The sequence below is a fragment of the Anthonomus grandis genome, chromosome 4 (assembly GCF_022605725.1).
Source record: "Anthonomus grandis grandis chromosome 4, icAntGran1.3, whole genome shotgun sequence".
Classification (NCBI taxonomy): Eukaryota; Metazoa; Arthropoda; class Insecta; order Coleoptera; family Curculionidae; genus Anthonomus; species Anthonomus grandis.
Window position 1 is genome coordinate 41,620,894 of NC_065549.1, and position 60,948 is coordinate 41,681,841.

Sequence of the window (60,948 nt, forward strand, 5' to 3'; positions counted from 1 at the left end):
AGGTGCAATACAGTAGCTTTGGCGAAGTTCTTTGGACACCTTTATCCCCTTTGTCCACTAGATGGTCAATCTCAGTGTACTGTGCTCATAATGACTCTTTGTCATGGGAAAGAGATTGATTTCCAGCTAGAAATAATCAACCAACCAGTCTTTTAATAAAAAATTCCACATGTGTCTTGGACTTAAGGTAGCGCTTGACAAAGACTTAGCTTATTCAGATTAAACTAAAAGAATTGATGGAATATCATCTCACTAGGAAGGCGAGGCCAAAATTAAGGTGTGAATTAAAAACGCGATTGTACAAAAATAGCTAACTAATTTATTTCTACACAGTCCTAAACACAATCGCTTACGACTACTAGAACTATTTATTTTTACTGTATTTATTTACTACTACTATTTATGTCCGATTTAAATATAGCGCCGATATACCGAACTGCATTGTACTGAACTGTCAACTGACTCCCAGCGGCGACGCATCTCCTTATATACTCGGCTGACCATAATTTCGGAAGATTCGCTGACCTTTCGAGACGTCGTGCGGGGTGCCACTTGTGTCATTCCGGAATGACGGTGAATCAGCTGGTTTTTCGGTGTTTCCAATATTGTTACATTATGTTGAAACTGTAGTGACATGGTGGCTGCAAGGCCTATCATTAAAATGTTTTTGTAAAAGTACATTAATAATTTAAAAGGATATAGATGTTAGCTTAAAATAAGCGGTTTTCTCTCTAGAGAAGACAATATTAATAAGTTTCGTTAAATCGCAGTAAATTTATTATTAGTGGTGCAAAGCAAACAGTTTATCTTACGGATTTAATTTTAAATAAGATTTCCTATATATATACACAGCACTCCCCCGAAAACAAAAACGTTTACTTATCCCCCTTTGCATGTAATTGGTTTCATTTTGGCAAATCATTCGTGTTTATTTTACCCGTAGCAATTTGGCGCGCGCAAAGTCTCGCGCCCTCTACGAAATTTCCCTCTCGATCTAGCTCCTTGCCGAAATATATGTTTTTCTTTTGTTAAAGTTATTAAGGAAAATAAAACGGGGGAAAAACGAGAATATAACAACGGTGAGGCAAATCCAGTTGAATACAATTGAAACGGGAAGAATGGAAAATATTATTAGAATTTTCCGGATAAAATCCGGACGTATTGGTATAAAAGGAAAACCAAGTTTAATATGATTGGGCAGATATTTACATATTTTCAATATTGGATAATATGTTTTGTCGTATGTCATCAAATAATCAAGTTACATAGTTTGAGGGACAAAGTGAAGATTACCTAAGAGAATGTGTATTTGCTCAGCGAAGATAAAAGCTATACAAAAAAGCCTCAATAAAATTTAACAAAAAAACATGAGATATTCACTTTTAATGTCAGACTTTCACACACAAAAAGTAAGAAGAAATAACTGCAGTATTGATTTGATGTGCCAATATAGACAGATGGATGGAAATAGATGAGGAAAATTTGGATCTTCGTGAATTCTTTCCAAGATTCAATAATTGAATGTAAAAAAAAGTGATTCAATCGGTTTTAGAATACAGCTACTCGGTATTTCAACAATGTTATAAACCCTTTTAAGAATACTTGGCTTAGATATATCAGACACTATGCAAGGAGAGAGATTTGATCAGAATGAGAACTAGACATATGTCCACATTCCTTCCATCTCATCTGTTTGGCTGAGCATTTCTGATAGCTACTATTGTTCGTGTGGTGAGAGAACTAAACTCAACCTAACCCTATTTTAGTAGAATATTAACGAGACATGTTCATAAACTAAGGGTCGTTTGGCTACAGGAAAATATATACTCATATGAAAAATATTTTATTGGCACTTTTAGTTAGCTACAAACCTACTTTACCTCTCTACATAACCACCGTTCACTTCTAAGGATTTTTTTCCTACCGCTCCACCAGCTTCTTTAACCCATCGGCATAAAAGCTTGAGAGTTGAACCAGTTGACTAAGTGCAAGAAGAGGAAGTAGTCACTGGGTTCGTAGTCAGGACTGTACAGAGAGCGGTCAAGGAGTTTCCAACGAAAATCTTGAATTTTTTATTTGTATTTGGCAGCATGTACATGTGTTATCGTGGAGAAGGATGACGCCAGATGTCAGTTTCTAAATAAGTTTTTTTAAGATCGCACGTCTTAGTTTATTGAGCTCTTCGCATTTACACACTCGCTGTAATTGTTATTTTACGTTCCATAAAATCCACTGAAAAAACACCCTTTATGTTCCCAACGATCCTTGCTCTGTATGGTGGTCGGTGAGCATTTTCGATAACCACCTGCACACGATTTGTAGTATTCAGGTTTTTTGTGATAATATTGTAGGTCGTAGTGCGTCTAACTTCAGAAAATTGTTCAGCCAGGTCATTAATTGTTAATTGACAATCACATGTCAGTTTATGCTCCACTTGCCGATCGATTTCATTGGTCAGATATGACCACACATTTCAATACAACCGTCAGTGATAAAAAATCATAAGCGACTTAAGGACTTCTATTATATATCAACCCTGTGTTAACAACACAGGCAAGTTGAACTCGATCCAGGTGTCTCATAATTTTATTTGTCAGTATGCATGACTACCAAACGATGGCTCCAATATCTTACAATTGTGTCGTAATTTCAGCTAAAGACTCTTAAAAGCCCCTTTGCATGCTTAGGATATATAGATAGATAGCCTCCATTTGAATCAACCAAAGGTTTTACTTCCTAGTAAAAACGACAAGTTCTAATTTTTTAAAGATTTTCAGTCTAACCTTGTAGTGTGATAGTCAAAAACTTTGAACAAGATCTTAGCCTATTAACAAGTTTATAAAAATGTTTACATCTGTTACTGTATGGCATTGTTTCAAGCAATAAGACATTTGAGTAGGAGGGGTCTAAAAGCGGGTACACACTTGAGAGTACATGGTTTGGGTACACACGCATATGCAAATGTAGACGGTCCTTGAATCCTTGAATTTGTCGTTTCTCACGGCGCGGCATGCGGCTTGACTCGCGCGCGAACTCGAGCGCACATGGGTTGAGCCAAGTCCTGTCAGTTTTTGGTCCCTGCTTAAAGAAAACATTCCGCGTATACGTGCTCAGTGTAGACGTCCTTCGTGCAGTCGTCTGTCTCGCGTACTTTCATTTAGAGTATTTCTCTTATTGACTTTAGTTCTTTAGTTTTCTTCTATTTCCCGATCAAGGCAACATGAAAATGGAATATAGTAACGAAATGGGTTTGAAGTTAATTGACATGTACGAGCAGTTCTCAGTGCTATGAGATTCTAGTAGTCCTTTTTATCACTCCAAAAATAAAAAGAATGACGCTTGGCAAGAAATTGCAGGAAAACTAAACAAAGATATTAAAGTTGTGAAGCAAAAGATAAGTAGCCTACTGGGTTCATTTCGAAGTCAGAAAAGCAAAGGAAAAAAGGCGATTGGTACTGGAATAGGTAAGTACAATTAGTAATACAGAGTGGGCCATCGAAAACGTACCGCAAGGCATAACTGCTAATAAATTATGTTTTTGAAAAAACCCAAAAACACGTAAATTTTGTTTGTAAATGGGACAGCTTTTGCTCCAAAAATTATTACAAAATCTTCAACCCCCTAAGCTGGATTGTCATCCCCTAATTTTTTTCAAATGAGAATGAAGGTTAAATGATACCCCATTAAAAAGTGTTATTATATCCCTATACATTGCTGCTTATTTTTTTAAAATCTTATCACAACTTATTATTAAAACTTCATCCTTACTTAACGACATTTTAACTACTACTGTAAACATATCGCGAATTAAGAACACACGCGCGCATGCGGCCGAAAATTAATTACCCACACATGACTTGAGCATACACGTATATGTGTTTGTGCTCAAGTCATGTGCGCTTAAGTGTGTACCCACCTTAAGGATGATGCCTGAATAATTTACAATCTTTATAATTTATTCCTACAAAGTTAAAAAATTACATACAAGTTTATTTATAGTCAGTTAACACATTGTCATCATTATCAATAACCCTTGTTAAAGAGTAAGTGTATATCTACAGTTATCTAGTTTTTTTATTTGATTATACGTTATTAGATCAGTACAAGGTTAAACTCACAGAAGCTTAGAAAGAGCACATTCACGGCAGGTAATGGTATTGAACGTTAGGGAACCATTGGGATCCTAAAAGAAACACGTGGAACCTAAGTATAGTTATTTTAGTATAGAACGAAAAGGCCTTACCTCAATATCTTAGGAGGGTCTAAGCATTAGTTATTATACACATAGTATACACGATATCTTAAAAAACGGTAAAAGGAAACTACGTGTTATCTCAAAATATGACTGATTTTCAGCTTTTTAGGAAGTTATCTCACTCATCATCATCAAAGTCCTTCAGAAAAAGATTTAAGATGGTCGACAATTGAACCTGCTAAGTTACTTTTTAGGAAATAATCGCCACTCATTATTGACAACGATGCCAAACATAACCAAAATAACACACTACCAAAGGATTTTATTCCCAAGGAGAAGGAAAACATTGGAAAAAACAACGGCAACAAAGCTGGGTCACTATAAATTGAGAAAAAATATACATTAAGCCACGAAATGCAAAAAAAGAAGATAGCATGATCGTTCACTCTCTGGGATTGTGACTTAGTGTCAACGGTCAACTGGATCTAGAGCCATCTCGTAACAAGAGTGGTAAACTATTTCCAAAACCGATAAATCACAGAAGAACACCGCTTTAGCTTTGTTAGGCTGTACGCTGACAATCAGTAATACAGATTTGTAGATTAATGTTATTAGTCTATAATTTCTTTTGTTAATTATTTGATACTGAAGCAACTCACAAAAGGAAAAAATGCTACAACATAATGCAAATGAGCTAGCAAACTGCCTAAAAGCTATAGGTAAAGTACACCAAGCCAACTCTCTTTACCTTTCTCTCTTTTAATTCGTACTTTACGGCACTTTTAAATCGGCATCCATGTGTCTTTCTGTTCCAGTAAGAAAAAATATAATTTTCCCGAGTAGAATACCGCACACACCTTAGTCGAAATACACACATTTTAAAAATATGCGTAAAAGTAAATGTAATTAACCCCAATACTAAGGGCAATAACCCTAATAAAGTAAAATAATGGTTATTTACCGAAATCCCAACCGCAATTTCAAAAAGGTCCTCAAAAACTAATTAAATGTAAATTCGCGAAATCGAAACTAGGGATCCGGGCGCAATAAACATTAAGGGCACAGATGGCTCTGTCGTTAACATCCCACTGCAGCAGAGTAAGGTGGGATGGGGGAGCGTCGCCATCAATCTTAGCAGCGAAAAGGTTATGCCCTCTTTCGGCATCATTAAGAACCCCTGTTAATGTATTTTTGGGACGTGCAGTGGTCTTTTGGCGGTCGAACACTTGACTTTTGAAGTGTTTTGGCGATATTTCATGGGATGTCTGTGGTCGAAGGTATAACGGCAACTCGAACGGCAATTAGCCAATAAGTATTCCGATTTTTTTTTCTTTTGGCTTTAGGGTGAAAATCGGGTTTTTTTCGGCGAAACATTGAGGGTAAAAATACAAGGATGTTTCTTAAACACAAAGGTCTACTACCTATACTATTTAATCAATTACTAAGTTTACACCTGACTTTAATGCGAATTAGAGCAAAAACGCTTTAGCATGTGTTTACGCAATGGTTTTGAGAAGAGGTTTTAACGTTGACGTTAACCAGCTGTTTTTTATTGCCAACCTAAATAATTTATTGATAAATTACTTATGTTGACGAGATTGAGTAAAAATATATCTACTAAAAGAATATAATTTTTCAAATTTGGCGAAAACACAATAAGGCATATCACAACAAAGTCAAAGTGTACATTTTTTCTCCCTGTCGCCATTTTCAAATTTTTGTTAGTTGGCAGCACTGAAATTTAATGTGAATTCGGATCTTCTCCCGTATACACAGAACCTTACATGCGCATTAAGCGATATCATCCACATATTTGAAACGTTTTAAAATAATGCGAATTAGGAACGTTAAAACGGTTTACGTGGTTCCGTATTTCGTTAATGCGCATTAACGGTTGTGTGTAAACATGATATGACGTATCTTAATTTGAAATAATCCAATCAGATATATTCAGAGCAAAATGTTTATTACCTTAGCCTAGCGCTTTCTGCGTATGAGGTATCGTCACTGCTAACTCAAAAGTGAGTTGTATGTGTTTTTGTTTTTTATAGGTAAAAAGATTTTAAAATTAAAGATAAAGTGATAAAATGTACTCACTTGTCAGTTATACATAGGAGTTCCACATATTGGGAAAAACATTTTCACAAATTAAAACAATCGTAGTACACGCTGTACACGCAAGACGCGTTTTCGTACGAAGTTTGCTCGTGCAAATACGTACATACGTCTAGTTACGATATCCGAAAGAGAATCCAGACTTTTCGTGCGTTTATAAAATTAATTAAATAAAATATCTTGATATCGATGTAGAAAAACTAATTAACTTAGTTTACAATCGCAAATATTTATGAGATCAGAATGATTCAAGTTGTCACTTACGAGACATTCAGCGCAAAACATAGCTAGAATATCCACAGAAATGGAAATATCTGGTAATAATAATATTGATAACAATAATAATAAATGTGCTATTGTTTTCAATGTAAAAAAATCTACATCTACTAAATCTCTGTGAGATTACACAATATATTGCTAGAGCTCTTGACAGGAGGTGCTAAGTTATAGCATATAAAGATTTTGCTAAGACTTTCGACAAAGTTTTACCCAGCATACTTCTTCAAAAATTGTAAAATCAATATGATTTACACGAAAATGTAACCAAATTCTTTGCATCATACTTGGAGATGAGGGCATACCGGGTTATAATAAGGGGCCATGAGTCAATTTATTATTTTGCAACATCGAGTATGCCGCAGGTATCAAATCTTGGATCTTCAATCTCTAATCATCTACGGATGATCTCAAACTTTATTCTGTAACCAATAGTACAGCAAAAAAAAAAACCCTGCACATAATGATAAGTTGCGAGAGGCAGTATTGGCAAGGGTTGATGTAATGCGTGATCTTGGTGTAACCTTTGATTCACAGCTATCTTTTAGGGCACATATTTTAGCGCATAACTAATAAAGCATCTTGAACTTGTGGCTTTATTATTCGTATTTGTAAGGGAGGGCGCCGACCAAAGATGTGCGCTTGAAGAGAAAAGGAATGATGTGCACATGAGGTGTGCATTAAGTGTAGTGTTCCTTGATTTTACATGGAACGACGCTCACCGAAGCTGCGCGACAGCTGCTGGAAAGAATTTAAAGCATCTCGATGCAGTGTCTCACTGCATGCGTGCTGAAATGTAGGACACGTTCTATTTTCGACTGATGCGTACCGAGGTGCTAATATTATGTTTAGTTATGTATAAAATTGAGTTTGAATACTTTTATTTATACATTTATTAAAAATATGTTTGATATACGATCCAGTATAGGTACAATAGAACGTGAAGACAGAACTGAAGATACGAGTATGGTGAGCCTAGATGAATCAAAAATCCTGTGTAGCATCAGGTTGCCAATCAACCCGAAAATGACCTAGAAGAAGATTTTCAATTGCAGCAGCAAGATTTAACTAATATTGCTTCAAATGTTTACACTGACCGAATTTAAAGACAAAGCCAAAAAAGTTCGTCAACGCATTTATATCAGGTACAGCAGGAACCAATTCAATATCAGCAAAAAAAGCGTAAACTAGAATGGAAGTAGTAAGAATTTTTCATTGAAAAGATGCAAAACAAGCACTACTCTCGAAGATGTCAATCGTTCGGCTCTTAATTATTTTGAATCAAGACGTGTAACGCAAGATCCTGAAGTTTCATTTTTATTAAGTATGGTTCCGGAAATGCAAGCAATGAATCCAGAACAAAAGAGAAGATTCAAGATTGGTATAACCTCATTAGCTTCGGATATTTTAGAAGGGAAAAGTGTGATTGAAGTACCTTCTCCCTCGCCCTCAACCCAGTGCACAGAACAATCTCAAAATAGTAGTGTTGTTCAGTTTACAGTACTTCAACCAGCATCCCAACAAGACACTACACTACTACTTTATATTTAATAATTTATACTGACCTCAAAGTAATGAGCAGACGTTCTTCTGTAAACACACTGTGCCTGTAGTTCGTATCCTTTTTTTGAATAAAAGGACGTACTTTCTCAATTCTTCAAATCTTACACCACCACCACTTTGGTATGCGATCACAAGACGCACACATATTGTACACTTGACTTGCGTTTCAGGTACGCTTCACCAACAAGTGAACGTTCACTTCACTTCAAGCATATCGCTGCTTTGGTGGGCACTCTCCCTAAGGCATTGAATGTAACTTGTGCTAGGACGTAAAAATCGAGTGATAGTGACATGTGACAATCCAAACCGCATTCGTTCAAAGAGTACATAAAGGCGAACCCACACCTGCACAACGCAACGCACAGATGTGATCGGCGAATCAATAAAACATGTTTGATATTATTTTTGATGTATTCCCTATGTTAGTTTGGTCAATATATTGGAATACAAGTTTATTTTAGAGTTGTTAATATAAAAGATTTATTTATATTGATTAGTGAATAGTTTCATTGACTTAACCAAACTTCCAATAAATTACTCAAAATGATAAGAATTAAAAAATTAAATTGTGGAGGTTTTGTTGTGTGAAAAAAAAACCGTAACACTTCGTTATCAATTATAATGTTATGCAGTAAACATATATATTTTATTATGACATCATCACGATCGGGATTTACTTCAATTGCTTTTAATAATAATCTCCATTTGCTGCTCATAAGATACAGTCAACAACGTGCTTTGCATTTGTTAAATATTTCTTCTTTCGATACCGCATTTATTTGAGGATAGGGAGGCATGAGATATGTCGTTAACTGGTAAGCTTCACCACCAACTAAGAAGTGAGGCAAAGCTATGTCAGTGCCTGGTAATACTTAAAGTCGAGTTAAATGGTAAACTCGGATCTTTACTAGCTTCTCAAATTAGTTTTGAGAGGATTGAAAGCAAAGAAATGGGTCTAAAATTTGATGGATCCAGGCTTCCAGCCTTAGGAATAAGGACTTACCTTTCCGGGTTTCAGACTTGTCGTAAAAGTTCCTATTGTGCAAAAAGTTTGAATTGCTTCAGCTAGTCCTTTCAGCACAGTGTCTGGAAAACCCAAGAAAATCCCACCTTTAGCAATCCTTAGGAATATTTGTTTTTAGAAGTGGGTAATGTTGAATCTTTATTGGTAAGAAAAAAAAGTGAGTTTTCAACTGAGGCGCCAGAAGGAGAAGACTTATTAGATCAATTACTGATTGTGGGAGAGCTTAAGAGATGCTAAAGATTCTTGGCTATTACCTCGATAATCTAAAAGATCCAGGATCACAAGCACTATTGATGTAGCGCTGAAATATCTATGTATGTATCTTTGTATGTAGGAACTCAAACCAATGTTAGATGCTTTTAATTATTATTCCAAATTCTATTAGGAATGAGTCAATGGCTTCTAATTTTGTCACTTCCTAAGAAGATCTACCTAAGATCTCCTAAGAATCTAAGAAGGACTGACTATGGACTGGTTACTACTGGACTATGTTAATGTTTTAAGGCCATTTTTTTTAACTCTTAAGTTGAGATATCAACTAAGAAAAACATATTCAATACCCTCTATTTCACCAAAAAGAACAAAGGAGATGTCCAAAATGTTCATTCTAAATAGGTGGGAGGGAAATCAATTGTGATACTTCTCATTCCAATTAAATCCCTCTCTAGAGTTTTCTTACTTTTTCAACGAATTTGTAGATTTATTACTGACCGAATGAGTCTATGGTCAGCACTGGTCAAAGTTTTGGTTATTTTAACCTTCGATGAGCTTTTACGATTTAGTAGTAAGGTGCCAGTGCTTGGCTCTTGGATATTGCTAGGATATTTTACATATTTCTTTTGATGAAATAAGTTTAGCCGACCATTACGTAAGAGTCAGAGAAAGTGTTTTGTAGAAAAAATAATGTATTGACTAGATGAGGGTAACTCGGATAATTCAAAACTGAGAGGGAAAGAGAGAGAGGGAGCAGCTTACCACACACAAACCTCTCATTTTCTCCATTGGACAATTTTAATGATTATCCTCACAACAATAATTTCATATAATCGAATTTAAAGACCAGTTTAGTAAATTTTATTTAAAAAAAAAAAGGATTTTTAAGATAAATCCTGAAAATCGTCGTAATAAGAACAACGGTCGGTCGTTTTACAGTAGAGCTCCCCAGTCTATCATTTCTTTAACGAGACTTTTGCGTGAGCCCTTTAAATAAACGAGGGGCGCTGATGTTTGGAAAAATCACCGAAAAAAAGTATGTAAAAACGGGAAAAACTCAACTCCAAACGTGTTGGAGTTTATTCTTATTCGACACGATGATGCCTCGGAATAGAAAACTTGATGATGTCTGAGATCTCCACCTTAAGTGGATTATTACGTGAGCCGCCTTCATTTTTTTGGTTCTTATAAAAAGGATATTAAAGAAACGTAGGAATGGGGATTTTAGTTTTGTTATTGAAAGGATTTGTGTTGATTTGTTATTAAGTCTGACAATTTTTTTAGTTATACTAGGCATTCAGCAATTGTGATCAAAGAAATTCATATTCAGTAAATGGAAATATTGCAGAGGCACATCGAATGTTTATGAACTGTTATGAAACTGCATCTAAAGATCAGGAAAATTAATAGAAATAATAGGATCACAGTGTAATTATCAGAATCTTAAGGTTTTGCATGTTTTCCTACATGACTAGGATTTGTTTAGTAGATTCAAAAAAAAAAACTGGAAATAATTCCAGCTTAACGTCTGAGGTATTTTGTGCAGACCACGTTGCTTTTTCACGATATCATCACAAACTTTGATGTGATGAAATATTCATTTATCAGAATTATTTAAGTTAATTGTTAGTAAATGCCAAGGCTTTCTTCCTTCTCGGTTCCATTTCCTGTTCTCCTATAAGAAAACTACGAAACCTTAAAGAAATCTTTCCTAGTAGCGCAAAATGTATGAGACATTCAAGATTCATCCAATCATGTTAACTTTACTGCCTATAAGTATTTTAATTACGTTTGCTTGACATTAAACAAGATTTCAATTTTACGACCATGGCCACTCACATACATGGAACTCTTGAATGGTCTGTCTTATTTCTTTGGCGGAGATCTCGAATTGCTAGTTTATGTAACACTATCTCTATATCTGTAGAGCCTTAGTAAGCCCTTGCTATATCTCCGTTGAAAGAGGAGGGAAGACATTTAACAGCTCATTATTCAGGCCAACAAATCAACGAGGACGATAACGTTACCGAGGAGATTTCCTGATCTCTCCAAGGGATGAATAGGATACACCGAGAACTGCAATGTACGTCATAGTTCTAATTTGTCTCAGTTTGGAAAACATCTGAAGTAGTCCCTGCCGTTCGATTGGTACAGTGTTGGGTTTTTCGATTACAAAGATTGACCAAGCAGAGTTTACTGTAGTTTCCAGTAGAGGAGGCGAGTGTACTGATTTCTGACACCCCAGATTTGTTTAACATTTTCTCTGACAACATCTTTCAGGAAGCTCTCAAAGAACAAAAATTAGACATCAAAGTATACGCTCTGCAAATAACAGTTTTTATAGCAGATAATATGAATGGCCTCCAAAGGCTATTGGCCATAGTTGCACAATCGGGAATTATTTATATTGTAACGATTTTGTAAACACCGAGAAACCAGCTGATTCTCCGTTATTCGCATCAAACATCGCACGACGTCTAAAAGGTCAGCGAATCTTCCGGAATGGTCAGCCGAGTATATAAGGAGCCGCGTCGCCGCTGGGAGTCAGTTGTCATTTCAGTGCAGTAATATAGCGCGAGATTTAAATCAGACATAAACAGTGGTAAATAAATACGGTGAAAATAAATATTTCGAATAGTAGTAAGTGATCGTGTTTCGTAATGTGAGTGTTTAAATAAATTAGTTGTCAATTTTCTTGGTTGTTTTAGTTCACACTTAAAGAAGGAGTAAAAACACTACAATATTAACATAAAAAAGACAATATTTCTATAATCACCCGAAAATTGGATAAATTCCAGAATGCGATACTATCGTACGATAGTGAAGACATAAAACGAGTAAAATAAAGTAAGCAGCTCTCTCACGAATTGCAAAAACGTCTTTATGAACTCTGACTTTAACCCTAATTTCAGAATAAGATTCACAAGATGTTACGTATGATCCGTACTGTTGAATAGTGAAGGCTGGACATTGAAAGTTAGTGAGCACATTGAAGCTGAAGGATGCAAACCATTGAAATGTAGGTCTACGAAGAATCTTGGAAATCCCATGGATAGTAAGAAAAACCAACGAGGAAATTTTGAGCACGATAGGAAGAAAAGGAGAATTACTGAGCACGATAAAACGCATAAACAAACTTATAATAATTCCAATAAAGCAGAAGCGAGTCATTGTGGAGACAGGGGAGTCAGACACACCTACAAAGCTTTAGTTGCTGTGGTCATGGCTCCCATTATTATTGAATAATGTTAAATATTTCAGAAATTATATCATGAGCTAGTAAGGCTTACTCATTTCTATCTTACATCCAGTAAATATCTTAATTATCATTGTTCAGCAGCATAAAAATCTTCAGATATCCCCTAAATTATTCCCTTTGCAGATATCTCAAACTGATTTAAATACTAAAATCGCAAAGAACTGTAATGTCACATCTAACAATACAAGAATTTTAACACTCATGCGGTAGTAGATATTGCTACTGTCATAAGTAGCGATAATCATTTAACTATTGAAGTTTTTAATTCACTATAATGTCTTCAATCTGAATTAATACCCTTAAATGGTTTTACTGTACTAACAATCTCCTCTCTTATTTTTCAGACTGCCTTCATCTACAACTTTACCGTGATTCCAAAGATCGTTACAAGCAAGGCCAAACGAAAGCTTCACTGTCCCTGGAACACTTCCTGGGTCTTGAAAGTGGATTCACTTTGGACAAGGAGTCCCATACTGTAGCCATAGTGTGCCAAGATGTAGTGGTGGTTTTGGCATTCGACAATCGGGAGCGGCTTATGCAGTGGCAAATCAAACTGAGCTCACATTTAAATGACGGACCGCATTTCTTGGTTCTAGTCTCCAGTTCGCCGTTGAAAACTAAGTAAGTATTGTTAGAAGCACTAAGGTAATGGTTGAATCGTCACTACTTAAATAGTATTTAAGCGAAAAGACTCATCAAATAGCTAGCACGACTCCGTTGGTTTTCGAAAACAAACGATAGTATCTGTCTCAGAATAGTTTAATCTAAAGAGGTTAAGTCACAGCTTTTATACAAGAGATAACATGACCTAGAAGCTTATTATAAGAGAATGACAATCTCTCGTGTGGGGTAAGACGTAGTTTTATGGCACTTCACAACTTCTCTTTTGCAGTATGCATTGGAATTTGCAGTCAAATGCTTTTGCAGTCATCATTGTCGTTTGTTTTATATTTGAATTATGTTAGTATTGAAGACAAAGGATTAGGACGATTAGGTTAAAGCACTTGTTCAATGTTTCACAGCGTATTACAGAACCAACAAGAATTAACATGAACACTGGTGATGGTACCCTTATTGATTATATAATTTGCAGTAATGATTTGGTGTCATTAAACTCAGAGTCGCTTGCCATAGCAGAAACAATCACGGATCATAATCTGATTTATTCAATATTTCAATATGATAACATAAAGGTTAAAAAAAAATCCATGACTTTCAGAGTTTATAACAACATAAATATGGAAAATTTTATAAACGATGGTTTGCTTATAAATTGGGATCAGATGTACCGCCTTATAGATATTAATGACAAAGTGCAGTTTTTTAATGAACATATTTTACAGCTTTTAAATACACATGCTCCGACTAAAAATAAAATTATTAAAGAGAAAATATACTGTCCATGGATAACCGAAAATATAAAAACTCTTATCAAATTACGTGATCGTGCTCATAAAAAATATCTGAAAAGTAAATCTCAGCCTCATTTTGAATATTATAAACAGCTAAGAAACTACACAAAACATGCTATAATACGAGAAAAAATAACATTTTTTAATCAATTATCAAACAAAAAAGGACAAGAATTTTGGAGAATAGCAGATAAACTATTCTTAACTAAAGGAAAAAGATATCAAAATGAGCTACCTACTAACATATCAAATCCAACAGATATTGGCAATTTTTTTAATACTGTTTCCACCCTACCTGATACTACAAGTAAAGAATGTATTGAATTTTATCAAAATAATACCATAAATAATGTAGAACTTAATTTCCAGCTTTTGGACCAAGACAATATGATTAAAATAATCTCGACTATTAAATCAAATGCAACGGGAATCGATGGTATTTCTATAAAAGATATAAAATTGTGTTTGCCTTTTTGCTTAAGTCCTTTATTGCATATTATTAACGAATGTATTCTTCAACAAAAGTCTCCAAATGTGTGGAAAAGGGCAATTATTAAACCCATTCCAAAAAATTCAAATCCAAAAGAGCATAAAGATCTCAGACCAATTAGTATTCTACCAGCATCATCTAAAATTCTGGAAAAACATATTTTTAATCAAATTTCAAATTTTGTTGATAAACATAAAATTATCCCCGATTGTCAATCCGGTTTCAGAAAAAACTTTAGCACGTCTACAAGTTTGGTGGGTATTTTAAATGATATTAGGGTAAATGAGGAGAATGGTCAGCCAACAAGTATGGCCTTATTGGACTTTAGTAGGGCTTTTGACACGATTAACCATGAAATGTTATTGGCAAAATTAAAATATATTGGTATTTCAGAGAGCGGTGTAAATTTTTTCAAGGATTATTTGCGTAATAGAGACAGTTGTGTTATGGTGGTTCGGCAGTCTGAAAAGCATTACTCAGAATTTACACCTTTTAACCAGGGAGTACCTCAAGGCTCTATAGTATCGCCGTTACTTTTCTCTATTTACGTGGCTGATATGTACAAAGTAATAAAACACGCCACTTTGCAACAATATGCCGATGATTCCCAAGTTTATATTCCAATTCACCTTAATAATATAAATCTATTCTATCAAAATTTTAATAGTGATTTAATTAGTCTACATAAATACGCAGAAAATCATAATCTTAAGCTTAATGCCACAAAATCTAAAATTCTTATTATGTGCTCCAACTTTAATATAAGGCAAAGGCTCGAACACAACTTATCCTTAAATCCTATATCTATTGATAATACTTCAATTCCTGTTGTTTCCGAGGCAAAAAATTTAGGCGTTATATTTGACAGCTCTCTCTCTTTTGAATTACACATAAAAAATAAAACGAAAACTGCTTATTTACGTTTAAAAAAACTTTTTAAGTTTAAGCGAAATTTATCGGCAAAACAAAAGTACTTATTGTGCGATAGTCTTATTTTGTCATTGTTTGATTATGGTGACGTAGTCTATGGAAATTCTTTATCTTCACAAAATAAAAAAATTATACAAAAAGTCCAAAATTCCTGTATGAGATTCTCTTATAGTATCCCCTACAGAAACCATATATCGCCTTATCTCAATAATAATAAAATATTAAATATGAACAATAGAAGAAAGCTACATATGTATAATTTTGTATATCGCATAGTAAATAATAATCAACCATTTAATTTAAGAAGTCAGTTTCAAGAATTCGAACATGCGCATGCCACACGAAATAACGTTTTTATCGTACCATTGCATAGAAGCGCAGCATTTCAACGTTCTTTTAAGTATGTAGCTGTTCAAATGTGGAATGGCTTAAACAATGACATAAAGCAAATGCCCCTGGGAGCTTTCTCTGGTCAAATAAAATCTAAACTACTTATGGAACAAATAATTGGCAATTAATTCAAGTAGGGTGATATATAAAATGTGATAATGCGTATAATAACATAATACAAGAAATAGTAACATGTAACAGAAGATATACATGTGTATATAATATGCTAATTTTCAGTGGAATGTTGGGAGATTATATTTTAAAATCCCGTTTTTAGTTTTATTCTTTCTTTTTCCGTAACATACATACGTATATTTTTTAATAGCCTAGGCCGATGCACGCATCTTGCGGTTATTTTTTTGGGGTCTTTTTTCGCCTCGTCTGTCCTCTCTCCTTGCGCTCGTCCGTTGTCACACTGCCGCTGCCTGTCTTAAAATCTTAGGTTAATTAATTCTATATCTTACTTTGCATTCCTATATAAAAACGTTATTTTTATTTTTGTAAAATTGTTTCTGTAAATTGTAAAGGGCTTTTTCATCCCTTCTTTGCTTGTGCTAACTAGGGAAAACGGTTTTATAATCGAGAGAATAGTCCTATTTGTCAATGTAATTTTTTTTTCTTTGTAATTTTTATTGACCTATAAAACTGTACATTTTGACAAATAAACCGTTTTTGATTTGATTTGATTTGACTTGTCAATCAATTTAGATCTACACTATCATTCATAGACGTAAGCTCTCCATATATTGACGTGGATGTCGTGGAAATAGTTTTCCAGGTGTGTTTCGGGCCTAGGAAGAGATACCTAGGTTTTAGCTCAGTAGCTTAAGTAGCAGTTAAGGTTAATCATAAACTGTTGAGAGGAAATATTCCGCAAATAAGAAAAGTAGAAAATAGTAAGGATGTTAATTGTCAAGATGTATTTCTGTTGTCAACTAATTTGTGCAAGGTAAGGGTCACGAACAGTAGCAATTAACCAATTCACCTCAATCATAGATCACCCTTCGTCTTACAAGGTTTCATGCTGACACATATTCTCAGTTAGCACCTTCACCTTATACAGGATTCTTCTCATGTAGTAGCTGTGTACTCAATAATTTGTTATAAAATCAATCGATATGCATAACGTTGCATCAACTCTCCTTCTCTAGACTTCTTCCAACAACATTTTATATGAGAATATGTGGATTTATCTCAGCAAATACCTTGCAGTTCTAATAATTCGTTTATTCTAATTTGTGGAAATCGAGAAGAAAAGCCTCTATATAGATGTAAAAGACGCTTTTCAAATTAATTGAATATACTCAAAGCATCACTTTCTATCTTTTGTTATTTTCCCAAATGCTTGAATCCAAGAGAGGAGATCAATGTGTTACTGTGAGTTTTTCTTAATTATAGGGTAGATGTGAGGTTCATTTAGGAAAGAGTGTAGTACCTTAGGGTCACGGTACCCAAGAACTAATTAAAGTGACCTCAATTTAACCATTTATTTAAATCTCGTATATTTAAACTCTGACTTCGATACTAAATGAGCTAGATAATATGCCGAATGCTGACCAAGTTTCGATGTCTACACACAAATCCATCAACAAAAAGACTCTCGTAAAAAAGGTGGTCGAAGTAAACATCTTCAAGTTATGCAGAATCCAAGAGCATTGGAATCCAACGATACATTAATGAGATTGGCTGCCCAGGAAGACCGAGAATATACTACACCTCTAAATCTGCAACACAGAGATCTCGAATTCAACATAAAGTCAGCCCAATAAGAACGAGTAGCATAGATGGGGCAAGCTCTACATGGCAAGTTCCCAAAATGTCTACGGCCGGGTAATGTTGACAAAACGTCTTCATTAGCGAGTCTTACGATTGGTTACTCTACGCAAAGACCAAGAGATTCTTTATGGCCATCCAAAAGAGAGTAATAAAAAAACGAAATTATGAGAAACACTGCCCCCAATTTAAAGTTGAAAATAGATGTAGAAAATGTAATACAGTGGGTGAATCGATAGAACACATCGTTGCAGGTTGCCGATGTTTATCTAGGTCCACAATCAAGTTGCTAAAATGATTTACCAATAACTGATTCTAAAAAATGATATTTGTTTAAAAGGTGTCAAAGTACATTTAAGAATTACATTTTGTGAAAGTTATCGATTCGAGGCACAGGATACATTCTCGACGATTTTCCCGAATCTCCAAATCGTTTTGGCACATTGCTATTTGGAACAAAAGCCATAACTGGAGCAAACAAGTAAGCAAAGTTAAACTCTTCACACATAAAAAATTGTATCGTTTTTAATTTCATGCTTAAGACAAGAATTAAGGTATCTGGCGACAAAAAAATTAACTATTCAAATAACCTTAACCAACTTCATTAATGAACTCAATCTCTGTTGGTGCTCAATTAATCTTCTGATATTTGGAAGATAGTAATCATTAATCAGGTACTGAAGTACATCTAGTGATGCAAAGGGGGAAATATTCTCGAACGATCTACACTATACCAAAACATTTGCGCAAGTCCTATTTATGGAGTATTGTTAGCAAAATATATTCTATAACGTGGTGGCAGATATATTGCTGTAGAACAGTTATTCAGGATTTAACAGTTTGTATTTTGACGAATCCACCTTGGTTAGCAGCCACTGAGCGAAAATTTAGTAGGTATGTGTTACTTCATTCTACACGTTGAAATCGTTTGACAGTGAATAGAGCTGGAATGCTAACGTTGTTTCCTGCAACCATGATCTTATATCCAAAGAATCCCAAAAAAAAGGCGAATCGACGTCAATAGAAGTAAACTAACTTCAATGTTTGGACTCTTCTACCTCTACACAGTCCTGCTCTATCCATGATCTATTATTAGCATTAGAATTTGAGAATTTAGATACTGATGAGTCTGATAATGAAGAGAACAGGTCCAAAATAAAGGGTAAAATACAGCTTATTTAGTAGCCATTCAAGCAACTATTGGTAAGTACAGGTCAGTCCAGTGCAGAAGGTGGTCGGCATTGGCACATCACATGAGGTATATTTGATCAAATTGCATGGTAATGGAGAAAATAGAAAGTACATTAGAGACGAAGAAGGGAAGCTACGGGAAATAATTTTTGGGTTAGAGATTTTAACGTTGACGTTAACCAGCTGTGTTTTGTTGTCAACCTAAATAATTTATTGATAAATTACTTGGGTTGAAAAGATATCTAATAAAAGAGTATAATTCGGCACTGAAAATTAATGCGAATTGGCATCTTCTCCTGTATACAAGGAACCTTGATGTGCATTATAGCGATATCATCCACATATTTAAAACGTTTTAAAATAATAAGAATTAGGAACGCTAAAACGGTTTACGTGTGTTTACACAGGTGTTTTATCTTAATTCGCTAATGCATTAACGCTTGGGCTTAAATATGGTAAACAAGACGTAAAGCTCCAGTGACAGTGAGAAGCGACAGTCATTTCGAATTGACAGCTGACAACAGCGTCATGCTTCGCCTAATTCAGACGTGATTATTCTTTGTCCTTTTCTATCGTTCGGATCCCTTTTCAACCCTTTTCCGGTGGTAGCTAAACCGGCTCATTCTGGGATATTCCCGAATATCCAAATCGTCCTAGCAAATTTCTCATTAAATCAGAAGTCACAACTAGAGCAGGCAAGCCAAAAAAAGTGTGTCGTTTTCTTTTTAATACCGAGGCGTCATCTAACGGCATGCTTTAAAACAGGAATTAAGGTATCTGGCACTAAAAGGGTAAACACAAAAGATCTAAAACAACTTATCAGATCTGGGCAAAAAAGTTAGCGCACTGTCAGTTTAAGAAAGACAAGGCTTATGAATCATATCGACGCTCGCAAATAAGAACATCGTAACTCGATTCTTGACGAAATTGAGTTAAGGCTACTTTCTAGTATGAAATATTACTCTCTTTCGTGTAAAAAAATTAAAAATAAAAATATTTTTTTCTTAGAAAAGGTGCCTAAATAATATATTTACATTGTTGTAAAATTTTAATGGCTAATCCGTAGTGGTTGCTTTACAAATTATAAACAAAATCTAAAACTTTAAACCCATTTTTCTCAAAATGGGCTTTTTCGAGATACGATCTTCTTATTTGCGAGCGTCGATATTTGCTATTTTGTAATTTTCGTTCATGTGAAGAGCTTGCCAGTGAGTGTCGTCGAAACTATATTGTCGATCTGGAGAATCGGTTAAGTTTTGATCCTGCTCAGTTTTGAAAATTTATTGATTCATCAAGATCCAATAACAACTTATCAATTACCATACAACTGATCACCTTTACTGCCTCAGAGGGTAATGGTGTTTCAAGCCTCTTTGCTAAACACTTTTCTACCTTGTCCTGTTTTTCGATATGTTCAAGCTTCTGTATTTGCGGACTTGGTAAGCTAGACTGGCAGATTTAATAATTAAATAGAAGTCCATATTTTGTAGGAGAATGCGTATATAAAGATTACAAATAGGGGAAGTCTTTATCTCCAAGAAAATTGCATGTGGGACACTTAGGTAAATGTATTATGCATTTCGGCTGTGTAAACAGCCATCATCAGATACAGAACATTACAAAAAACATATACGTTCACCAAATAAACCAAAAAATTACCCATTATCGGGAAAAAACAACAATCTTATATCAACAATCTTATAATCAAATATGGACTTCTGTTCAACTTTTCTACCTGCTATAGTGGCAGACCCCTGAATACCAACAACTTACCCTTTTTGAAGTGTTTGAGGCATCTTGTCTCTTCCAAATAAAGTTAGCTCTACTTACTATGTAAGCCTCTTCACATACTGTTTCACAAGTCCAAGCTAACAAACAATTTCCCCGAAATGAGGCTTTCCAGGTACACAGTCCTTATATATAAGAATGGGAATGTGTTAACATAAAAAAAATACTTTAGAAGAGATTTCAGTTCTGTTCGGAGTTCCTCAGGGCTCCCATATTGGACAATACTTATTTTATATCTATTAGACCTTAGTTAGTGCTTTAAACACTGTAAAGGACTATTTTTTGCTGATGATTTGAACATTTATTTGAAAATTGACAGTATCGAAGACTGTAATAAACTTTACGCTGACATCAATACTTTGGTTGCATGATCTGTTCAAAATGGAATATTTTTGGATTCTGGAAAATGCAATTGCATAATTCGTTAGCAGTTCCAATAATTCTTTATATTTCCTTCAAAAAGTCATTCCTCAATTATGATCTCATATGTGGTCTCCGTTTTGCTAGGTGCATATTGACAGGCTTTACAGAATAATTGCGCGTTTAGGTTTCATGTTTCTAAAGAACAGTGGACATATCGGGATATGAGGGCAATGTGCAACATCAGGAATTTGGAAGGTGATCGAAAGTTTTCTGATTTGTGAACATTATTTAAACTGATTTCAGGTGACTTATACTGTCCTGATCTTTTGAGCAGCATTAATTTCCGAATTCCAAGCCGAAACACTAGAAATAATGCTCTTTTCCATATCCTTTACCATCAAACAAACTATATGTATAATAGTCCTTTAAGCCATTTTTTTAATCCAAGTCTCAGTGTCATAGATTAATTTTGGTTCAAGTTCAAGTCTCATGATTTTTGTAATTCTTTTTAATATCATTTAAAATTAATGATCATGATTTCATAGAATGTTATTTTTGAAATATGATATAATTGCATATTATCTGCTTTTTTATATATTTTGTTAATAACTTTAGTAAGAAAACGAGTCATCCCTTTAAATAAATAAATTTGAAAATGAAACTTTTTTTACAGTTTTTATACTATTTAACTTTAATCAAAAAGCTGCTTCATGATGCTAACTCAATCTCTGTTAATGCTCAATTATTAATCTTCTGGTATTTGAGAGATAAGAATCATTAATCAGATAATAAAGTATTTAAGTTTACTATGAATCATTTTGTTACAAAACTTACAATACACTTCTTATTTACTCACTTTCTTTATCTCAATTTTTAGACTTCCACCAGGCCCAGCTAGACTGCACGTTCAAGAACGGAGTTTTTGTCTTACAACGGGGGTACCACCGCGAGTCGCCGGCCAATGGCAAATCGCCGACCTCAGGAGGTACGGCGTGGTCGACGGCAGGTTCTGCTTCGAAGGTGGTTCCCGGTGCCTCAAAGGGGAAGGATTGTATATACTTATAGCCGATCAAGGAGATGAAATTATGGCCGCCTTGCAGGCCGCTTCTACCGGAAATTTACATAACAGCAGGAAAAGACCGGTATCGCGAAATATGTCCGGTAAGTATTCTTGCTAATTATTCTCAGTTATGTCAGGTGTTATTATTTACTGTTTTTCTTGATTCAGTAATGGACAGTCCAGCGCGCAGGTCGCAATTAAGAGCTGGAGGTGGGATAGCGCAAGAGCTTAGGGAGAGTGAAACTTCCCTGACATCCAGAGCGGACTCCCCGTATACGGACTTAGAAAGCAATTATGGCTGTGGTGATAGTATCAATAGTATGTCAAATGATGGTTGGAATCAGCCCTCAATCGAGCGTTGTATGAGTTGTATTAGTAAACTAGGTTAGTATTATAATAATCAATAGCATTAGATGTTTTTTTACCCAATAATCATTTTCAGGAGCAATGTCTAGATCATCAACAGCAACGGTCACAGTAGGACCCTCAATGGGAACACAGCCATGCTGGGAGCATACTTGCGACAGGCATTCAATAAGTAGCTCTAGCGATAGCTCCGGTTGGAGCCAGGCCGTCACCAGACCGCCCCAAAGACCTCCCAAACCTGGATCGAGCTCTCCGTCACCTAAAAAGCCCGCGATGCCTCCACCCTCCTATAACAACTATGATGTTCCTAAGCTTCCTTATCCAGTGGTAAGTTAAAAAAAAAAACAAGATATAGTAATTTGGAATTTAAACTTTCTTTTGCATAGGAACCAAATCATAATGATCACTACGATACACCACGTAAACTAAAGGAGTGCATTGGCTTTGAGACGGTTCAGAAACCATGCGGATGTATTTTGAGAATAAGGCAGCCCGAACCAGAAAGACCATGCGTGTGTCAAAGACTTATGAGCTGTTGGAGTGCTCCCGAAGATTCCGTGCATGCTGTATACGCCACTGTAGATTATAGTAAAAAGACTTATAGGTAAGCACACTTTGTTAAAACTTTGTGATTCTACTACCATTAGGCGAGTATTATTGAGCCATATTATTTCGTAAATGACTGAGTAGGGGGTTCTAAGACTTTTTAAGATCGTTATCCTGCTTAAATACCCAAGCCACAGTCAAATTTTCACTAGCAAATGGTTCTATATGTTTATTTTTTTAATAATTAAAAGTAAAATCAATTCTTACTATAAAACCAACTCAACGACAAAAACCATTCTCTTAGCTTTATCTGTTGCCCACCACATTTTAAAGTATTCGTTCTATTTACTTATTACATATGGGATAACCCCATTAACAACATAAAATCATAATATTAAATAAGTTAAGCTACAATATTGGTCTCAAATTAAATGAAAAAAAAAAGGTTAATAATACAACGTAAGTATACACATAATACAACCCAAATACTACAAAAGAAAAACAACTGATCACTCATACTTATCAACATTTAAAATTGCTCATAATTAGGAGTCCCATATCCCATCTATGAATGCCATCCTATCCAGTGGGTTATATATACCATGGCTTGTTCTATGAAAAGGGATGTTAAAAGTGTAATAAAAACGTAAGGCCTGAAAAGGAACATTGAAGTGAATCTGACTTAGCAAATTTGAACAATCAACAAATTACCATCCATAAATTACTCTTTGTACAAATACAGCTCCCAACATATCACGGCGAATCCTAAATGAAGGTAAAAACAAAGACTGTTCGAGGACTGAATAATCATGATTGTTGATAATGGTGTGAGTATGGTAGACACAATACGGCCTGACTAGGCCACAATAAAAACCCTTCTAGAATCAATAGAAAAATATTTGCAATTTCTACTAATGATAAAGAAGTTTAAATGACTTTACAGAAACAGTGTTAATGTGCTCAAGAAGCTCTGATCCAAAATAACCCCCCAGTCACTAATGAAAGTGACGTACTCTACAGGTTAATCGTTTAATGTGTAGCTTATCTCAATACAAACTTTACGAAAGAAACTTATCTAAAAACACTTTTTCTCATTTAATTGGAGTTTATTTTTATTAAACCAAATATGTAGATGATCCAAGTCAGCCTGCAACAAATCTTAGTCCTTTAAGTTGTCAACAATTCTCCAAAATTTCAAGTCATTAGCTAAAATTAAGCATTTGCTATTTCTAAAACAGGCAGCTGTATCATTAACAAAGTTCTTCATCCATAGTTCATAGTTCGTCATCCATTCAGCAAACTTAGCATGAAAACCCCTCATTATCAGTTCCTCCAGAAGAATTTCATGATCGAATGCCTTGGAGAAATCTATATATATAAAAGAGTTTATCTTGAATGACTGACTCATCATCGCAGAGCCCAAACTACAATAGCTAGAAACGTGAAATTTTGCCAACGGGTTCCTTTTATAATGTAGGCACCGGATAAGAACGGATTTTTCGAAATTCCACCGATAAGGGGTAAAAAATAGGAAAATTGTTATCCGTGACCTCGAGAACTAAGGGGGCGTGGCTTCGGAGTTTGAACGGAGACTGCCCGCACCAACGAGTCGCAGGCATCAACTTAAGAAAAAAAAATTAACTGCAACAATGTTTTTTTTATAATGTAGTCCCCGGATACGAACGAACTTTTTGAAATTCCACCGATAAGGAGTGTTAGCGATATGATAAATATCGCATAGCGGCATCAAACTGATTAATAAATACAATTGAAAAAGTGCCTCTGTATTTTTTATATTTTGGTAGACATAACAACAAGGCGGGTCCATGCGAGACTGATACCCGAGAGCTGACTCGACTCAGTGTTAACGCTCGCTCTGCATCTAACGAATCATTTTTAAGATTATTTGTGTCTTGGTTTTATAATAATTATATTATATTAATCGGGCCCTTTGACCTCAAGAAAAATGGCGTGGCAATTGTGGGTTGCATGTACTATCAATGAGCCGTGGCTTCGGATTTTATTTTTGTGTATTGTGGGTTGCATTTACTATTATTGGAGGCCTTCTTCGACTTTTCTTTTATTTTCACGCGAGCAACGCCGCGGGCATTCAGCTAGTCTGAATATAAGTCATCCATCCATTTACGATTATCCAATTGACTAATTATATCAGACTAATAGTAAACTAAGTTTGTTGTTGTCGATCTTTTACTCCAAAGACCATGTTGTGATTCGGATAATAAGCCCTGGTATAACCAAAAGAGACCACAAGACAATCAAAAAGTTTGGAAATTGCAGATAGTTTTCTATATTTTCTCTTTGGCGATTTTTGAATACAGCAACAATGCAGCTGGGAACTTCAAAGCTTTTAAGGAGTCTCTAAACAAAATATACAAAGGTATAGCAATAGTACAGAGACACATTTTTATTTGAGATTTAATTATACCCTCAAAAACATAAGTAATAGAGATTACAGGTGGATTAATACTAACACTCATGTTGGAATCACCTACACTATCTGCTACAGGAAACAGAATTACTTGAATAATCTGTTTGATATGTCATAAATAAAATAGCCTTATCTTGACCATTTGAAACTGCCTGGTCCTGATAAAAGAATGAGCTGAGTACACCATGACTTGAGCGCTTGTCGTCAATATATTTCCAAAATCATTTTGAATTAGATAGTTGTTAAAATCAATATCAGACAGCCGTTTACACTCAGCTCTAAGTGGGCAAAACCTGATATAAGCAGCATCTAAATTATTTTTAATATAAAAGGAACGAACACGTCTTCTCTCATGTGTTAATTTTCTAAAATGGGAAGTGAACCATTGAGGAAAGGTTGACGTCCTGAATTTTTTTCCAAGCTACAAGAAAAGCAATACCTGTGTAAAGTGTTTTATAAAAGAACCCTGTTACTAAATCAATAGCTACGTTTACAACGCGGGTACCAAATATTTAATACTTGGATCAAATGACATCACGAGGACTATTTTTTGGGTGTAAACGGCAGCGCACTAAAATTTGATTCGCCAATTTGATGCTTCCCACACAGGGTAGATTAAATTTAGTTTTTTTCGGTGTAAACACCTAAGACCTATTTTGAAGTACCAAAATGGCAAGTTTGACATTTTATTGGATGTTAGGTTACGAGGATTTTATTTTTGTACACAAAAATAAAGAAGAAAATACAGAGGACTTAAGCCTTGAAAAAGAAATTATTAGTTTAAGAAATTAAGAAATTATTTTTATTATCTTTAAACAATAACACTTTCAAAGATTTAGAGGTTATGTCCTATAATTCTTCATCTAAACTCACTTCAACTGATATTTTGATCCTAGAGATGATCCTGAACTAATTTAACCCTTAAAATAAATTCTTGTAAACAGGGCTGTACTAAATAAAAATAGTCATTTGATCTATGAACCTAATAGATCCGCGCGTTGTAAACGTAGCTTATGTATAATTTCCACTCCTGGAATCATAAAAGTTTACTATACACCAGATCATTCCCTTTAACCCTATCCAGTTTAAAGTGTATTAAACTGGATAAGTTATAGTTAATATAAGTTAATAAATGTAATATGCTACATTCATAACGCACATGATATCCTAACATCAGAAAATACTAAATCTAAAAATGTTGTTAAATTTATGTTGTTTAACTTATTTTCCACTGTAGGCAAACTATTGCGGTTTTTAATATATATACTTTCACCGGCGGCTTTTCTATCTTGTGATTCCTTTTTGGCAGCTTTATAAGCATCCTGTTCCATTTTAGTTTGATCCGTTGAAATACTGTTATTTGTGTTTCGAAATTTATTACTTGATTTTATTCCTAGTTTTACTGGATTAGTATTGCATACTATTTTGCACTTAACACAAATATAGAGAAATGCGGGTTGCCTTGTTAACGCGATGAAATTTGGGTCCTCTACACAGAACACAAATATATAGAGAAGTGGTGGTTGCATACAAACTGATTTGACAGTTTGACGTACCTAATTGGACTAATCAAAATGGTAGAAAGGCGTGGCCAAATTAAGGCGGGAAATCAAATTTCATTCAATCTGACAATCTCATCATTTATTCGTAATATAATAATATCCTCATTTTATTAACACATAGATTCAATAGAGGTTCAATTATCCTTATTTAATATGTATTTGCATCTGTTTCCTAAAGAAAAATTAAGCAGATTTTAAAATTATTTAAATTATAATTTAAATGTTAATTTCTAAATTTAATTAAAAATTCTATAGCAGAGTATTATCGAAAGAAACAATATATCCATCTACAAAACAAAATAAACTCTTTGAAAATGAAAACAACTTTTTAGTATAAACATATATCACATAGTATATATTTGTTAGTCTCTTATAATACTAACAACATATTATCTTGGAACTATAATATTAATAAAAACTTAATTCAAGGACAGATGTTTACATAAAATAAAAAGAAACTCTTAAAAAAACACAAGTTGTAAGAAAAACATTAATTCTGATCCATTCCGGGTCAGTGAAAAAAGTAAAACTTCTTTATTGAAATCGACTGAATTTGATTTTATTAAAGACAAAAGATTGACAATACAAAACATAATAGTAATAAATAAAATGAGATGAACATTACTCCCAATATTGAAAAAGAACTTTTTAGAAAAAAAGTCATGAATTTAAAATAACATCCTTGAAACAAATTGCAAACTTAACCTAAGCTTGCATTCATTGAAATGAAAAACAAACTCAAATGGTATGACAATGACAAATGATGTTCTCAGTCAACAACTGTCTGTCAGCTCCCTGTCAATTTTGCCAAGCAAAATGGCCGACATACGATTCCGATTTTCACCATACAAGCTTCATACATGTGGTCCTCTACTGAAGGTGCAATAATTCGAACTAATTTTGACATTTGTAAGCCATGACTATTGGCAGCCCGTCTAACCAACCAGATTTAAAAGAAGACTTAGTAGTCAAATCCGGTACCAAATTTCAATTCAATGAAGTGCGGGAAATTCGAATTCTAAGACGGGCCCAACTTGAGAAAACTCGGTTAGAACAGATTGTCATCAATCCTCGTTCTTTCCGACACATTCCTTTTTTTATATTTTGGCACCAAACAATTTAAAAAACCTGTGAATTTACCTTTTCGGCACCAAAACTCGTATTCCCCTGTGTCCTCCTCCGGATAAAATTTCCACAATCTCCAATATCGCGTACATACTGATAATACATACTTAAATAATAATTAAATGCTTCATTTTTTTTTTGTAGATGTCATCCAAATCCAGGCACAACGAACTACGCAAACTTAACTCCCGTGGTCGCCACTAACGGATCGACTAATGCCAAGAATAATCAAACAACGACTATGCAGCCTTCTAGCAACTACGAAAACATGGAATTTGCTCAAACCCTTCAGCTGTATGAAAATGGAAAGGAAATTTCTGAAAAAGCGCGAGCTCTTTGTGCCAAATGCGGACACGTACCCGGAGACTATCTACTAATGGAGCCAAGTAAATCGATGACTAATCAGACACATCCTGGGTAAGTAATAAGGAGGCTTGTCAAAGAAAAATTTACAAAAAATATTATTTAAATACAAATTTTGGTCTACCTATAGCACAAGTAGTGTCTTCTTTAGAATGACCAGTGAACGAACGAATGAAATAATAATCAGCAGCTTGCTGTTCAAACGATGTTGCCATGCCGTGAGAAAAGTATTGACACTTTATAATATTAATTATTGGAACTCTGTCCCTTATCTCCCTGTATGGTCCTAATGCTCATTTTACCATCGTCGCTGATAATATTACACGTAACGCCTAGCCGGAAGTTGCACTCAAAGATATGAGTGGAGCAATGTTACGGGTATCAAACTTGAGGTTGTATATCTTGAGAGCTTTGTATTTCAAAACTGGATAAATACACTACTGATTAATTGGTAAAACTTTAAGTAAAGAAAGAATGATAATGCTTCATAAATTCTTCACTTGTGCTACTAAGAAGGTAAACATTTTCTTAGGAACTGAACACCGGGATTTAGCTCGGAATCGATAGTGCTATCTTGCCATCCCTCTCTATTACAGCCTAATTCATAAATTTCCACTGCTAAAACCTGTGGCCTGTCATGTAAATATTTTTACTGGGAGTACGAATCGATAGACGTTGATAGAGACTCACTAAAGTTATATCCCAAATATTCTCAATCCGTCTTAAATGCGGATTGTATATGGGCATGTATGACTGCCAATTTATTCTAATCTCCCTGGAATATTCTAAGACAGTTCAGGCAAAAGATTGGTATAGTCTTCGAAATATCCATCTGCCTTTCAAAATATAGATAAAATGTTGACGCATTTGTCCAAAGAACACTTTCTTAGTTTGACTCAAGAGAATGGAAAAATTAGCCTACAATTAAAATAAATTCTCAAGCAAAGATTCAAGATCGCCGGACACCCAGACGTCGGCAAATCATATCCAGTCAAATTTGAATTACATCTACTTGGTGTGGTTGTTTGTTAAAACCTAACTCCTTCAACCTTGGTGTGAAAGCATAAGTAGACAACGTCTTGAGCTTCCGTAGCAATAGAATTCTTAACCTTAACCACGAAGAAAAATCCTGAATACTCGTTAGCCTCTTGATAAATTTCAATCTAACGTAAATATCATATGTATGAAACACTAAACATCCAACCTTTTCTTTAGTAACACCGTCCCACAAAATGAATGCTTCGACATATTCAGTTGCAGTCAGGTGTCGAGAATTACTGTTCATAACACAGAAGTTCAAACACAATCGTAACGTAAAAACGAGCAAAGCGCTTAAAATATTTGATTTTAAGATTATGACTCTTCAAAATATACATTTTCATTAACTTCAATGTACTCATAAATCTACTTTTTTCAGATACATCCCAATGTCTCCAGCGGTAAAACAACGTCTCAGCAAAGCGTTGTCAAATAGCAACCCCAACCTCGGTCCAGCCCTGGACCGATCGAGCAAACCCGCCTCTGGATCGGCCATGTTGCACGCCGGCGACGTCTACCAGCGTAAGCAGATCCTGGATAATGCGGACGACATTGATAGCGCAAGAAGAAAACGATCGAACAGCGCCGACTCTAGCACAAGCAGAGCTGAGCCGGAGCCGGACGTGGACGTAACGTCGCCTTGCAAATGTGTCGCGCAGATGTCACAAGCTGCGCAATTAGGTAAGTCTTAAGTAGGATTTACGTGGTTGTGACCCGTCGTGTTGTGCTGTATCGTGGAGCCGAAGATTAATATTTATTTAGTATAACACACATGTGATAATTTCCATGAGATATGCATTTTGATTCTCCGTTGCCTTCACATTACAATTAGGTACTGGAGTACCCCATATTTCAACAGACGATTTCCTGTGAAATAAGAAGTGTTACTTTTCTATCTAGGTTTGCGTAGACTGCGCATTTATATGCTATTTATTAATTGTTTAGCATTTAATCAAATACTTTTTTTGCAATCGCATTAATTACTTTAGCTAAAGCTTAATAAATTTTAAATAAAAACAAACTAAATACCGATGCGGTTGTCTCCAATCACTGAGTCATATTCTTGAGGTTACAGAAAATTGATTCGCGTTTTTACCAGACTTTCGAATCTGAGTTAGACTAGAAAAACATATAATGGTCAAGAAATACTAATTAATAATATTCAAACAATATAAATAGGAACAAAACTTCTTATACTTCGAAAAGGTCTGGTAATTGCAAGGACTCAATCCGGTTGGTTATCCTAGTAGACAAAGTTCCAACATCTCTTGGTGGTCTTCGTAGCGGTCGTCGGCCTGCTAATTTTCCGTTTTAAGCGATGTATTCTAGTCTGTCTTAGTCCATTCTATCTCTGTGGTAACGCCAATATCTTCTTCCTTTTCTCCCTTATCTCACTATGTCCTCCACCTTGCGTGCCGCTCTTATGTCGCTGTTTCTCACCCTATCTCCAAGTGTCTTCTCTGCAATGATTCTTAAGTTAAGAGAACTCTCTTATCTTTTTCGTGTCAGCTCTAATCTCTTAGTCTTTTATGTCGTTTATCGGTCGATCTTTTATATTGATACTTGATGTGCCGCTGCTAAGTAACTGAAGCTCGTTACCTGATTTATTGGTTTATTCCCTATTACGACTTTAGACCTCACTGGATCTTTGAAGAAGGTCATACATTTTGTTCTCATTAGTGGAGATTGACATGTTGTATTTTTCACTAGCCTGATAAAACTTATGTGTTTGCAGATCGTTTTCTGTTTCTTGTATTTATTTAGTTATATTCATTCACTTAACTGATCCGAGTACTGGTTAGCAAGTTTGCCTGCCCTTGTAACAAAAGAATTATTTCCATAATTGGTTCGGTGGGATGGAATATGGAATGAGGATATCTGAAGGGTCTGCCTACAAGGAACATGCAAACCAATTTTACTGAATATGCCTGGACTGCAAGTGCCAGAATGAAGGATGTCATAGAAGACTGACAGGTCACGAGGTTTACGATGGGTTTGGAGAGTATGGATATTAAGTTCAGACTCAAACTCCTGGTAGGTAATGAGAAGTGGAACATTCGTTCTGAAGGCAATGTTTAAAAGAAAATGTGCTGAACCTGTTTAATGTGATTGTTATAATGAGGTGGCCGAATACATAAATCATACTACGTCTAGGTGAAGACAAACTAGTGCCCAGTAAAGGAGCTTAATAGAAGTCATGTCCTGGAAATCTTTGGTGCATCTCTTAATGAAACTCAGCATTATCCTAGCCTTTGATACAGTTATTGTGACATGAAGGGAAAAATTGAAATGGGAGTCTTAAAGTTATATCAAGGTCCTTTACTCTAAATAACACTTCCAGAGGAGTGCTATTAATGGTACACACATGAATAAGCTGGCCTGCACCACGAGTGAAAAGTATGGAATGACATTTACTGGTACTCATGACCAGATTATTAGCGGTGCACCAAGTAGCAAGCCTATTTAAATAAAGTTGAAGTTTGAGGCAATTATCCAAATTTGAGACTCTACGAAAAACTTTGAGATCATCTGCAAATTTTAGATATTATCTCTCCATTAAATAACGGTTCTTGATTCAAAATTGCTTAGTCTAACAATCCGTCTATGGTTAGATAAGTAGCTTTTAGAGACATATGTAAGTGACCAGTAAGGTCGTACCTACTTGCTTAATTTGGTTAACAAAATTACATGATTAACGCAGTCAAAAGCGTTACTGAAGTCGGTATACACATTTGTTGCCTATCGTCAGATTTCTGATTTTGTTTGTAACCAATGTTTTTTTCTCAATAAGTTCAGTATATCGGGCAGCTGTACTTTGTCGAACGCTTTTGTTAGGTCAATAAAACACTTATAATCAGGGTAACTGAATTCGGCCGCCTTCTCTTTTACCAGTTTCACAATAAACAGGCATCAGTTATCGATTCTGTCTTCCGAAATCCTTGTTGTTTAGCTAGGTCCTAATCCTGGTTGCCTAGGATGCTTTTGATAAGGCTGGTGAGCAGTTTCATAGTGGTGCAAGGCAGGGTTATGCCTCTATAGTCCTCCAGATTGTTGCGATTTAGGTTCTACCGTATTATCGGTGTTATATGATTTCCCACTCATTCACAGTAATCCTTTTAGTCCGAATGTATTCGTTTGAGGGTTTGTTTCTGTTTTCGAGCATCTTCCAAACTGTCTCGACTCCATAAAGATCGTGTTTTATATCTGTGAAGAACTTCACCACCTAGTATTCTCTTTTAATTCTTTTGATTGCCGAAAAAAACATATTTACATATATAAAACAGGCAGTATTGCTTCACCTATGATAAATGAACCTATGTGATTGTAATTTGACTGAACTAAGATCTAGCAAAGTGCCCGTGCACGGATTCTAATAATCATCAATGCGGTATGACCATGATTATTTGTTTGATGCAAAACAAATAGAATAGTCTCGTTCTTCTGGAAGAAAAATTTGATCATACCAGAGGATAAAACAGTTTCACTGCACAAGAACATAATCCAAATAGACATATTATACTAAGACGTATTTCATGAGTGTATACAGGAACTCATTTCTCAGCGATCATCTTGTCGTCTCTAAACCTCCGTTAAGGATTGCTCTGTTGCACTTACAAATCCTCTGCTCCACATTTTTAATGTGATCTTTAACACTGGTTTTTTTCCCAATATCCGGAAGCAAGCCAAAGTTTGCCCTATCTTTAAAAAGGGCGATGCTGGAACCATAGAGCATTACCGCCCTATATCCATTCTGTGCAATTTCTCAAAGTTATTCGAGTTGACTCTATATAAATTAATTTTTCCCAAGGTTAAGTCCATGCTAGCCAACGATCAACATGGCTTCGTTTCTGGTCGATAATGTACTACAAACCTAGCATTCTTCTCTCAGTTTGAGTGTGAAGCACTTAATGATAAAGGTTAAATCGATGATATCTACACAGATTTTTAAAAGGCTTTTGACCAGATTGACCACTTCATCCTATTAAATAAGCTTGAAGGCCAATTTGGATTCTCCAATCGCTTGATAAAGCTCCTTAACTCCTATTTAGTTGACCGCTCTCAGTTTTTTATGGTCGAAGCCTTTAGATCTGGTCTCAGGGCTCTAACTTGGGCCCCTTTCTCTTTAACGTTTTCGCTAATGACTTGATCTCCACCCTCAATTGCTATCGGTTAGCATATGCTTATGACCTAAAGCTTTTCGATAGGATTGACTCTACAGCAGATTGTGGTCAACTGCAAGAGAACATACCAGTACACCATTGGTGCACTTTGAACAGGCTTAACCTTAATGTTTCCAAGTGTAATGTGGTCAGCTACTTTCGAATCAAAAGTTCAGTCGTCTTTAATTACTTAGTCAATGCAGAGTCTCTACCTGTTTTAAGGATCTTGAAGTCACCTTTGACTAAAAATTTTCTTTTTTTTCGCACATCGAAAATACTGTTTCTAGAGCTACTCATATGCTGGGCTTTATTATTAGAAATTGCAAACTTTTTTTGAACACTGCCACTGCCAAAACTCTGTACTATGCATTTGTTAGATCCAGGCTGGACTACTGCTCCCTCATTTGGTCTCCCATTTACAACCAGCACATTCACCTATTAGAATCAGTCCAACGGCGATTCCTTAAATGTTTGGCATTTAAGGATGATGGAGTCTATCCTCCAAAGGGTTTTGACCATAACCTGCTGCTCTCTACATATACTGAACGGTCACTTGCGAAGAGGAGAGAAATGCATTCGGTGAAAGTCTTGTTTAATTTACTTAACCATAAAATTAACTGCCCATCTCTTTTGCAAAGGATTTGCTTTCATATACCACGCCCATGATTTAGACAGTGTCCAGCTTTTAACTTGGACACAGCCAGGTCCAACATTCTGTACCAGAGTCCTATTCACTCTATGTGTCAAAACTTTAACACCTTATATTTAATTTAATTCTTGATTCTTATTCTAATTTAGTGTTGATTTTTTATTATTTAGTTTCCCAAGCTCACTACTTTTTTTATCACATAGCAATTCTTTTATAGTTTACTTGCATGGATCTTGTTTCAGGCCTTTTTATAACATATGTTTAATTACTTAAATCAAGGTTATTTCAATCTTAATTCTTTATCAAGGCTGCCAGACTATAAGAAAATAGGGACCCTGCTCCAGTTACACTGAAATAAAGTGATCCCTCTGTATTCCACGCACACCCTTAGTGACTATGTAGTGAGCGAAATAAAATAGAAACAAAATAAGTAGAGACACAATTTAACGTGAAAGAAACAAAATGACTCGACTTACCCTAGTAATAAATGAAGAAAAGGATGTTGATATAAAGAACACCCCAATCAGCTTTCATTAAATCGACAAAGACGTGATGCACTTCGGTATTATCTCGCATGAGATCTACGTACCGATCCAATAGTTGCCGTAGTACTACTGCTTTCGGTATCGCACACATGTTCCATATTTTAGGTTTTTGTCGGATGACCTCGGTCAAATAGCTTACTTCTCCCGCCCCGAGGGGTCCATAAGGTAAAGTAGGATAAAAGAGTAAGGTTTTATGGAAGAAACATTGGAGAAGAGAGTAAGGAAATGTAAGATAGGTCGGGTTTAAATATTAATAATTTACTAGGAAACGCGTGTGTTATACCAAAACTAAATAAATAAACCAAAATAAACAAAGTATTACCGAACTAATTATTAAATATCTTAAACTTTAAAGAAAACTTATGTTAACTAAAAATAAGTAAAATTAGCAAAAAGTAACAAAAGAAGAGGGAACGAAACAGATCTAATAAAGTGTATGTATTTGTACTTGTACATTTATATATTTAGTTGATTTTCCTGTAACTGGGAATTTGTAACCTATTGTAAATGAAGCTTATTATTAATATTATAAGTTTGTTTTGTAGAATCTTTTAAATTTAAAATGTCAACTCACTGATAAGGTCTGATTACGCTTCAATTATTTTAACACACGTTTCTTTTATTCCAGTTCGCCGCTCATCGAGCGTGCCCTGCAAATCAAACCGAGATTCATCAAGTTCCAACGATTCCGGCGTCTTTGAGCTGCCACGCCGCGCTCAAATATCCGCTAACGTCACTCTGCCGAGAAGATCCAAGAGCTCAGACCCTCTGAGAGACCTCAGCTTCCAATTTAATAAAGCAGCCACCGAAGGCAAGAGTGCCAGCGCCGAAGCCGAAGTTCCTGTAAGAATTTCTTATCAATTTTAAATTACCGGTCACTTATTAATAAAATTAATTACTTTTCAGCTTTGTCCGAATGGTAGCACCAGCAGCGGCACCTCCGATATGTCCGACTACTTTGAAACTTTATCACTCTCCTCGCACAGTTCCAGTGTGGAGCCGCCACCGCCGTCTTGCACCTTGAGACCTCGTTCGGGCAACGAGTATCTGAGCTTGCAACGGCTTATCGCTCCTGTTCCTGAGGAGCATCACTAAAAAGAGAGACTCTAGAGTTAAGAAATTATGAAGCCTTATATGTGTGATTTCAAAAGTAGCTTAAACTGTCTTGGGCAGGTATCGTGTTGGAACAATTGTAAATATTAGAACTTACTTAATTTTTTGATTCTTAAAGGTACGAGCATGGTTAAATTATTTCAGTTGGTGTATTTTTTAAGCTGTCAAAAAGAAAAATAATTGAATTTCGCACTTTTACCCTATTATCACCCTATTTATTATCTCAATAACTTACCATATAATATTGGGGCACTTGTATCTTGTGTACTCCGTACTTCGGTAGATGCGTCGTTAATTGATGAAGCAAGTGATAGTCACAGGACTGTATGGAAATTGGTCTAGTTTTTCCTTGAGCTTGAATGAGTTTTAACGTGGAGCAAAATAGTACCCTTATTCAGCCAGCTTTTGTTGAAGTATACTCGCAACTAGATCGTGTATCTCTTTATAATCAGTTAGCTCATTAAATGCTGTATGAACTCCGATGTTTCTTATCCGTACCTACATGTGTCAGACTGTATTGCTTGGTCACTTACAACTAATTTCATATAGATCCTCGTTGTAATGATTTGATCTTGTATAGCTATTAAAAATACTTCAGTTCGACGCTGTGGTGTCGACGTATGGGAGAACGGGGCACTTTTAAACATATTTACTAAAATTCAAGTTCTGAAAAAATTCAAATTCCAATATAAAAGTGAGGAACAGCTTTTCCAGATGTAGAATATGTTTACTTTAAGCTCGGACTGAAAAAACTATTGAAATTTTAGTGTGTTTTGTTTGACACGTAAATAAACAATAAATGTTATACTGTTCAAATATACCCCAGCTGTGGGGTATATTTAAATAGGCAAAGGGGCACAAATAAATAGTACATATATATTGGAAGTTTTATTGATTTTTATTACAAAAAATCTATCGTAAATTAAATTTATTAAATTGCAGCTTAAACTCCAGTAATGAAGATGTCCTCTCAGTACCTTTTTGAAGGTGTGCTTATATCTTCGACTGCGGGATAATAAAATTTCCGTCCTTTTTTCCTTAAAAATTTAATGATATATTCTTTTTGCTTGATAATTTTTCCTACGTAGTGAACCAATGTTTTCTTAGTGCAAAATCGGACTACAACATAATCGTCAATTTGTACATCCGACAACAAATTTGGCGAATCTTCATTTTCATCAGATGACCTTGACAGCTCGAACTCATTTTCAGAATCATCTTATAGGGATATGGCATCATTACATGATGAGTCACTATCTGCCAATATTGCTCTCTTCACTCTTGGCTTCTTGGCTACCATTTGTACTCTTTTCTTAGCTTCCCGAGCAACTGCTTCGGCTTCAATGGCATCTTTAATCGGTGTATCTGTAAGAAACAGAGACTTTTTTGTTTTGCGACTTTGGCGACGCTTTTTGGAAGTCGAACAAATATCGGGAAATGGTCTGACCACCTCAGGAGATATTACTTCAGGTTCAATTAATAAGGTCGTGGAAGCTGATGCTACAGAAGTGATCGGAGCTGCAGATGCAGTAGACGGTAGAGAGTCATTTTGTTCCTTTGTTATTTCAGCAACATCATTAGTAGATGCTTTTCCTGCTGCAACAAAGTCACTATCTGAAAAAATATTTCTATTTAACGGCCAGACCCCTGTTTTTTGGAGTGAATGATGCTTGAATAGCTATATTTGCCAGCCCAGCCAGGTCATGGATTGTTATGGCTTTTCCGGGATTCGAAACTAAATAATCAAGTTGCGCTATTTTTAATTTAGCCTTAAAAGGAGCTATTATTGAAACGTCCAGTGGCTGAAGGCGATGACTACAATGAGGCGGTATAGTGACCACCTCCAAGCCATTTTTTTTTGCAAATTTAATGGCATTTAGCGAGCAGTGGTATTCGTTATTGTCCATTATTATTAAATTTTTTTAATTTTGGGTACATTTTGTAAAAGATTTTAAATGTTAAATAACGTTTTTGTCATCCAACCGCTAGGAGGATTGTTTATTAGTCCTATGCTTCCAGCTGGAGCACCTGTGAGGAAATTGTCGTGATATCTAGCTCGTGGGAATATAAAAACTGGTGGTAAACTATTTCCATCTGCACTCACGATGGCACACATAGTTACAAGAGTGCCCCTTTCCACGGAAGACACTTGGCCCACTTGCTTAGTTCCCTTTTCAGCAATAATGTTTGGCGCATCTACAACAGTGGTTATACCCGTTACATCCAAGTTAAAAATTTTATGTAAGGAAAATTGTATTTTTCGTAACAGCGCACAAGATTATCTTGAAACTCTGTTAATGCAGTTTGGTTAAATGCCGTAACACGTGACATACTCGTGTTTTCAGGCCTTCGGAGACTAAGATTTTTATGGCGTTTCATAAACCCTTGAACCTAATCTAACCCTCCCATTTTGTTAGTATGCCAACTAGGTGGATATTTTATAGACATAGCTTTTGCCAATACCCTCAGATTTTTATACGATAAGCCATATTGTAGTTTGGAACACGTTAAAATATATTTTACCAACATAAGTTCTTGATCATTATTAAACACTTGTCTGAATGTATGCTTAGAGGAAAACACCTGCTTCCCAACAAGCGGTAAAACAAAGCAGTATGTTTTACGCCGTAAACTTCTGCAGCTTTTCTTAAAGACATTTCTTTTTCTTTTATAGCCGCTATCGCCTTCTCCATGTCTTCCTCAGTAAACCCAGTTTCTTTCTTCCTCTGATATTGTCTTACCATCGTGATTTGCAAATCTGGAAAAACAATACTACTTAGAAATATTTTTTACTACTAATGGGGTACCTTTGAACAATGTTCAACAGTGCTCCATTTTAAAGTTCAAAGACACTCCTTGTGCTTACACTCGAATTCAACCACGTTTGCTAAAACTATCCTAACCTCAAAAGTCACATATTTTCACCAAACGATCTACATACCTAGTCTAGTTGACGACATCCTGGAGATAAAATGTCCTTTTTATAGTTTAGTGTTGAGCCTAATTTGTTTAAGTAGGAAATATTACAAGAAAAAAGTTGAAAAACAAAGTTTATTCGTATTTGCGATACAACAAGTCGTGGAAGCCGCTGCACAATACAGTTGCCTTCTTGCACCAGTTACTTCAACCACGTGCCATTTTTAAACGATTATCGCGCCAGAGGCGGGAAATTTGAATGAAGTTCAAATGTGCCCAACGTTCAAACGTGCCCCCTTCTCTCCTACTGCTGTCAAATTTCGTTGATGTGTCTCCCATTTAATGATTTTCTTGCTCGGTACTGTAATTGGTTTGACCCTGGAGCTTCCGAAGCTTAAGTTTAATTGACTTACAACAAAATAAGGTAGAAATTTGATAATCTAGCTGTTTACCTATATATGCAGATCCTCTTTCCTCAAATGCCTTTTCTTTAACAATTCACATAGGCAAATTCTTCCTCCTTGCTGATCTAAGCTATTTAAAAATTTTGTTGTTTACATTTCATATTTCGGATTTTCCAACTAAATAAGGTTTGTTCTACCTCTAACTATGTGTAGTCTCTAAGCATGCGTAAGTCCGCTTTTGTTCAATGTCAACATGTAACTCTTGGATAATGAAAAAGAGTAAAGGATACTAGATCCCCACATTCTCACTACGCAATTTATCATAAAGTTTAGAGAGAGAAGTTCTAATTAATCCCTCTGGTCAGGCATAAAGGAACGCGCCCACTAGATCAGCTTAGATCTGCATAGCACATTCCTCCTCTTCGGCAGTTTTTGTCATGCGTGTAAGTAATAAAATGAAGTGCCCCTTACTGAACTTTCGGAAACTCTCAGCCCAGTGTACCACGCTCCGTTCCGCACCCGCTTGTATTGTATTTAGGGCAAAACCTGCCGACCATGCTGGGTGTCTTCGAGCATCAAAATCAAAAAACACTTTTTTGAGTATTTTTTTTCAAATTCCCTAATTATTCCACTTAATTTTTGACCGTGTCCGATGAGCTATTACTTGAAAACAGCCGAGTATAAAATTCGCCACAGGTTTTTAGATTAACACGTTAAACGCCACAGCGGTCCGTAGGGACCGCTGGAGAAAAAGTGTACCGGGCCACAGCGGTCCCTGCGGACCGCTGCGTGTCGAACGTACATTTGATGCTGTACAGGCCAGCGGTCACTAATAGATACCGTTTTAACGCTACAAATGGACCGCTGTGGCCCAGTAGGAACTTCTATCACTGGCAACTTCTTGATGAATATATTAAATAATACTCATATTTTCAATAACTGATATTAATTTATTTTTGCTCTGCAAAAAATTTTATAAATAATACTGAAGTCATAAAAATGAACGAAAATGCTAATTTATGTTAGAAAACATCAAAATAATTGCTTAAACATTTTTGCAAGCTCTATTTGTGAAATTCCGCAAAACATTCAAAACAAAAATGGGGATTACCCTCACAAACGTCACAGTATGTAGTAACTTTCTTTACATTGTTTTTATCTAAAATGCCGTTCAGTTTTTTCTCATAGCAGCCCTTATAATAACGCCTAACTTTGTGGGCATTTCCTTCTTTTTTTTCAGCACATGCATTTCGTGTCGTTTCTGAGATCCTGACGTATAGGCTTCTCCACATTCCCAGCGCGACTTTGTATGACTACTGTTTCGTGCGTATGTTTGGTAGAAAGCATTAGCATATCTCTCGTGTCCTTCCACTTTAAAACACATATACCGCGACTATTTTCCTTTGCAATTATTTCTCTAGGTTTCAGTTTTTTAGTGACAACTTCTTTTGGATTACCCCTTCGATTGGCTCTCAGAGTCCCCAATAAATGTTTTTTGATCCAAAAGTTTATTGGCCAATTCTAAACTCGTATAATAGTTATCGGTAACCACTGTGCGACCAGAATTTAAAAGCTTCTGAGACAGTTCCATAACAATATTTAGTCTTTTGAGGTATATACTACCTCATAATAAGTCTACCGCGAAATGGAACTCAGCTTTCATTGATGCAAAACTCTTGACGGGGAGTGTAGGCTTCTTGAAACTTTTTCATAAATGTATTCATTAGTGGCTCAATCTTGTATCCACGAGCACCGTGCAACACGTGATTCGTTAATGCCGCCTCAAAAAAAACGTAAACAGGGCCGCCAACGGGACCGCTGTGGCCTGTGCGGCAAAGTTATCCTACAGCGCCACGGCGCCAAAAAAATGCTACAAAAAATTTTAAAAAAAAACCAAAAACGCGTATTTATTGACAATGTATTTCATTTTTTAGCATTTTTAAATCAAAAGAACTCAATTTTTCGCTTTGGCGTAGCAGACATTTTTTAGCCAATTTCTATGGCGTTCAACGTGTTAAGGTTAATGTTGTGAATTCAAAATCATCTTTTGGATCAACCGATTTATAATTCCTCCCATTATAATAATTTTTTCATATTTAAATTGAGAAGGTTTAGGAGAATTTTAGTGTTGGTCTCTGGCCATTCATAAGCCGCTTTTAGCAATCGGCTACTAAAAAGTGAATGATGTGGAAAGTAATCAGTCCCATTTAAAAATCTATACTTAAAACGTTACGGTAAAATATTACTGATCTAAAACATTCCAGATTCCATTTTTTTCAGAGGAAACCACGTTAATGTTCTAAAATATTTGTGCGTGGCCAGAGGCTACAAATTACCACACAACTATTAATTTAGTAAATTTTTTGTATTTAAATTAAAATAGTATCTTCTCCAGCTCAGCTTTCTACCGCAAATTGATCACTACTTCGCTAGTGAGTTGTGTTTCGTTAGTTAGTGATGTTAAAATAACGGATTTCATTTATCTGCTACCACAATTTGGACTTTTTCGTTCTCTTACTATTTTCATCAGTAGTAGTAGTTGTAATGATGGGGGAAGAATATGTGATGGGTCCTTTTCCGCCAACTCTTGAAACTCTGTCATTACCACTGGCCACCTTCTCTAGTTTCCCCAACCATACGACTGGTCTTCCTAATGAAGGAGAGCAGGCCTTCCCAGTTAAGGTCCCTTAGTTCCTCTTGTAGCAATAAGACGGATGGTTTCTCTCCTAAATCTAGCCCATCCTACGCATTCTCCTATAAAATGTTATACTGCTGACACTATAACATTTTATAGAAGAATGCATAGCTGCATTTTTAACATTGTCTGATAGATGGCAACAGACAGTTAGAAGATGATATGACCGAGATGACACAATATCAGCTATTACGATATGTCACCGTTGACGCACGCGCAAATCACAGCACTGTCTCACGATTTCCGATATTCCCCTACTAAAAATGAATGATCTGCGCGTATGTAATATCTGCCAAAGACTCTAAACTAAAACATAATTCTCCACTCTACTTTACTTAAGTTATTTTAAGGAATTCTTGATGATCTGGTATCTTCGGCCCACGGACTACCGTACATTTATATAGGAATATCCCATTTAAAAACCCAATTTTTAAAGTGCTATGTTTAAATATTTTTCTGTATTCGCCATGTTAAACGGCAGACAAAAATGCATCAACTTGACCAATTAACCATCGCTTGTGGCGCGCCCTCACGGCGATAGCACGCAACATCTTCAGTCAGTCGTATTGTTAGTTATGACACTCTTTTGCTATTTAGTTTTTTCAGTAAAAGACGTGTGACAATCAAAAACCACTTCCAAGTCGTAAAACGCGATTGGTTTCGACGAAAGTCTATTAAAAATGTTAATGAAGCTATAGTGTCTGATCGAAAAATTTAGATCGCAGCATAAGTCGGTTTCGAAAAAGATAAAATGGCTCTAGCTTCTAAAGCTCTATGAGTAAATGTAGTGAATGATTTTTAATTGTGACACAACCCTTGGTTAAGACTTTTCAACACGTTTTCGAAGTTTTAAATTATTAAATAGCAGCAATTTATTATTGGTCAAAGATAGCATAACTGTCTGAAAACGTTGCATAGCAATGCCGTGAAAATGCGCGGGTTTACCAAAATGCTTCAAGAGCATATGCTAAGACACAAAAGTCATATTAAAAATAATTTCTCTGACTTATACTAAATGAATGTTTTTCATATAAGGTTTCATAATTCTTTAAAGTTTAAAGAAAACTACTTTACTAGTCAGCTTCAAAAAAAAAGAAGGTTCATAGCGAGCAATAATGGAGTTCTTACATTTTGTATGTTTTGGTTTTTGTGTAGGTACGGTCTAAATGTAGGTTACTCGTCTAGTTTACTGTACTTTACAACAACAAAAAAAAATTAAATTGAATGTATGATGGAAATAATTGTGGTTTCGATTATTTATCTGCACTTACTAGGACGCTGTCGATAGACTATCCCGTAATCTAACTTTGTTACAGTTACGTCCTTAACCTTACCATATGTTTATTGTAACGATTTATTTACGTTAAACAAATTAAGGAATTTTATACTGTAGAATAGATTTATATATACCTAGTCCAGTTTTAAATATGTATAAACATCAAATTATATTTTATTAAACATTTTAAATGTTTTATTTTTATTTTCTGTTAATTCACTTTTATGTTTAGCCGACACCTTACTTAGTGCCGGAAGTAATAGGTTCGTTAAGCGAGTAAAGGTCCTATAAGATACAGGTGTATACATAAACTACTTATTTAAAATTATTATTCTTATTATTGGGTACGAATGTATAATCTTAAATTAATAATTTTTCCTGTATAAATATGATGTATTTACTTAACTATTAATAAAATAAATTATTCAGAACATATATGTTTTTTATTTCTCCTAGTATAATCATTATCGAATATTGTAGTGTTTCTCTTGGTGTGAATTAAAACACTCGATGCACAAAACAAGTCAACAAATTTATTACGGTGGTCCACTACTAGAAACTATTTCTACGCTGTATTTATTTACTACTACTTATGTCGATTTAAATGTCGCGCCAATATTTCGACCTGAACTAGCCTCCTAGCGGCGAGGGCTCCTTATATACAAGCTAGACCATGTTTTAGAACATTCGCGTTTCCACGTGTCTCCAGAGATGTCGTTGCGTAACTGCAATATTCGCGGCTCTGCAAAATCGAAAAAATTCGACGCTGCCATTCTTAGATGTTCTTGTCAGGAATGCAAATGGCATTATAAGAACGTCTGTGTATCGAAAACCCACACGTACTGGACAATACCTATACTTTGATTCGAATCACTCTGGTTCGACTAAAGTTGGAATCATCAGGTCTCTGTGCAACCGAGCTGTAACCATCTGCAATAATGACGCAGACTTTAAGGTGGAAGTAGCACTTCTTACTAAAGATCTGCAGCAGGTTTGTTATCCCAAAAACTTAACCAGAAAACTATACAGAGGTCGATGGCGAGGAAAACCAGAACCAAGCAAGACGATGAATCAACTGGGCTTCTCGCAATCCCCTATATAAAAGGTACATCCGAGAAAATCCGACGAATTGCTAAGAAGTTTAATCTAAAAACCGCCTTTAGATCTGGCAATACAATAAGAAGTTCTGTTTCCAAAACAAAGCCAGAAACTTGTAAGTGTGGGGACTCATATGTTGGCGAAACCAAAAGACCTTTGGCAGTTAGGACCAAGGAACATCGCAAATGGGCGACCACTAGAGAAGTAGCCAGATCAGGCATTGCTGAACATGCTTGGACAAACGGCCATAACATTCACTGGTCTGAAACAAAAATCCTAACGAATGAATCACACTGGCGAAAAAGAAAATTTCTGGAAACTACCTACATAACGCAAAACCAGGGCGTCTTCAGCCAACCCAGTGTGGATGTTCCCAACATATGGAGACCTCTTCTAGCAGGCGCTCTCTTCACGCATCATCAGAATTCACGCCTCATTGATCCCATCAATCATATAATCTATAAGCCTGCAGAATAGGAAATTGCTTTAGTTTACACTTGATAACGGTCGGAGATGCTTACCGACCGAAACGTCGTGTTGTACGAAAACAAAGACAATGTCAGCCCGACTACCTGTTTCTGCTGTCAAAATCGTTACAATAATATTATTGGTTACATTCTAGTTATTTTAGGAGGCCAATATTTAATATTCCTTAATGGCCCGCGCGTTTTCCCGATCTTTCGTCCGCTAAAGACGTCTAGGATGTTCAGTACAGCGATCTGACGATTGAGATCAGAAATAGATCACCTGTATGTATTTGTTTAAATGAATCATTGGAAACTTTCTATCTATTAGTACTTTTTTTACTCTCTTTAAATAATATCGCATCCGGTAGTAGCCCTACAAAAGGTACAAGAAAATATGTTCTTAATGTCAGGCAGCTAATCGGAAAAACTCGTGAATTTAATATCCCTATGTTTATGTGCTATGTGGAGGACACAAAATCCTTCAACAGCTTGATAGGAGTAAAACAAAAATCATGATAATTCGAAGTAGTGAATTATTTTATATACCTGGGGTCTTTTATAACAACCGAACGAACATGTGACAAAAAGATACGTAGAAGAATTACTATTGCAAGAGCAGCTATGATGAAACTGGTAATATTTTTTAAAAATTCGAATATAATAATATACACAAAATTAAGTCAGATTAAATCACTAATTTTTCGCACAGCCATATATGCATCCAACGTAGACCCTGAAGATAGCAGATAAAAATACATTAGAGGCTTTTGAGATGTATACCGCGATATATTAAGAGTATCCATAGCATCATTTAAATCATCGGTCAATCGGTTGAACATCGAACAAATATATCAATACTATTACAGCATCTTAAAGTAAAGGATAGACTGCTTAAACAGATACAACAGAGATATTTGCAGTATTTTGGACACTGCCAGAACAATAGTAGTTCGATGGATGAAACAATAATACTGATTAATATTGAGACCAAACAACTAGCCCATGACAGAGAAGAATGGAAGGCAATTATTAGCTTTGTTCGCGGTAACAGTCCTAGACAAGTTCAGAATTACTTCGCATGCGCATTGTTAAAAAGAACGTTCGCGGTGAACAGTCTTAAACTTCTAGTTCGAAATCCTGCCGTTTGCGGATGCTATATATTTGTGTTATGTGTGCGGATGTTTTGTTACTTGTTCGGGATCAATCTGTAACTAGCTCAATCAATGCTTGGACTCTCATTAGAATTTTGAGTTCTGGACTTGCGCAGTAGATTAGATAGTTACTATTATAAATAATAATTGCTTGCCCTACTGTTTTTTTATTAGTTTTATGAGTGATTTGTTACTTAAATAGCAATTCCCGTTTAATTAAATCGATTTTGTTTTATATTATTTGTCTATGATAAAATTACCATGTAGGACCATTCATTACCATGAGTTCCAGTGATGAGGACCTCCAGTGAGGAGAACCTCTTACAAGTTATCGATGTTCCCAAAAATGTTGGATATTTTAATTGTCCCACAATCTGATGAGTTTGTATTATATTTTGTATGATATTGAACCTGTATTTTTAACATTTTTGAATGAGCTCAGCACTGACAAATGAACTGGTAGACGATTTGCTGCATCCCCATATTATAAGAGACTATTATAAAGAGAAAAAGTAACTCCATTAAAATTTATTACAGTATTTCTTAGCCATTTCTCTGCTTTAAATTCTGTTTAAAAAAAATAGTCCTTCCTTAATAAAACAATCGAAAAACATAACCTATACTAACCCAAACAAATTTAGATGTTGACAGTCCGTGAATCGTTCGCGGTTGAAATAAATTCCGAACCGGTTATGAATCACGCATGCGCATATCCTTAAAGGATAAAGAGTTTCTGACTGATCCGGAAACTGTCACCGCGAACAAAGCTAATAAAATTATAAAAATTTGATGGTGTTACCACACCACACAGCATGTCAGCGAGTTAACGAACTAAAGCAGCTGAGCTTGTATTATGAATTCAACAGTGAATCCAATATCAGGTTGACCTAACCGGTTCGCTGCCAGCTGCAAATTAGCGCTATTTACCGACACCATTCATAGCTAGTACGGGGCCTGAACTCTCCTATTTTATCTTATGACCCTTGTTTCTCCTTTATAGAAGTCCCCAGCTTTCGATCTGATAAAGAAATGAAGCTTTACTTCGTTGGCAGCTTTCTTTGCCTTCTTTTTCTTTACATTACAGAGCATAGCGGTTAAGACATCTTCATTGAACTCCAACGGAGGCTCCAGCTAGTCTGAAGTATGTTGGAACAAAGCCGATAATGGTAGCATTATTAGCAACACGCCCTGCCATGAAAGAGGCCAATACTCTGGATAGAGTCAGGAGTGGTAGATCCTGAAGCATCCGAGTGGTCAGCCGAGGTAAAGAGGGATTCCATAAGTTTGTAGTGATCTTGGTCTATGTTTAGTCCTACAAGTAAAATGGAAGTAGCAGTCCATATAGGTAAAACCATGTACTTGCTCACTAATTTGAAAGGTTGCTCGGCATTCTAGTATTATACTCCATCCTGGGTATGGGAGAGTGGGGCATAGCAGAATGATATTTCTTTTTTTTCAGTTGGCGAACTTAATATTTAAAAAGAAGGTGTAAAAATGCTGTCAATCAAAAGTTTAGACTCTTCTTTAAAAAGGACAGTGATAAAATATATCTAAGGTGAACGGTTTTTGTAAAAAAAAAAATTAAAAAAAAGAGAAAATCATTCCACTTTGCCCCTTCGGTGGGGTAAAGTGGAACACTATACGGGGCAAAGTGAAATGGAAAATTTTATCAATAAAATTTCATTCTGCATTTTGCGCAGTTGAGGCCCTTAGGAACGCTTTCCCAAACAATTGTCCAACTTGTCGTATTGTCTTCCAGGATGATTTCGTAACCAAAGTTCGCATTCCTGCGTGTAAAAGGTGCTGAGAGGAAACATGAACGAAACGTCAAGTGGCTGGTATGTGGAGGTAGGCAAATAATATGAACATGATTTTTTCTAGCTGTTTCAAGTAAAGCAATATTTTTTGTATGGCTTATGTGACCATCAAGAATTAGTAAGATTGGTTGATCAGCAGTTGGTTTAACATGTCGTAAAAAGTGTTCGAACCATGTTGGGCAAAATATGTCTGTGTTCATCCATCCTAAAGGATGGCATACAAGTTTTGTATCAGGCGGGGTCCCCTCTAACAATTCTAAATTTTCTCTTACTCTTGGAAATATCATTAATGGGGGAATATATCTCCCTGCTGCATTAAAACAAGTGACTGACGTAGTTGTCGTCCCTCTTTCTGCTGAACTAAGTGTTCCCACTTACTTTTTGCCTTTAGACGCAATCACTTTTGACGGTTTGTTTGAAACCGTTGTGATTCCTGTCTCGTCCACATTATAAATTTGGCTTGGCGAGAATTTGTAGCGATCATATAGTTCAATGAGCAGGCGAAAAAAGGCAGAAACGGTATGCCGATTAAAGGCCGTAGCTCAAGCGATTGAGGTTTTTTCGGGAGTTCGCAGAGAAAGCCTTGAGTTCCGCTTTAAAAAGGCTAAAACCCAATCTTTTCCCGCCTTTCCTTTCTCATTATTAAATGGATGGCTTATCCCGTTCCTTACAGCGAACTGATAGGCTAGATGCCTTAAGTCTGATATGCTTAAGCCAAAGTATCTGCTCTCCATGAACAGACAGTGTTCAGCAAGCTGTTGCTCTTGTTGTGGTGTAAAACAACGAGTAAATCTGCCCAAACTTTTTCTTAAAGCTTCCTCGGACGCGCAGTTTTTTTCAGCTCTTCGAAACAATGTTGTTTGTGGCACATTATAGCTAAGAGCTGCCTGGTCATAGCTCAAACGATTTGCTCGAACTGCTGTAATAGCGTTGAGCATATCTTCCTCATCCCAAACATGTTGTGTGGATTTACGGCCATAATTCCTAACCATTTTTGTCGGACCTCTAAAAAAAATAGGAATAAAAAATAAACATATGCATTCGAATGATCTAGTTTAAATATTGTTTTTCTAATGTGGAATGCATTGCACTTTGCCCCTTTTGACATTTTCCACTTTGCCCCATTTGGCATCTTTTTAGTAAATGTTTGTTTTTTTTTTAACATCTGTGATTCGATCCATCTATATTATTTAGTACACTTAGTTATATGTCCTACCTTGAAAATAGCTGCTACAGTTTTTGTTAAAATATTACAATCCAGATTTTAACACAAATTTTTCACCTTAAGAAATAAACAATTATCCACCAGTTTCACATAACGTCAAAAATCTAAACAGCACATACGCGCAGTGTTCACCGCTTGACGTACTGAAATGAACCTCTACGTTACCACGTGTTTTGGGCAATGACTTATCAATGCGACATTGCCATATGTATAATTCCACTTTGCCCCACTCTCCCCTACATTAGGAAGCAAACATTGTTGACATACTCCCAATCGCTGTCGTCGTCTGTAAAATAACTGTGTGCTATCCGGGTAGCATTGTGCATTTTCCGAAGACCTGTATGAGTATAAGTATGTATGTCTTAATGCCAAAATCTAAAAGAGATTACTTTAAACCAAAAGACCAAATATTACTATTTTATACCCAAAGAAACATGTCAAAGTATGTCAGTTATTTACTTCAACATCTATCTGTACGTGCTATCTCATCATTCAAATTCAACCCTTAACCGATGAGGCTGACTATCGAGGCAAAATTTACATTTTAAATTAAATTGTTCCATATTTTAGCCACTCACTGTATAAAATGCCCAAAAATAGGAACTTTTTTTAAAGTTCTTTTTTTAGTAGTACTAAATTTTACTGATATATTGGTAAATAATGTATAAAAAAAGTCCAAGAAAAAAAATCCAATCACATGTCATCCAATCATTGTCAGAAGTCGAAGAAGTGAAAGCGGTTTTTGAAAGTTGCTGTTAAACGAGAAACTGCTTTTATCAGTGAAATGATGGTCTAAGTCTAATGGGGTAAAAGCTAATTGAATTCAGCATCAAACAAAGCAGTCATTAACGAAGTTCTGGAGTTATATTCCAAGATCACGCCCATCGCTATACCTAACCCCTTTTATTAAAGGTTGTCAGGTTTTGCTCTAATAGCCAGATGAGACGCTTCTATTTTAAGATTAGTATTAAAAATGGAGTTTGACGAAGCGGTTATAGCCTGTCTCATTATGAGATAGAAAGAACTTTGAGTAATATACATACGATACAGGTGTATCAAATTACACGAAACCTCCAGTAATTCTGGCCATATCATATAAAATAGACCTTAACCAATATGCATTTAACAGATATCTTTGCCGTTCCAACTTTACTTATCAACTACTAAGTATATTAAAGTATATAAGTGAACATCTGTCTGATAGAGGGCCATATTAAATTTTACTGATATTCGGGTGAATAATCGAGGAATAAAATTCAGGATACTTCGCCAACATATCAGCAAAATATTTTCGTGAAATAAATTATTAAATTCGAAAATGCGTTGTAATTATATTAATTGATGAATCAGATGTCATCTGTAATCATATGTATTTTTCACTGGAGGGTTAGTATCAATCATGTTAATATCTTCAAGGGAATCTTCAGCAAAGTTATATCGTTGCTTGAAGGAATAATTCTTTAGACATGTTTCGTATTGATGATATGTTCTTAACAGGAATGTTCTAATAATAATAATAATAATAATAATAATAATAATAATTCTTTATTTGCTCATATACATCCAACAGCTTAGCATCGAAAAGTATAGACTATCAAACGCCAATAATACAGTGCATAAAGGGAGACATTAATGTATCAGATTTTTACCTACATAACATAGCAAACAAAAAACAATTTTGGTTCGCATCAAAAATGCTCACTAAGTATATACATTTGTTATACAGGTATAAAAGTATAATATTCGATACATTTTGAGAGACTAGGTTAATTACTATTGTAGAAGTTATCCAATGAGTACGGACAGATCTCCAAAATCAGGTTTTTCGTTACTTGCTTAAATCTATTTAAATGTAGTTGTTTTGTGGTTTTGGGTATTACATTGAAAAGTCTTATGGCATTAGTCATATAGCCCTTATGGGTCAGACTAAGCCGGTGTTGTGGAAGTAAGAGATTTCCCCCATGTCTGATGTCATATAATAGGTGCCTACTATTTACTGTGCTAAATCTGAAAGAGTGTGTTCTAGCAAACATCAAATTGGTGGATGTATAGGCTAGGCATTGTCATGATTTTTAAATTTTTGAATAAAGGTCTACAACTATCTATTGGATTTTTGCAACTTAAATGCTCTCTGCCAGTCAGCCGAGTTACCCAACAGTCCATATGACAACTTTGATTGAAAAAGTCCCATATACGCCGTTCTACATACTACTGGAGGCGCCAATTGAAAAATTCTGTGCAACAGAAAAAGAACCGACGAGAGTATTATTGCTAGATCTATTATATGGCTCTTCCATGATAATTTATTATTTAAATAAACACCCAGAAATTTCATCGCGTCTATTCTCTGATGTCTTTCCCTTAAAGAGAAATTAACCACCTCTGTTTTATTTAGACTCAAACATAAGTTATTGTCAGCAAACAATGCTTTTAACTTGTGAAGTGTTGCACTAGTTCCATTCTGTAGTAAAATCAGATCTGAATGCCGACTGAGAAGAGTTGTGTCATCCGCATATTGTACAGACATCACCTCTGAGAAGTGGGCGGGTAATTCATTTACATAAAGTAAAAACAGAAGAGGACCCAAGATTGATCCCTGAGGCATCCCTGTTGTTATTGGAAGTACGGACTTCTTCCTCCACAAGTCACCATCTGCTGACGCTCACAAAGGTAGGACTGGATAAGTTCCAGGCAAATACCCCGGATACCATAAAAATCCAACTTGCTCAACAAAATATTATGCGAGATACAGTCGAACGCTTTTGAGAGGTCGCAGAAAATTGCACCCACTGTCTTGCCTCCCTCAAATGCATTAACCAGGTAGTCTACCATTACCCTGAGTGCATCAGCAGTGGATCTTCCTTTTCGAAAGCCAAACAGCGCTGGTGAAAGTAAATTATGTTGATCAAAAAAAGATATGAGATGTTGATTTAGACAGAGCTCAATTGGCTTGGATAATATGTTTTTAGCTTTTTGGAGAGCGTCTATGTGTCCTTGAATTCTGGAGAGTCATCGGCGGCAGTGTTTTGTGATCTATCCAAAGCATTTGACTGTGTGGATCATGGAATACTGTTATCTAAGCTCGATAAATATGGTTTTAGAGGCGTAGCATTGCGATGGCTTGAGTCCTATCTATCAAATCGTACTCAGAAGGTTTCAGTGTCTGGGCGTTTGTCTGCTTCTAGATCCCTAAAATGCGGCGTTCCCCAGGGTTCAGTGTTGGGACCACTGTTATTTTTACTGTATGTGGATGACTTGAGTTCATTGAAACTGCAGGGCAAGGTGGTTCAGTTTGCTGATGATACCACCATACTATGGAGCCATAAAAATTCTGACTATATTAAGACTTGTATCCTTGAAGACCTTCAGATTTTATCAGGGTGGTGTGCTTCCAACAGGCTCGTGTTTAATGTAAGAAAGACGTCTATTATGGGGTTTAAGTGCGATGTTCAGGGTCTGATGTTTGACGAAAATTCCCTCTTGCAGAATAAAGAGTGCTGCAAGTTCCTAGGAATTACCATTGATGGTCGCCTTCGGTTTGAAGATCATATTTTACATTTAGCTGGGAAATTATCTTCTGGATGTTTCGCAGTAAGAATGGCAAAACAAGAGCTGGGAGGGGTGGTTGCACGTTCAGTGTACTTTTCACTTATTGAATCTCATATTCGGTATGGCTTGTCTTTTTGGGGTTTAACCAATAAGGGGCTACTTAACATTATCTTTGTTATTTAAAAAAAAGCAGTTAGATACCTGTGTTCTGCTAAGTTAAGAGATTCTTGCAAACCCCTCTTCATTTCTGAAAAAATCCTAACTCTTTTTTCACTCTTTATCTTAGAAACAGCTGCTCTTATTCACAAAATTCCCAAACTACCCTCTGACACTGGCCATTTGACTCGTCGTGTAAATGATGTTCCCCTACCTATTCCTACGTCTTCCCTTACCAAAAACTCATTAATTTACATAAGTAAAAAAATTTACAATCATGTTCCTCTGTGTGTTAGACATATATCGGATATTAAGAAATTTAAAAGAGAATTAAAGTCGCTTTTATTGTCTAAGGCATATTATAACCTGGATGACTTTTTTAATGATAGGTTTTAACCTTGGACATGTTGGAAAGTTTTCTTTTTTTCCTTTTTTCTTCTCTAGTTTTGTCAACAAGTTTACCTTTATTTGGTAATTGATTGTTTTATTTAGTTATCTTTAATTTAAGTATGTTCAAAAAGTTTTGTCTTTTTGTGTTTAATTTTGTTCATTGTTTTGTCAATTTTTGAAATTGTATTTGTGTTTTGTTTTTTTAGTTTGTAGGATGCTTGTACACAAGATTATTCTTACGTAATATAGCACATTTTCTTTCTTTCTTTCTTTCTTTCTAATATCGGTATTATTGATATGGGTCGATGATTTCTTGGATCATCCATATTACCCTTTTTAAATATAGGAACAACTTTACTTAACTATTTTAAGCTTTTGTGGAAATGTACCAGATGAAAAACATTTGTTTATTATTAGAGATAGTGGTAGAGCCAAACCATTTCCAAGTTGTTTCAATATTTTATTGCTCAAACCTAACAAAGTATTTTAGGGAAAAATTATTAAGAATATAAAATGTGTAGGACTAAAAAATTTGTGAAAATAGCTTCAGTGGTAAGCCGATAATGTATTAATTTTTTTTGGAAAATTAGGAAAAACTGTCTATTTTGCCAAAAATTTAGTCATACGGCCTTGAAGAAAGCGAATTTGGGCACAGTAACCTTCGAAAATAGACTCAGCACATTGTAAAATATTAAGTAATGTGAAATTTAATCGTAAAAATAGTAAAATCAATGAGATCCCACGCCCCTTAGTAGCCGGAGTATTAAGTATATCAATGCAATCGAATGTTTATAGTAATATTATCAAGAAATTAACTTTACGATCAAATAACAAAATATATGTTTTTTTGTATTTTTTCCTGTAGAATTTAATGGTGTAATCAGATTTTTTGTTTTTTAAAAAATTTAAACAAATTCTTAACAATTATTGTAAAAATTTTAATTTTTTTAGTTTTTTGCATTTTTGAGCACATTTTTAAATAGCAAGTCTATTTTTTTTTTATTTTATCTGAAAGTAGATAAAAAAATTCACTTTTCATCCCCTCAAAACTTTACTTCCCTTAACCTGCTCCTGCATGAATTTTTTTCTCGTTCCTGATACCCCCCAAACCTTTTCCGGATAACAATTTTTTCCCTAAAAAGTACAATTCGCCTAGACTATTAAATCAAAAAGAACTTTCGCGGATCGAAAAAGAGCCTGACAGAGAGTTATTAGCTTTTGTAGCTATCTCCAGGCAGTATTACCTTGCCCGAAAGGTAATGCATCCTCTTTCTATTACGCGTCCAAGTTAAATGTATTTAATTTTACAATTTGTGACATGAAAACAAAAGCAGTTTTATGTTACGTGTGGCATGAGGCACAAGGTCATAGAGGAGCCAATGAGATAGGTACGTGTGTCTTCAATTATTTAAAACATTTGAAAGAAACTTTTAATAGCGATAGAGACTTAATATTTTAACCGATACCTGTGCTGGACAACCGAAAAACAGGTTTTTAGTTTCAAATTCAATACATTTATGCGGTTACACACCTATCAAAAATTAATAGTATTACTCATAAATACTTAATTTCCGGACACTCTCAAAATGCATGTGATAACGCCCATGCTTTAATTGCAAAAAAAACATAAAGCGTTCTTTGAAATCTGGCCCAATTTACGTTCCAGAACAATATGTGACGTTAATCAGAACTACGAAAAAGACCGGAGAACTTTACCATGTTCAAGAAATGTCATACAGCGATTTCTATGACTGTAAAGCTTTGGCTAACTCTGTAGGCATAGGAACTAACTTACCATTTAAAATTTCCGATGTACAAGTTTTAAAAGTGCAAAAGAATAATCCAGATAAGATTTTCTATAAAATGTGTTTTGAACAAGAAAACTTTGACGACGTAGATATAGAAAAGCCTAGGACCATAAGAGGAAGAATAACAGGGCCAATCAATGGGTTATTATTAGCTTATCAAAATAAAATTGGAATAAGCGATAATAAAAAGAAAAGCCTACTTTCATTATTTAATGAAAACACCAATAAAGGTTCTGCTATTCCTAAAATTTATAAAAGTTACTATAATAACCTTTAGGTAAACCACTTATTAATATCCTGCTGTTATAATCTTGAGTGTTTTTTATCCTTATTAATTTTAAGTTTTATGTTTTCTGTAATTAATCTTACATAATTATGTAGGTACTTATGTTTTGTGTTTATGTTTTGTGCAATATAGCAGTTCTTTTAAGATGAAAATTTAAACTTTTAGGAACGAAATCGTCTTTTATTTTAATGTTTTTCATACATTTTATTTTAAAAAAGGGATACGTGTTTATAAGAAACACTGTCATAAGTCGAAACAAATTTAAAAAAAAACACTGTTTTGTATAAAGTTTTGGAAAATTGGCATCACCTTTTGCCAAAAAATTGCTAAATGTATAATTTTTATAAATTTTTGCTTATAGAATACAATTTATTTAGTTAAAATATTAAAAAATTGTATTAAATTTTTTTAAATGCCTCTCCTGAATAATTTGTTATTTTGACTTGAGTCGTTATTCTTTCAAATGAGCGATATAACACTGGACAATATACAGTGCATCCCAAAAGTTATGAAGTTTGTATATACAGGGTTGCTCAAAAATAAATCACGACCATCAACTTCATTTTTTCAAATGAAAGCACCTTTTTTTATTTCATCTTTGAATTTCGCGTGGAATTCTACGTATGTTTCATGCATCATGTCCTATAGCTAAAGTCAACAGTTATCAAAAAAAAGACGATTCATGTAACAAATAAAAAAAGAACAAAAATTAAGTTAAATGTTCAAAATGGTTGCCATTCACGGCTTGGCAATATTCAAGGCGATCAATAAATAAAGTCTCGTTGCACATTTTCAATTATTTCCGGAATTATGGCGCGCAATTCTCTGCGAATTCTCTCTTTTAAGTCTTCTAGATTATTTGGCCTATTAACAAATACCTTCGACTTGAGGTATCCCCAAAAAAAAAAAAAGTCCATTGGTGTTAGGTCAGGCGACCTAGCAGGCCATTCGATGGGTTTTATCCACCGATTGGGAAAGGTTTTATCCAGAAATGTACGCACAGTGGCAGCATAGTGCGGAGGAGCGCCATCTTGCTGGAAAATTAGTTCTTCGTCAGGATAGTCTGGGTCCAATGGATTTGTAAATAAAGCTAATAATGCTGGAACTAATTCAAATTGTAGAAAATCGAGATACACTTGTCCCGTTAAAGTCTGTTCAAAGAAAAAGGGACCTATTACTCTTCCACGCACTATTTCACACCACACATTTAGTTTTTGAGGGTACTGGGTGTTTACCTTCATCATCCAATGCGAATTTTTGTCTGTTCACACTACCATTCAAACAGAATGTTGCTTCATCGGAAAAAATAATATTTGTTACTAAGTTATTATTTAGATTGCACATGTTTTGTAAGCGTTCACAAAACTCATTTCGCCTATCGAAATCGTCATCAAATAACTCTTGCACAGGAATAACTTTGTAGGGGGTCATATTTGTGCTTTTTAACTATTCGGTGAACTGTAGATTTCGCCATGTGTAAATTTGCCCCAATCTGCGACAGAGGGGTGCATGGATTTTCTTCCAAAGAACGTAAAACGTCAAGTTGTTTATTTTCATCTCGAGCAGGACGACCAGATTTCGGCAGATCTCTAACATGACCGAATTCTCTAAATTTAGCCTCTATTCTACACCACCTTTTGACATATCGAAGGACGATCAGAATGGATTTCATTGAATAATTGAGCAGCTTCTCTTTGAGTACGTGTTCTATCACCAAACCCAACCATGCACAGAATTTCTATTTTTTCTCGTTCCGTTAACTTTACCATTGTGATAACCGCAATTTTGCTCGTACACTTCATACTTGACAATATCTGTTTGGCGTACAACTGTCATACAGTTTCTATGAAAATACACGATCACCAGCCAACAATAAAAAAACACGAATGAATGGAATTTTGCTCTGTATAAAAATTCTCAGGGATAAGGTGACTCGTAAGGTAAATTTCAATAATAATGTTTGGTCGTATTTTTTTCGATAACTGTGGACTTTACGTCGTCGCCTTGCACACATAGGGGCGTATCTGAAATATTTGTATTTTACAGGAAAAGCATTTTAAGATGTTGGCTCAAGAGAAACTCTCGCTGTGATTAAACGGTTCGGAATTTGCGGCTTAAATTGTGTGCTCATGTGGGCATCTATGATTAGAACAATTTGCTATTATGAAATTTTAGATAAATTTTCCAGTTTTTCCAAAAATCAAAAAAAGATTGAGATACGTCTTTTTGTGTGCTGTAAGCTGTTAATGTTTTAAAAAATTTACGCCCTTTGCAAAATAACAACCCATGGTAATCAAACTTTTATTCGAAAAATTAAACATTTATTAAGTTTCAAATTAACCTAGTACTTCAGAGAAATGAGAAGTGGAAATCCTGGCCTGGCCTTAAAAAAAATTCTTATCGCAAAAAAATAAACATAGGTTCCTTAGCGCCCTTAACACTATCAGCTTTATAAGAATTAGTAAACATTTTTGTTAATTTTTTAACTTAAAAAATATATCATAATAAACCAAAAGTAAAAAACGATAAAAATAGGGACTTATTCATGTGGAAGAGATCTGTAAAATGACACATGCTCCAGAGATCGAATTACAGGAGTTTCTTCACTGCACAAAGAAATTAGGTCCTGATATTTTAGACATGTTATCTTTGGTCGTTCATTGTTAAGTTCTCTGAGGGAAAAATGATGTTTGTTCTCTTCAATGTGAGGCTTCTATAATGTTCATCACAGTGAGACACTTTAAAAAAAATATTATCTGGACTTTCCTTTTTAATTTTAATTTCAAAGACTTCTGTCCAGTTGATTTGGTTTCTGTCATCATCTTGGCGTATGCTTAAAACTCTTAAATCTTTCGGCAAGCCTTTAAAATCTATGAAATCAGAATAATTCATTGGAATTACATTATAGGGATTTTTAGCCCTAGATAGTCTAAAAATCGGAATCAACTGAGATGGAACAATATGTTTTTTGAATGCGAAATGGCATTACACTGTGTCCCATTTTGGATGAGACTGCAGGGTATCTCTGTCATTTTTTAAGATAGAGCTTTGCGGTTTTCGCGACCCTGTATCACTTTTTTGTAAAACTTTTAAAGCCACAAACAGAAATATTCTAACTACTTTTGTTCCTGAAATACAGGGCGAAAACGAAAATGTTCACTTTTGGAGATGTTATTATTTCTCAGGCCCTGTATAAGATAGAATAAAAATGAAAACTGCTTATAATAGATATTTTTACATAAAAGTCAGTGGCGTATTTAATTTTTTTTCCCAATGCACTGTTTTTAAGATTGGGCACAAACTTGGTATTTTTTAAATGGAACACCCTGTATATTTTAACGTCAAATTTTTGCATTTTTTTTTCTGAATACATTGATGTATCACAACCTAATCTTTGATAAATTTTAGCTCAAAGAATTAGAAAAATCCATATTTATGTTTATTTTTTTAATAGTAGGCCATGAATTCTTTGACACATGCATAAAAAAATATTTTGTTTATTGCATTCATGGAAACTAAGTCACAAACAGACTCAATACATATCAATAATGATGGCTGACGGTGAAAATATGGAATTCCAAAATTTTGAAAAGTATAATATTATAAAATGTTTAAACCTTTCTAACGAAAATGTCGAAGCGGCGCAGCAATTATATTTAAATAGGGAAAGCTCTAGCTTATTTTATTTTGTTACAAAATTCAAAAAATAACAAAGATCTTATTAGGTTTCCAGAAAGACGTCAGCCATCTCGGGCTACGGTATTCCGGTTAAAATCTAATCTTTTAAATTATGGCTGCTATTCAAAACCTAGGCAACCCCATGTTGATAGAAATGAAGCTGGCGAAATTAATGTTTTAGCGTGTGTGGAAGCAAGACCCCAAATTTCCTGTAGAAAGAAAATTTTAAAAAAGCATAAATTTAAACCGTATAAGATAAATATTATTCAAGAATTGCATCCTGACGATCCGTTTAAACGACTGGAATTTTCTAATTGGTTTTTAACCAAAACTAATGAAGATCCGGATTTTGTAAAAAAGGTAATATGGCCTGACGAATCCCATATAAGCAGTAGTGGCATATTTGATAGGCAAAATACCAGACATTGGTATCAAGAAAACCAACATATTACTTTTGAACGACAGCAACAAGGCCGATTTGGTTTTAGTGTTTCCTGTTTTGTATTGGGCACTAAAATTGTATATATAATTTTTGAGGGTAGCTTAACTGCCCAACGATATCTAAATATATTGCAAAATAATTTGCCAGAGTTGCTGGAGGACATACCTTTAGCCCAGCGACATCAAATATATTTCCAGCAAGATGGAGCGCCCGCTCATAATTCAAGGGTAGTTAGAGAATATTTAAGTGCCCATTTTGATAGACGTTGGATTGGCACACACGGGCCAATCAGATGGCCCCCGAGGTCACCGGACTTAAGTGTTTTGGACTTTTTTGTATGGTCGTACTTAAAAAATAAAATTTATGCAAATCGGCATAATAATATAAATGAACTCCGAGCGACAACTGAAGAAGCATTCATAAACTTACAAAGCCAACCCTTTATAATTTTAAATGCCTGATACAAAATAGACAGCAGTTTGAACAGTTTTATTAAATTTATATTTGTTGTTTTTTTTTTGGTTTTTGTAATTAATTTTCTAATTTGATTCTTGTAATTACTAATTAGTTTTTAATGTTAAACCTGGGCCGATATATTTTTTTTTGTTTTTAACATTTTTATGCTTATATTAATATTTTAAGTTAATGTTTAAAATATAGTTAAATAAACAGGTTTAAATCACATGGTGTTTTAAAAAAGTAATAATTAAATGCATGTGTGTAAGAATTCATGGTCTACTATTAAAAACAAAAATAAATATGGTTTTTCTGATTTTTGAAGCTAAAATCTACTACTTACTTGAAGAATAGGTTGTGATACATCAATGTATTCAGAAAAAAAAATGCAAAAATTTGACGTTAAAATATACAGGGTGTTCCATTTAAAAAATACCAAGTTTGTGCCCAATCTTAAAAACAGTGCATTGGGAAAAAAAATTAAATACGCCACTGACTTATGTAAAAATATCTATTATAAGCAGTTTTCATTTTTATTCTATCTTATACAGGGCCTGAGAAATAATAACATCTCCAAAAGTGAACATTTTCGTTTTCGCCCTGTATTTCAGGAACAAAAGTAGTTAGAATATTTCTGTTTGTGGCTTTAAAAGTTTTACAAAAAAGTGATACAGGGTCGCGAAAACCGCAAAGCTCTATCTTAAAAAATGACAGAGATACCCTGCAGTCTCATCCAAAATGGGACACAGTGTACTTATGGCACTATGGACTGAGTCCCCTTCACTTTGACCATGAAAGGGCTCAAAAAATCGAAGACGAATTTGCCTAATGTTCTTGCTGCTTCTTACAAAATATAGTAACATTATAGTGTATCTAAGATACGCCTTTTTGTCTGCTGTTTTAAAATGACTTGATGAGATACCCCTAAACAGTTGCGTGCATAACCCAGGCAATAAATTATATTGAGTTACGCCCTTTTGAGAGCAGCTAGAAAACACCAAATTTGTCAACCTCCGGGCGAAATCCAAAAAAATTCAAATTATGAGTTACGTCCCTTTGTATGCAAGGCGACGACGTATAGCACATGATGCATGAAACATACGTAGAATTCCACGCGAAATTCAAAAATGAAATAAAAAAAGGTGGTTTCATTTGAAAAAATGAAGTTGATGGTCA

The 60,948-nt window shown here is 35.1% G+C and overlaps 1 protein-coding gene across 1 annotated transcript; it reads left to right on the top strand.

The window, feature by feature from the left end:
* The first annotated feature begins 12,434 nt into the window (after positions 1 to 12,434).
* Positions 12,435 to 43,682, top strand: LOC126735691 (uncharacterized). The gene is made up of 10 exons (XM_050439754.1): positions 12,435 to 12,441; positions 12,990 to 13,266; positions 21,860 to 22,143; positions 22,211 to 22,426; positions 22,485 to 22,735; positions 22,795 to 23,012; positions 28,235 to 28,507; positions 29,871 to 30,172; positions 35,474 to 35,688; positions 35,752 to 43,682. Exons 1-10 carry the CDS (start codon positions 12,435 to 12,437, stop codon positions 35,938 to 35,940), a joined length of 2,232 nt encoding a protein of 743 aa, XP_050295711.1. The 3' UTR covers positions 35,941 to 43,682.
* The last annotated feature ends 17,266 nt before the right edge of the window (positions 43,683 to 60,948 follow it).

Excerpts from the sequence above, each read along its gene's own strand:
- LOC126735691 (XM_050439754.1), top strand. Across the intron at positions 22,736-22,794 it reads CTAAGCTTCCTTATCCAGTG|GAACCAAATCATAATGATCA; the intron begins GTAAGTTAAAAA and ends TCTTTTGCATAG. Across the intron at positions 35,689-35,751 it reads GCGCCGAAGCCGAAGTTCCT|CTTTGTCCGAATGGTAGCAC; the intron begins GTAAGAATTTCT and ends ATTACTTTTCAG.